At 42.5% G+C, this 72089-nt stretch overlaps 3 protein-coding genes across 4 annotated transcripts; 1 reads left to right on the top strand and 2 right to left on the bottom strand.

Annotated features, from left to right (window-relative positions):
• Nucleotides 1-534: 534 nt before the first annotated feature.
• On the bottom strand, nucleotides 535-1808 carry LOC147896637 (uncharacterized). The gene is made up of 3 exons (XM_087381931.1): nucleotides 1565-1808; nucleotides 1273-1406; nucleotides 535-1186 (listed from the first exon to the last, which is right to left on the bottom strand). Exons 1-3 carry the CDS (start codon nucleotides 1730-1732, stop codon nucleotides 865-867), a joined length of 624 nt encoding a protein of 207 aa, XP_087238057.1. The 5' UTR covers nucleotides 1733-1808; the 3' UTR covers nucleotides 535-864.
• A 19761-nt stretch (nucleotides 1809-21569) lies between these two features.
• Nucleotides 21570-25948, top strand: LOC147896638 (Kelch repeat-containing F-box family protein). Of its 2 annotated transcripts, none has more exons than XM_087381367.1 (2): nucleotides 21570-22346; nucleotides 24822-25948. In XM_087381367.1, exons 1-2 carry the CDS (start codon nucleotides 21944-21946, stop codon nucleotides 25817-25819), a joined length of 1401 nt encoding a protein of 466 aa, XP_087237493.1. In that variant the 5' UTR covers nucleotides 21570-21943; the 3' UTR covers nucleotides 25820-25948. The 2 variants fall into 2 exon arrangements, with proteins under 2 accessions (XP_087237493.1, XP_087237494.1); XM_087381368.1 differs by having other exon boundaries at nucleotides 21574-22346; nucleotides 24831-25948.
• A 37973-nt stretch (nucleotides 25949-63921) lies between these two features.
• Nucleotides 63922-66559, bottom strand: LOC147896639 (pentatricopeptide repeat-containing protein At3g09040, mitochondrial-like). Its single transcript, XM_087381870.1, has one exon. It carries the CDS (start codon nucleotides 66557-66559, stop codon nucleotides 63980-63982), a length of 2580 nt encoding a protein of 859 aa, XP_087237996.1. The 3' UTR covers nucleotides 63922-63979.
• Nucleotides 66560-72089: the final 5530 nt, after the last annotated feature.

Here is a 72089-nt window from a genome sequence, read left to right on the forward strand (position 1 = left end):
GAACCAAAAACAAAGCTAGAAATGTCAAAACATCTCCTTCAATCAGGGTCATCGCCATATAGATTTAGAATATTAAAGTACTAAACACCCTAGGTCATACATTCCTAAAGAATCTACAAGGAGAATCAATGTACTTGCTTAAAGCACTCTCAAATTATGCAAGCTTATCGGTTGGAGCTTCCTCATTAAACAATTAAGAGGCACTAGTTTAACTATAGCATTTAACTACTTATGCTCCATAAAATTTGAATCAATGCTCAATCGAAGGCGATAAGGTCCAACCCATTTATGCTTATGTGTTCATACTAACCAAGTCCTTGGAGGCCATTAGCTTGAAGAAATCCAAAGTGAAGGTAGTTGCTAATGTTTAATAAGATATGCAAGAAATGTTGTAGCATCGAAAGGATATAATTGGTCAAAGCTAGATACTATGTCAACCACACAAACTCACATCAATTTCTAAGAGAGGACATGTATACTTTACTTATGTCTATGTGGGCTAACAAGCATTATATTATATTTTCTTGAGGTTCTTAACACAAATTAGATAAATGACGGGGCTTATTGGTTGCAACTCCTAACACTTTCGACTACTTTCTTCCATGAACAACTCCAACATCTTTGATTAATTTAGGCTAGACAAGTAAATTGTGTAGTGGAATCTCGATAGGAAAAACTGTTGTCCACATGGTGGTGACCAAACCTAGAGTGAGATTTGTTTAGCAAGAGGAATGAGCATTTTCTTTTTTCCATCCTCTCACACACCCATGGACACAATGGCAATCTATTCCATCCTCTCACACACCGATGGACACAATGGCAATCTAGGGCACACACTCGCTCGTGGCCTAGTTGTGGAGGGAATCAAATGAGGGCAACGAGCTCAAGTGGACTAACGCCCACACGAGAGTGAGATACGTGTGCACGACAACAAGGACACTGCCAATGGCTCTCTAGCCACGGAATCAAGCACTGGCTGTGGAATTTGTGGTGACACGGTAGATCCATCACAATCTCGTTCAACATAAACCTCTCGAGACATACTGGGCATTCCTCTTGCTTCTCCTCATTCCTCTCCAAATGTAATCTTGACTGGAGATCACCAATTTTTCGAAAACCCTTTCCGCCTTCAGCAGCATCCCTGCCTCTCCTTACATGCGCCTCTGAAGGTGGAGAACCAGTTTGCCTAAACAAACGAACACCGTGATTAGAACGATATCAGTAGCTTCGGTAAGCGATGCGTATGGCCATGCAAAGTCCGGTTCCAATCACCTGCGACTGACGTGAACCGGCGCCCGAAGCCTCTCGTCGAGACGATTCCGTGCTGCCATAACGAGTCCATCGTCCCGAGGCAGAGCTAGAGCGCTTCCAGGGCGTACGCTTCTTCGTTCAACGTCAAAGCAGTCCTAAAACAAGAGAAAACCAGGAATGAATAAATGGGCGTTGTGCGTTGTTCAACTTCAAAGACAAATAAGAGAAGAGGAGATGATTTTGCGTGAGAGAAGGAGATTGAGGTTGTAACAGAAGCGTCAAAAGGCGGGACAAAGAAGTTATAGAAACGTACAAGCTGGGATCGGGCAAGGGGAGCGAGGAGCGAGGAGACGGAGGGGAAGAGGTGGCGATGGTGATGAGGAAGGTGACGGGAAGGGCAAGGAGGTGGAGGAGGTGTGAGGGAAGGGCGGCTATGAGAGGCTCGCCGTCTCCGGGCACTCTCGACGCCGGGGATACTCATCAAAATGCAAGCAGAAGATGAAGGAGAAGTAACACGCGGACGACGAAGTAAAACAAATAGACAAGAAGAAGAAGAAGAAGAGGAATAAGGAGCTCAGAAAGAACTCCGAAGGAACGAAGAAACTGTGGTTTGCCTTTCTTTCTTTTTCGTGAATGGTTTGCCTTTCTTTCTTTCTTTCACATCGTCCGTAATAGACTCCTAGGAGCCCCTTTGCCTCACCCTCCAACTCGCTCGCTAGAGGCCCCACTCACGAGCAAGAGATTTGTTGGCCTGCCCCTTGGCTAGGCCTTAAGGGATGGTCATTTCTCTCAGAAGCAAAAATCCAACATTAGTCATTTTGAAAATTTGGCAGAAGAAAAAGAAGAAGCTTAGAGAGAGAGAGAGAATGATGTCTCTCTCTCTCTCTAAGCTTCTTCTTTTTCTGCTTCTCTCTCTCTCTCTCTCTCTCTCTCTCTCTCTCTCTCAGCTTTCAGTTTGCCAGGGCAGGCCTCTTGAATGTATTCAACTTGTTAGCACTCGCAGGTTGTAGCAACGAGCCAGGTTCCCGTCTAAAGTGGACTTTCTATGTTTGAATTCATCATCCCCTTTTGGAATTTCTTGCACCCAAGCACATCCATCCAGCTCTACTCGAGGATTGCTCTATTTGCTTGAGCAATGTGACCCCAAGATCGTACACAGGTGACCGCAATGTCAAAGCCACCAATGTCTTGTTGGATAGAGCGAACAAGGTAGTGGTGTGCAATTTTGAGCTGGCCTGCACATTGTTGCTCCAACTAGACTATGCTACTTTTGCTGACACCTGTTCATATTTAAGGACAGCGTGCCTGGCACGTTGTGCCTCTTGGTTCAATCCATCACATTTCAACTCATGTTTAGAGAAGGAGAAGGGTCCATTGTCTATGTGCCTTTCGGGCTATGGGTGTATACAGGACCATGTTTTCATGAACTCGGTTTGGATCCCCTACCTTTCCATAAAAGTCGAATTCCTACAAACACTTTTACTCCATTCCCAATAGACTTTCACTCTACCTTGAAAGACTTTGGGCACTTCTTCAACATGCCTAGGACATAAGGCCATATAGTTTATGCTTCCCACTTCATCCCTTGGGATTGCATGGAAACATCTTTGCACATTTTAATCAACTTATAAAACTTACTTATAGTGGCCTCACCAACATGGATGTTATAAAAGCTCATGAATACCTTGTCAGCATTGGTCTCTCTCTCTCTCTCTCTCTCTCTCTCTCTCTCTCTCTCACACACACACACACACACACACACACACACACACACAATTCTCCGTTTTCTTTTGCATCCACTTAATTTCTTAATTTTTCATTTTTCTATTTTTCTTAATTCCTTTTCCTTTGATCTCACAAACACTCCCTAATATTTCGTGATTCCTCCTTTTTTTTTCAATTTTTTTCTTAAAGCTCAAAAATTTTCTCTGTCTCTCTCCCCCCCCAAACCTTAACTAATTTTCTCTTATTTTCTTCCCTATTTTTTTCTCTTCCTTTCCCATAATTTTCCCTAATTTCACTTGATTTCCCCCCAATTATTTTTATTAATTTTTAAAAACTAACTTTTTAAATCCTTTTTCCTTTTTTCCAAATTCCCTCTAGGCTCCTTTTTTTACACCTTTAAAGTCCACATCGAGCTGTTTAAGTCTATGTTTAAACCACTATTTTATTGTGACCTTGATAACAAGGGAGGGGTGTTTATGACACCTGTCTTCCCAATTAAAGTTAAGCTGGTTCTTACCATGTTTTCTTGTTGGATGGTGGCAAGAATGTAGACTCTCTTCTTCAATAAAAGAGATGCTTATCAAAACTTCACCAAGCTCCAATATTTTTTGCAAAAACATTATTGTCATTTCTTATCAAAGCTCTTATATACTTTTTATAAAATTTCGTAGGTGCTTTACCTACATACTCAAACTCTTCCTTAATTCTATAATGTTCTCTTTCTATCCTTCTCTCTCTCTCTCTCTCTCTCTCTCTCTCTCACACACACACACACACACACACACACACACACACACTCTTATTCCCTTGTCAGATTTTCACACATGATCAGGCTATGGAAATAAGTGTCTAAGGTGCTTCTTTCTCTTACTTCCTCATCATTCACCTTGGCTATGTCTTCTTAACTACAATAACATACTTCTCCATAAAGTTGATTCTAGAGATTAACTATATTTCTTGGCTCCCCCATCTTGTTTAGTACCTCATGGGATCTGGTATGTCCTAATAAGGTCTAGCTAGATAAGGCCAAAAAATTCCTTTAAGAATGGATATCTCCTTGCCTTGTACCTCTCCTATCTTTGTGGATGTCCTATTGGTGGGCGTATGTACAAAATTGGTTGCCTTAAGTAGCGTATTGAGGGCCCCTTCTGGGAGGTCGACCGGAGCAATAGATGAGATGGACGAGGAGGTCCTGGCTGTGCGTGGTGATGTTAGAGGCATTGGAAGAGTACTTAGGCAAATTGGTGTGAGGAAGGGGGGGTGGGAGGGGTTGGGTGGCTTGCTAGCTGGGTTGGGCGGGATCCAAGGGAGGTGGTTGTGGAAGCTAAGCAGGGGGGGGGTAGAGTTAAATACTATAATGGCTTCTTGGCCTTCCTCCTTGGTAACTTTCTCGGGATATGCTGCATGGATTGTTTCAAAATTTCTCACCAAGGACTCAAGTGAGTCTTGGAGAGCTTGTAGCACCCGATTAAAGAGGATTATTATGCTAAGGGTATCATAGGCGTTGGATTGGTAAGCCGCGAGATACCCTTGCGTTTGTATTGTGGAGGCTCGATCGTAGGTTGGCATCTAATTAATGTCAACTTGCAGACTATATGGGGTGCAGACCCACGAGCTGAGCTCCTCGAGCTTTGCTAATTGCATCACATCATCATCCATAGGATTACTTGTGGACTCCGTGAGATGACACGGCACCATGCCTAGAAATTAAGCAAAATGGGATGGGTGGCGAGAGTTTGGAGGTCAGAGGGGCAAAGGAGAAATAGGCTAAATGGCTGAAGGTCTAATTGAATAAGACATGGCGAGAATGGGCTGATAATGATCAGGATTGGTGGAGGATGGTTTGGAGGGCATTAGGAGGGAGTGGGGCAATGAGGTCAAGGTGGAAAATGAGTTTCCATGAGCATATGTACCACAGATTCGCTTGCGGCGAGCTCATCCCTGAGCTTGGTGACTAACAACTCTAGCTCCTCAGCTTTTGTGCAGTACTCCTCTGCTTCATCTAGGGCCGTTTGCCTTGTGGCTTGGGTGGCAACCATTAGGGTGTGGCTGTCGTGCTCGAAGAGCTATGCTTGGAGGAGAATCATGGAGAGTTGCAAGGCCTATTCTTGTCACCTCTGGAGAATTGTTTGTGCCACTTGTGGGAGATGTGCCATTGTCTCAAATAAATTCTACTCCATTTGGTCGGCATGGGAGAGCTGCTCTGCTGCCATGTGGCTATAACCACTTGATGGCCGATAATGTGGCACGCTGCAAAACTGGATGGCCTTTGTGAGGCTTGCCCATGGAGAGGAGGAGGAGCCGGTGATGAAGGAGGTGGTCTCCTGAGGATGTGGGCCGAGACCTAGGGTGTAGCAGGGGTTGCCGAGATAGCTTGAGCTCCTACATAGAGGCCAATCGTGATTGTCTCGTCACCTAGGAGATCCTCCACCAAGATGGGCTCCTGTTGTACACTTTCTTGAGGATCCGATTTCCCGAGGCATAACTGACGGCGTAGGAATGCCTGCACAACTGGTGATCCTCATACTGTGCGAGCAACTAACTTGCATCTGGTTGCATGGGACAATTGGCTGGAGTGGAGCTGGGCTTTATTCTTGCTCGCTTTGGCTTGACCTTGGCTTCTTCTTATTCTACTAGTACCAATCCTGTGGCTGACTGTTCGGCTAACCCATAGCCGATAGGCGGATGCTACGGCAGCATGAATCGGCATGTACAACATCATGTTGCTGATGACCTCTCCATGTGTTTTGAGGTCCTCCCGCATCTGATTACAGAAGTAATCGGCCCAGTTCATGACCTGGGGTTCTGCTAGCTGCAACAAGATGTTTGGCATGATCAATTAGTGGTGGTCAGTATGCCTAACTTGAGTCAACCCCATTATAGGGCCCTTGCTGGCTTTTCCACTTCTGGCTTGATGATCTCTATGAAATGGATGTGCCCTTTGCTCTTTTTGTGGTTGTAGTGGTAGATTTTACTGAATGCCTCAGGGATCTTCTTCTTCATTGCATATTTGTCGTCGATGACTGATAGGCCAAAGGCGGCTCGCACCACATCCACGTTGAGGTGGTAGAAGTGGGGAGTGCCCATTGTGTCTCGAAGAATGCCCACATTTGTGTTGGAGTTATAGGCCTGGAGGAACTCTCATGTCCAAGTGGCAAGGAAGACGGTTTGCCCACCACAGATCCTAGGCCTGTCACTACGAGCACATCTTGCACTGTCGACTCCTTTAGCACTTCATACACCGCTGCAGTGTGGTATTGGAGGGTGTAATCATGCCTCTCATATGCATAGTGGGAGTGGATGGTGCATGCATCGAGTTGTTGGAGCCATGCCTCTCCAAGTGGCAAGTGCATTTGTGAGCGCATGACTTTGTACTCCCCTTGTGTTGGAGCCGAGGTGCGCTTTCTTGACGTCCTTGAGGGGGGGCATGCCTGCTATTGTTGGTACCTACTGGGTGGTCTGTTGCATAGATATTTCTTCCTTCACTTGTAAATCTTCGGTTGGAAAGTTGGAGGGCATACTGATCGTGGCCGAGGGTGTACTTTGCGAGTCAGAGTGTCTGGTGGCTTGCGAGATAGGGGGTTGGGGGTAGAGGCCAAGCTCCGATTCAAACTAAAAAAATTCATTCTCTGGATCCATTAGGAAGAAGGAGGGCAACTGAGTGATGAGGGAATCGGTGGAAGAGGAGGAGCTTGAGGACATATATTGAGTGCTGGATTGCTGTGTGGAAGAGGGCAAGGGGCTGGGAGATTTCTGACAGAATTTTGACAGAGTCTAGGGGTAACTGCTATGGCGATGACCCAGTAGGATAGGGCTCCTTTATATAGATTTTGCTATCCCTACGACCAGGGGGATGGCATAAGGCAATAGTCAGCAGTAGTGGGATAGTTGGACGGCGATGGTCGGCAAGATAGTTGAATGGCAACGGTCGGTGGGATAATCAGATGGCAACAGATGACGTGATAGTCAAATGGCGATGGTCGGTGTGATAGTCGGGATGGCAACGATCGGCATGATAGTCAAATGGTGACGGTCGGTGTGACAGTCAAATGGTGATAGTTGGTGGGATAATTGGATGGCAACAGTTGGTGGGATAATCGAATAGTGATGGTCGGCGGGATAATTGGATGGCGACAATCGGTGAGATAATCGAATGGCGACGGTCGGCGGGATAGCGCTATGGCAACGACCGACGGGATACTGTCTGAGGAAAGTAAGGAAAGGGAAAGAAGGGAGAAAGTGGGAAGGTGAGAGAGAGAGAGAGAGAGAGAGAGAGAGAGAGAGAGAGAGAGAGAGAGAGAGAGAGAGAGAGAGAGAGAGAGAGAGAGAGAAAAGGGTTAGGAAGTGGCAGTTGTGTATGTGAGGTGTACAGGTGAGGTGTGGGGCGGGCAAGAATATAAAAAATGCATAAGGGACGTTCTGGCCCTAATCACCTAGTGCTGATTGTGCATACGTGTGGGTGTAGTGCAAGTGACTTGTGGGCTACGGGTGCATTGGGGTGATATGCCTACCATACTGACTCACCTAGACCTGGACTTGATGAACATGTGGAATGCGGTGTTGATGAATGTCGCGCTGCTGCATAGTGTGTTAACAACCATGTACAAAATGTGTCTAGCTTGTGTCTCACCTTGGATGCCAGAGGTACACTGGCATGGTGACGATTCCTTGCAGGATGCTCCTTTGTCGCAGGAGGATAAGCGAGTTCTTGTGTGATCACCCTCGGTGCAGACCCTTGCTCTCATGAGTCGGGTGGCACTGTTGGTGATGGTGTGATCGAAACTACCTTTGATGGTTTGCCTTCAGGTTTGGAGTAGGGTTCTTGTGTAAATCCCCTCATTGTAGGGGTCAGTTCTTGTGTTGCTCCCTTTCTATCTTGGGTCATCCTCATGTTGAGTTGTACGATTCGTGATACCAGGGCACTTTCGGGACTCTGAGGCTTTTTTATTGCGGTCGGTTCAATGGTAAGTTCTTGTGGTACTGCATCCAGGGTCGACACAGGTTCTTGTGTTGCTACCTTTGGAAACCCTGCGGTTTGTGACTTGAACTTCAATACCCAGATGACCTGCTTGTCGTTGTAACTATCTCGGTCTTCCAAGAGCTTGGTGGCGATCCCGCGCTTGGGGAGATGTTGCAGTTGAGGGAATGGATTACGAGGCGATAGATGGCATCATGTCCTAGGTGGGGTTGCCTTCGGCAAAGACGTCCCCGAAGTGACCATGCCGTGCTTGGATCTTTTCTGGTTGTCGACTGTTGTTGAAGTAGCGTTGAGTGTAGAGAATAACCTCTTGTACTTGCGGAGTAATGGGCAATTACACCTGGTTGCCACCGCAGTTGGTCCTATGCTCCATTTGGGGTCAGACTTTCTTCTCGGAAGGTCAGTGGTTGGAGGGTTGGAGGTGGATGGAGCTTTAGGTCCACCCTCCCATAGATCTTCCTTATCTTGGGCCGGCAAGGGTGCAACAAAAGGAGTAGAACATGGTTCACAAAGTGGGATTACCGCAGTTCACCGTTCGTGAGGGAAGCTGTTCTAGCTCACCAGTTGATTTGACAGTTCATGGTGTAACACCAAGTCCTTCTCAATATGATCTGTTCGTCAGTTTCTTCTATGGAGAGAACATAAAAACGGATTTCTACTGCATGGCAAACAACCATTAGACTCAAGTTCACAAAACCCAATGTACTTAAGTGTTGGCCATTGATAACCCTTACTGAAGCAACGGTGAGGTTTAGGCATACCTGTAGCTTTTCCCATACATGCGCACCCGGACCCTGCAATTGAACATGAAACATAGTTGGTTCTATTGTTAGTTCATCCATCAAACCTGGGTGTTCAAGATTTGCCTTAAGCAATGCCATTTGCTTACGCTATCTGAGCTTGGTGTTACGTGTCCTCACTTCTTCGATGGCTTGGTGTTTCATTTGGGCTACCTTGGCCTTAAGTTCTTTTTCTCTATGGATGGCTTGAAGGGTAGGCAGTGTGAGTGGCCCGTAATATCTCTTCAATTTGCTCCCGTTGAGGTAGCCTTCCATTTCTACTCCATCAAGGGTAGCTATTCAGCACACCCCCTATGAAGTAATCTCTACCATGTGGTAGGGACCCATGCCTTAGTACTTGAGCTTGTGCTTGGTATTGTAGACGCTATAGAGGAGTGCAAGATCACCCTCTAAAGGTCTTTGTTCTTGAGGTTGCGGTCGAACCACTTTTTGCATCAGGCCTTCTCTACTCGGAGGCAGTAGGTTGCATGCAACCTTGTCTCATCTAGCTTTTCAAGGTCAATTAAGCATTTTGCCAAGCCATTCTCAATGAGCATTTCTTGGACAATAAGGCGGAGGCTAGGCACTACATACTCCATTGGCATCACCGCCTCTACCCCAAAGGCTAGGCTAAAGGGGGTGCAACTCATGGCCACCTTGTAGGAAGTTCTGTAGGCCCATAAGGCTATAGTGAGCTTATGCTCCTTGATGGCTCTACCTAATCCTATGAATGCACACGATGTCCCTTAGGGTAGTTCAAGCCAGTACAGAGCACAACAGGCTTTGTGACCACTGCCCATACTGGGTCCTCAATCTCCCTACCCCGTATAGCTCCTGTCAATCAACAAGTATTGGTAGAGGAAGTGCCCAATGATTGGGAGGAGACGGATCCAAACCATGGACCCCACGACTACTACCCCTACGAGGAAGGAAGTGGCACCCTAAGTCACCTCCTGCAAGAGGATCAGCAAGTCCCCGTGTTCCAGACTGCTCCCTTGAACGCAAGGGCTAGAGACATAAACTCTCTTGCTTGAAGGCCCCTGATCCAATGCTATACCTTCCAAGGCCGCACAGGGAAAGTGAGTGCCCCTACAAAGGTACTTCGAACCCTCCGGTGTCATGCTTCAAGTGTCAGGGGCAACATTTCTTAAAGGACTGCCCCTATAGGGACCTTACCGCAGCCACTCCTCCCATGACCGGCCCTACACCCTTGTGTGCGAGGTGCGTAGGAGTGGCCTTAAGCCTGGCCCTAGTGGTGGAATCCATTAAGTTGCTGGTACCGGCATTGGGGCAGACGTGCCAAGGCCTCCTAGATTCATTGGAGCAATAGATGCGAGTGGAAATGGTTGAACTCCTAGAGGGGGTGGGTCATGGGGCATTGGCACGGAGGTTCCTTGCATTGGACGATAGGGTGAAACCTGTGGGGCCACATAGTTAGCGAAGGTCGGTGGCATTGAGAAGGTTGGGGGTTCATAAGACGCCCCTCCTTGGGAGCCTCTCACATCTCCTCGGCTAGGGTCTTGTCCCCAGAAGTCCCTCATCCATGGGTATTCATCCTCCATGCATTCCCACGGAGGGTGCCTTGCGAAGGAGGTGGACCCTGGGTCCACACAGGTGGTTTCAGTCCCTATCTGCGTTTCAGGAATTGGTTGTTGCTGACCTTCCCTTCCCACTGACATGCAGACGAAGGGGTTCTCCATGTGTGCTGAATCTATTCGGCCTAAACGTCCAAACATGTTGGAGAATGTATCTCTTAACCTAGATGCTACAAAAGGAGTAGGAGAGTTGGGAGAGGCCACACTAGTGAAGGGGGCTTCGAAAGCCCTTAGACTCACGGGGTCTTGCATCTCCTCGTCCAAGCTCTACGTCTCATCGGAGCTAGATGGATCCTCCTGTTGGGGTCTTATTACAGAGTGGGAGCTAGGAATCAAGCTTCCACTTTGGACCAATCCCCAGCTAGGGCGAAAGGTGGGCTGAGCATAGCTCAAAGCATTGTCTTTAGGCATGGGATCCTTGGACAAATTTCTCACAGATCACAAGCGCATGTATAAGACATGTAATAGGACACACTCAGGCTAAACCTTAATTATGTATTATTTTTCTAGACTACCCTAGAGGTATCCCAACAAGCATAGGGATAGCGCTATGGCAACGGTCGTAGGGATAGCTTAACGCGCCGATCGACGGGATACCAATATGGCAACGAGTGGCTGGATAGTTCTTAAGGTGCCGGTCGGCAGAATACTAGTATGGCAATGGGCGGCGGGATGTAACACAAGTGGTATCCCCACAGTCATAGGGATGAGCTAAGACTATAGGAGGGATAATGAGGTCGGCAAGATAATGGTATGGCCATGGGCATGGGGGTAGCAAGATGGCAATGGTCGCGGGGACAGGGATGAGCTTAACGCATCGATCGGTGGGATATCCCTCGTGGGGATAATGCTAAGGCCGGTGGGATAGCTAACTCTGACACGCATTAATTAGGGCGGTGGTTTAGACAATGGTTAGAAGTCAGGTCATGGGGATAGGTGCTATGGCCACGAGTCAATGGAGTTTGACTGACGGGATAGGGCTATGGTGACAGTTGGTGGGATAGCGCTAAGCCGCCGACCCATGAGGATAGGAATGCACGTCCCCTTAATTTGGTGTTAATGAGAACAAGTAATAAAATTAAGGGGAGCAACAAAGATCAAAATAACTCTGAATTTTCTTCAGTTTGGCACCTTGTTTCACTTCCATATATGCAAGATAGATTAAGGAATCAAATGAGAGAGAGGACGAAAAAAGAGCATTAAAAAAGGAGAATGTGAAATAAAGGGGGAAGGAGGTCTAGCTATACATTTCAATACCCTTAGCTCAAGCCCTTCTTGGAAATGGACTTCACACCTAATCTTAGAGTCTATAAATGGGAAGGAGACTGCTCAAGACACCATTCCTTTTGAGAGGGACTAGTGTGGGTATACATGCCCAAGCACTACTAGGACTATTAGAGGGTCGTGTGGATACATCCACAATAACCTGTCAAGGAAAAGTAGATCCTCAATGACTATTATTACATCCCCCTCTTGTGTAGCTTCTTCCTGATCTAGCTCCACCCCGAAAAGGGACCTGATTGCCTCTTCCATTGCCTCTACCCCTAGGTTTTGGTCTCATGAGGTTGGCACTTTCCTTAGAAAAGGAAAGGGGCTTAGTTAATTTTTCAATCCCCATCCATTGAAGGAAAGAGTTTGGCCTTTGGATTGTCCACATATTCCAAAACCCCTTGGATCATGATTTCTCTTACAAAGACAAAGGTAATAAGAGTTTCAATTATGGGTTTTGTAGGTCCATTCAACCAATCTCTCTCTTTTTTTTTATAAAAAGGTCCATTCAACCATACAAGGAATGCAATAAAAGATGCTTCCAAGCTCATACTGGAGTAGAAGAAATCTAGGTGATTCATGTGGCGAAGGAGAGAAGGAGCACACCGACACACAAGCATGATAAACACAAGAGTGTGAGGATAAAACATATGTGTGTGTCTCCCCTAGCACACAGTCAACCTTTTATATGAAAGGATAAGGTTACAACGCTAAGTACACCGTACTTAGTGTACTTAACAAATAAAAGTACTAACTGTACTTAAGTGTACTAACTGTACTTGGGTGGCCATAGTGCCTTTACCCCAACAACCTCCCACTTAAAGGCAATATGCCCTCAAGTAAAAATAAATGAGGCTCAACCTATACCCATCAACTGTTGACAATGTGCAAACCGCTCTGCAGGCAAGCCTTTTGTCAACAATCTGCTGGATTATCATTTGTGTGAATCTTGACAAGCTGAATCAGCTTATCATCTATTACCTCCCTGATGAAGTGGTACTTCACATCAATGTGCTTTGTCTTTGCATGAAAGACAGGATTGTGTGCCAACTGAATAGCACTCTGACTGTCACAATGCAACAATGGAATATCACCTGTAATGCCCAAGTCTCCCACTAGCCGAGATAACCATAAGGCCTCCTTGCATGCCTCTGTGGCTGCAATATATTCAGCTTCCGTGGTAGATAAGGCTATGCACTGCTGCATCCTTGACATCCATGACACTGCACCTCCGGTGAATGTATAACCGGTAGTAGACTTTCGGTTATCTGGATGACCAGCAAAATCTGAATCCACATAACCATGCACCTTTGCATCTCGCTTGCCAAACCATATGCACAACTCCTGTGTGCCCTTCAGGTATCTCATGATACCTTTCACTGCATTCCAATGTTTCTTGCTTGGATTTGCCATATATCTGCTAACCACTCCCACTGCAAACGCAATATCAGGTCTGGTAGCAACCATGGCATACATGAGACTGCCACAAGCTGAAGCATATGGAATCTTGGCCATTTCAGCCCTATCAGCATCTGAGTGTGGGCTGTCCATTGCACTGAGTTGCACATATGGAGGCAATGGAGAACTAAGGGTCTTCCCCCCCTCCATATGAAACCTGTGCAAGACTTTGCCAATATATTCGGTCTGAGACAAATACAACAAATGCTGTCCCCTGTCTCTCCGTATCCGCATTCCGAGTATGTGATTTGCATCACCAAGGTCCTTCATATCAAAGGCCTCATGCAATCTTTTCTTAAGGTCGTCAGGCTCCTTACGAGCTTTACCAGCAATAAGCATGTCATCCACATATAAAATGAGAATGATTAAGCTGCCATTTGCAGCCCTTTTGGTATATAAGCAGTGATCGTCATCACTTCTCCTGAAACCTTGGGACTTCATGAAGGTATCAAATTTCTTATACCATTCCCTTGGTGCCTGTTTCAGCCCGTAAAGGCTCTTTTTAAGCTTGCATACAAGTGACTCCTTGCCCTTGACTGCAAATCCTTCTGGTTGCTGCATGTAGATCTCCTCATGAAGATCACCGTGAAGAAAGGCTGTCTTCACATCCATCTGGCATAATTCCAAATTCTCACATGCAACCAAAGCAAGTACAATCCTGAGTGTGGTCATCTTAACCACTGGAGAAAAGATCTCATCAAAATCGACACCATACTCCTGCTTAAAGCCCTTGGCAACCAACCTGGCTTTATACCTTGGCTTAGCTCCAAGTGTGACTTTCAATCTATACACCCACTTGCATGGCAGTACTTTCATACCCTTAGGCAACTGCACCAATTCCCAAGTACCATTTTTATGGAGACTGTCCATTTCAGACTTCATGGCTAGTTCCCATAGCCTTTTATCATGCATTTGCATGGCTTCCTTCTAACAGGAAGGTTCTCCACAGTCTGTAAGCATAATAAAATCTGCTCCTGGAACAAATCTGTCTGGCGGTTTCATTTGTCGAGTGGACCTTCGGACCCATTGGTCTTGCTGTCCAACTTGCTGCTCACCTAAAACAGGTGGCTGTTCCAGTAGATCAAGCTGCAGAATTATGCCTGGGAGGTCTTCCAAAGGTGGCATGTCCCGTAGTACATCTTTCGCCATTGCGGGCTGTCCATTTGGACCTGCTGCAGCATCATGCATTGGCTGATTAAGCTGCTATTGTGGCTGATTCGCAGGCTGCCTGAATTGTACAGGATGTCCCGAGTCATCAATGTCAACCTCTGAAGCATCAGAAGGCTTATTTGCTACCTTAAACATACATGACTCATCAAATAAGACATCATTGCTGCGTATTAGCTTCTTATTCACAGGATCCCATAGGCGGTAACTTATCTCAGCACTGTCACCATATCCAAGAAAAATGCATTTAAGAGACTTAGGATCAAGCTTGCTGCGATCTTCTCTGCGTATATGCACGTACGGAGTGTAGCCAAAGACCCTCAAGTGCTTGTACTCCCATCGCCATCGCCATCGCCGGAGAGCTCGGAGACGATCACGATGCACAACACATCGTACAGCAGCCTGCTTCATCCGCTTCTGCTTTGGTTTCTTTAGCCTTCAGTTCTTTTCTATCCCAGTTCAGTCGCCCTCCCACATCGCACCTCAGGCGTGAGGTTTTTCAACTCGTAGTAGCCCCCGCCTTTGCCCATTTGGGCATTGATATCATTGTCGTTTCAAGAGATTTGTGTACAGGTGCAATTTCTGAGCTCATCGTGAGCATTGTTGGTCAAATGCACTCTGAGTACGTAGATCTACTGTTTATGCCTACTGTGTGAGAGAAAATCTCAACATTGAACTGCAAAATCAAGGGGCTTTTGTAGCCACAGCCAAGCATTGGCTTGTATACGCATGTGTTTGCATTAATCCTCCTGTTTGGAGTTGATTCTTGTAGGATTTGGATGCATTTTGTGACCTACGAGACAATGGAAGATGCATATAGTACACTAATTACTACATTGTAGAATTGAGCACTGATTTTGCAAGATAAATTGGGGATTTTGCAATTGGAATGCATATCAATGGTGGGGAAGCAACTGAATGCCTTACAGTGATCAGTGAAGCGGTACATGCACTAAATTCTCAGAATTTTGCTTCCAGTCAAGGGGCTTTTGCCTAATTCTTGTTCTACACTGTGTTACACAGTTTTAGGGGCAACTGGAAGCTTGATGTTGACAGTTTTGAACAGTTAAACAGTCAATTTCTGATTCTGTACTAAAAAGTATAGGTACTGTTTTGTGTCAACTACTGGACTGAAAACAGTCAATTTATTGAAGTACAGAGTGCACAAACTACTGCGGTTTTTACTGTAATAGCAGGGCAGATGCTGTTGAAAATCAGGGTACTGCTGGATTGTACAACAGAGCATTTATTGATGCATACAGTTCTGCTGTTCTGAATCTGCAGTAGGCAGTAAATAGTCATAATTCTCTGATTAAGTGGGAGAAAAGTTGCAGGTGCAGGTCCTGTTTTTCCGTTGCAGGAATTTAATTTTTTGAGCACAGTACAAGTGCCTGTGTGCACTTGGTTTGCAAGGAGTCAGGCACCCAAGTGTGGGTTATATTTCTTGCTGATTGTAATGGCTTCATCCTCGGAATCTTCTCTTCTCAATATTAAAAAGTTGCAGGGTGTTGCTAACTACCCAATGTGGAAAAAGATGGTCCTGAATGTGCTAATTCTCAGGCAGTTTCATGCTCCTATTATACACAAAGGTGTGAAGCCCACTGGCACAACTGATGATGCTTGGGCACTAGCTGATCTATCAGCAAAGTCCATAATTGAATTGTCACTCCATGAGAGTGTTGTTTGGAATGTGGATGGTGAAAAAACAGCTTGGGGTGTGTGGAAAAAGCTACAGGACACATATGAGCAGCAAAGTGTAGCCACAAAGATATATTGGTTGCACAAGTTCTTCAATCTGAAGATGAAGGAAGGGACCTCCATGGATGCACATCTCAATGAGTTTAATTCAATTGTCACTCAACTTGCAAATCAAAAGTATGTGGTGGATGAGGAAACCAAGGGTATGGCACTCTTGATCTCTCTTCCTGAAAGTTGGGATACATTCACCACAGCTGTAACAAATGCAAACACTTTCATAAGTTTTTCAGATATCACAGGGCTGATTTTGCAAGAAGAGCAGAAGCTGAAAGCTCAAGATGCAATAAAGCCTAACAATGCCTTAAATGCAAGGGGGAGAAGTCAGCAAAGAGGCAAATCTCAGGAAAGGGGAAAAGGGAGGAGCAAGTCCCGCTCCAACAAAGATGTTGAGTGCTACTACTGTGGCAAAAAGGGACATACCAAAAAGCAGTGCTTTAAACTGAAAAATGATAAGAGAGACAAAGCCAAAAATACTGATGCATCAGATGCAAAGGCAATTGTACCAGTAAGCAATGGCAAGAGCAGTGTGAAGATTGAAGAGCTTCATTCTACACACGGTTATGACAGTGAGCCAGAGGTTCTATTTCTCTCTACTTTGGATGCTCATTCTCTCCATGCAGGAGATTTCGCAGACATGCACTCTTGGATCATTGACTCAGGTGCCTCATTCCATGTTACACCTTACAAAGAATTGTTTGTAAGGTATGTAGCAGGTAGTAATGGAGTCGTTTTTCTAGGGGATAATCATGCATGCAGTATTGTCAGTATTGGAGATGTCAAGCTTGTATTTTCTGATGGTACTCAGCTTATGCTTCACAATGTCAGGCATGTACCCGAAGTCAAGAAAAATCTGATTTCTACTGGCATGTTGGATGATGAAGGTTTTGTGACCAGCTTTGGTCATGGTTTCTGGAAGGTCACCAAAGGTGCCCTGGTTGTTGCCAGAGGCTCTAAGGTTGACACAATGTATACTTCCATGCTAAAGTATGTAATCATGCTGATATTCATGCCACCGAGCTGTCGAATATTTCTATGTGGCATAGCCGGATGGGACATATGAGCATAAGTGGAATGGAGCAATTGGCTCGCCTTGGCTACTTACCGTCTCTTAAATTTTCTGATTTAAAGTTTTGTGAGCACTGCATATATGGTAGACAGTTACAGTGTCCTCATAAAAGGAGATTAGGACATAAAGATGCTCAACTTGAGCTTGTGCATACAGACGTGTGTGAGATGCCTAGTCCTTCACTTGGAGGTGCACGGTACTTTGTCACATTTATAGATGATTCCACAAGGAAGGTGTGGGTGTATCCTCTTCGATTGTCTTCGATTGAAGAGTGATGTCTTTCCAGTGTTCCAGAAATGGCTTGCTATGGTTGAGAACCAAACAGGCAGAACACTGAAGGCTTTGCGGTTAGATAACGGTGGGGAGTATATGTCTAATGCATTCAATGCACTTTGTGATGCTAGAGGTATTAAAAGAGAACTCACTGCTCGTTACAGTCCAGTGCAAAACAGCACTGCAGAGCGTATGAATAGAACCATACAGGAAAAGTCCCGCTCTATGATGTCACATGCTGCTTTACCTCATGGATTTTGGGCTGAGGCTGTAAAAACAGCAGTACACCTCATCAATAGGTCACCAAATAAAAGACTAGATGGCAGAGTGCCAGAGAAGCTTTGGACAGGAAAACCTCCTTCCTATAAGCACTTGAGGGTCTTTGGCTGCACTGCGTACGTGCATATACGCAGAGAAGATCGCAGCAAGCTTGATCCTAAGTCTCTTAAATGCATTTTTCTTGGATATGGTGACAGTGGTGAGATGGGTTACCGCCTATGGGATCCTGTGAATAAGAAGCTAATATGCAGCAATGATGTCTTATTTGATGAGTCATGTATGTTTAAGGTAGCAGATAAGCCTTCTGATGCTTCAGAGGTTGACATTGATGACTCGAGACATCCTGTACAATTTAGGCAGGCTACGAATCAGCCACAACAGTAGCGGAATCAGCCAATGCATGATGCTGCAGCAGGTCCAAATGGATAGCCCGCAGTGGCGGAAGATGTACTACGGGACATGCCACCTTTGGAAGACCTCCCAGGAATAATTTTGTAGCCTGATCTACTGGAACAGCCACCTGTTTTAGGTGAGCAGCAAGTTGGACAGCAAGACCAATGGGTCCGAAGGTCCACTCGACAAATGAAACCGCCAGATAGATTTGTTCCAGGAGCAAATTTTATTATGCTTACAGACTGTGGAGAAACTTCCTGTTACAAGGAAGCCATGCAAATGCATGATAAAAGGCTATGGGAACTAGCCATGAAGTCTGAAATGGACAGTCTCCATAAAAATGGTACTCGACGGCTGATGGCGCTGGCAGTGCTAGCAGCTGCTGGCACTGCTGGAGCAGCTTGCTGCTGCTCCTGGCGTGATGCAGTAGCAAATGCTGCTGCTGCTTCTCCTTCTCTGTCTGCTGCTGCTGCTCCAACTAAAAGCAACAGATCGATGCTGCTACTGGCACTGTTGCTGGACGGTACGCGAGAAGAAGGTAGGCACGCTCTGATACCACTTGTGGCGAAGGAGAGAAGGAGCACACCGACACACAAGCAGGATAAACACAAGAGTGTGAGGATAAAACATATGTGTGTGTCTCCCCTAGCACACAGTCAACCTTTTATATGAAAGGATAAGGTTACAACACTAAGTACACTGTACTTAGTGTACTTAACAAATAAAAGTACTAACTGTACTTAAGTGTACTAACTGTACTTGGGTGGCCATAGTGCCTTTACCCCAACAATTCACCATATACCAAATGACATGGTCTACCCAAATGAGAGAGCCCCCACATGCTACACAAGCGTCGTAACCAGTTCGACCAAAGGGATTTTTAGCTTGCTGCTCTTTCCATGCTAAAGGTAAATCCCCCATGTACCAATAGTAGGACTTTATAGTTGGGAACATTTCCTTGCATAGCAGTGGTGCACAAGGATGACCTTTTTGAAGGCTGTTGATGAAACTCCTTTGAGAGCTGCTTGTTTGCATTTTTCAACTTCCTCATTTGCAAGTGAACCCCAAATTTTGAGTATATCTACGCTTAGAGGTGCCATTAAATTTAAATTGTTAAGTGTCCACATTTTATTTTGATGAGCCTTGTGAGACACATCAAATTCCACCACCGTAGCAAGCATGGTTGGAATACAAGACGATCCTTGAGGAGTAGTGAGATTATCTTTTGCTTCATGTTCCACAAAAATAATAAGTAAATTGGATAAATTATCCAACTACTCAGAGTGTGTAATAGTATATTATTACCTAATTCCTTGGCCACCAAGTCATGATCGATGATCTTCTTGCGAATCTCTTTACTGTCGATAAGCAAGAGTAGCTTGCACCATAGGACTAAGAATGGGAAGATTATCAGAGTATCCCAAGTCCAAAAGATCAGTGTCCATTGTAGAGCCATCGGAGGAATAATCACAAGATGTAGTGTTAGTCATATATGCTTGGAATCAAGGTGACCACACCCTGATGGCAATATTTTTGTGTGTGCTAAGATTAGACTAGAACCCCACAAGAAGGTCCAAGAATATATGCACCACACTTAACATGAAATGATTATAAAAAATAGCTATATATATGTACATATATATGTGTGTGTGTGTGTGTGTGTATACATACATACATATATATATGTAATGTTGTGATATATATATATATATATATCACAACATTACATATGTCTCTTGCAAGATGAATTTCCACCAAGTATGTTAACAAGTCCAAAACAGAATGCTACCTCCAAAATCAAACAATTCTCTCTCTACAAACTTTCTTTTTTCATGGACATGTCACACAAAGCTAGACTACTTTTCCAAGCAAGACCAAAAGTAGCATTGCCGAATTTCACAAATGACATAGTAGCAAATCCAAAATGAAAAATTGCCTCCAAAATCAATGAGATTCATCTCGCTTTAGTATCAACACAAGATTGAACTGTATGCAATACTCGCTCACTTGTGTCCTACATTACAACAGCTATTTTGACCGTCCAGAGAGCCTACAATACTCATCTTATATACGTTGCTCTCTCTTGGGTACTCCAAGGTTGAACTGCTTGTCTACATTCTCTCAGTCCAACCGAGAGGGGGAGAGAGAGAGAGAGAGAGAGAGAGAGTTGGCAAAGAATAGGGTTAGCCTCTTGCACTTTTGAGACAATAGCTTATGTGGGAGGCATCACAACCATCTTACAGTGTATGGTTGGCTAGTCTTCATGGGAATCATGGCATGAGCATGCACACGAAAGTCTAAAGTAGTGGCTCTGGAATAGTAAATGATGTCGAAGGGTTGCCCTGCAGCCACCAAGGTGGCAATGAGCTCGAGGCTGGTTCCTTGTAAATGTGTTTGGAGTGCTCAAAATTGTTGCTCCCCCCTCATCGCTCGATTCTAACCTACGCCAATGTTTGTGATGCCCGAATGAATTTTTCGAGGGTTTCAAATCCTACCTTGACTTCTGATGGGTAGGAACAATTGCAGCAGCTGGTATCCCCGATAGATGCCAAGAAGAAGAATCTATCCCTAATCTACATCCTTTGTGAAATCAGCCAGCTCTGTTAAATATAGCGATAAGAAACTTCAGAAGTTGAGCTGAAGGGAGAACCAACATAGATAGAGGACAAAATCCCTTTGATTTCACATGCCATGGTGATACCTAATTGCCCAAGACAGCCCAAGCCTACGCTCCCATCAAAGAGCCCTTCAGCATGGCGATGCATGATGAAGAAACAACTCAAGCATGGTATTGCATGTAGAGACCGCTTGCAAAACTCTTGACAAATCACTTATCTGAGGCACATGGACGAGTAATCATCACTGATCCATCAGCACACCTATCCGAATATGATAAAAAACAAGGGAAACTGCCATATGTGTTCAACCACGACGATACGAGGCTTGCGACTCAGTAAACAAAGCAACCATGAAACCTACCAAACAAGGGACATCTGCATTCAAGCGCAACAAAACCAACACGGAAATGCGAGGGCTTCAGGTGCTCACGTTACTGCAAGGTCGGGGAAGAGAGGCTCCTCTTTTCGATGAGAAGTTAAGCCACAACTCTTGTGGATGAGATAGGCACAATGTGTAGTGGTAGAAACGTGTAGTGGAGGATGAAGCGTGAGAAAGAACTCAATCACAGAGGATCAGGCTAAGGAGGGCTTCATTAAGCAACCATTGTCAGCACAGTGGGGCTGTTGGTGACAAAATAGGAAAATTTCCAAAAGAGGACTAGGAACACGTGGCCACAACCCAATCGAGAGAAACCACGAATTTCCTAGTGTATAGAATTCTTTAATTACCTAATTTCGTTTCTCTTGGGTCAATTTGATTAGTAAGACCTCCCCTTCTACTAGGGGGCAGGCCAACAAAAGCATGGAAAGAGGTGCCTCACTTGCTAAAATAAATAAAATGCAAATGTTGCCTCTTGGTGAGAAGGCAGAGGATTGGGTGGGGACAGGTTTGGCCCGTGTTGGGCAAGGCATGCATGATGTCAATGGCATGTGTTAAGGCGAGGCATGCATGATATTTTGTGCATGTGGGACAAAAATACAAAGGGAAGGGATTGAAGATGTGAAGGAGGAAATGGGAAGCTAAAGCAAAATGCAAAGCAAAGCTATGCAGGAAGAAGAAGAAGAAGAAGAAGCAGCAGCTTGCAGAGAAGAAGAAGAAGAAGGGAGGGAGAGCTTGCAGAGAAGTCAGTCGCTGTTGTAAGGAATACTGCCATAGCCATTGATTCTGCCATAGCTCTCTTCAGCTCTCGAGCTCCAAGCTCTCCTCCTCTGCATCTCCTCCTCCTCCTCCCTTTCTCCAACATGAGCTCCTATCACTCCACCCATTGCCTCTCCCCTCCCCTTCCTCCTTCCTTCCCCTCCTTTTCTTCTTCCTCCTGACTCCTCCCACCTCCATGGACCTTCCTGCTTTCCACCCCACCCACTATGACGACCCAAAGCTTCCCTCCATTTGCTCCCTTGCCGCAGATCAGTTGCTGGGTATCCTGCAGTACCTGCCCGTGCCTTCCGTGTTGGCCTTTGGCATGACCTGCCGTCGGTTCCGTGACGTTGCTGATTCCGACGCTCTCTGGGCTCTCATTTGCCGGCGAGAGTGGGGTAGCAGGGCGGTAGACGCTTGGCCCTCCGTGGGCGACAGTAAGATAGGATGGAAGCGCATCCATAGGCAGATGCTGGCTCCGGGTTCCGCGACATGGCACAGGGTACACCAGGGAGATACCGTGCCGGCAGCGCGTGCATCGCACTCTATGATCAATGTTTCACGGAAAGTTGCGATTTTTGGGGGTGGTCACGATGGAGGTGAGTCCATGTGTTGATGATTTTTGTTCATAGAGAAATCGGCTGTACTTTACTGATTTTTACAGCGGATAGAAGCCGATCGCACCAAGGTGTCGTCGAAGGATGATTCGGGGTGTACCTTCTCGCTTCAAAAATGAGTCTCACAGACAATAGTTCTTTGTCCAGAATTTAGGGCGATGCTATATCGTGACTTTCCAACACTATCCACTTCTTTAAAATATCGCCAACATAGGCCGCTTAAACGGATGCTACTTTCCAGAAAAAACTCTCAAAGTGAGGAAAGAATATGGAATAATATTTTGCTTTCCGTTAAGGGTGTTTCTGGTTGTATGAAATGCTTGGATCCTTGGCGCAAGTCGTCATCTGATCTTGGTAGGGTTCCTTAGCCCTCGCAATAATATTCCAGGCGTGACTGAACCTGGTCTGGCATGAGGTGGGTTAGCAAGGGCCTCATTCTTTATTTGAGATCTCTCTTCCTTAGTAAAGTTTTCATCACCCTTTACAATGGTGGAGTGCCTCCTTATATACTCTCGATCTTTACTAAAGGTCTATAGAATGGATTGAGGTACGTCCTAACTCAAGTGCATGTTTGTCTCAAGAGCTGCAGATTGTCATTTTTCTTTCGAGTTGTATGATTGGATGCGTGAGTTTTCTCAAGGTGTAAAAGTTCTCAGTTAATGAAATCAGCAGTTCAAGAGAGCCCTACGAACTTGGGATTCATAGGATCTGGGATGGCCACACTGGTACTCTATCATCGCAGTTGTGGGAGTTGAATTGGTAATGAGTAGATGACATTTCAAGAACGCTGTGGTTTACACGTAAAGACGTGTTTCCTATCTGACTTAAAAGAGTGTTACCGTTCCTTTAGTTAGGATCTTGTACTAAAAATAGTAAAGTTTTATTTATCTGTTATTTTGGTTGGATCTCACCTGCTAAACAGTGGAGGCATTCCTGTAATTATATGGTCTGTATTCCTCTTAACTCCTCTTAAATATTTATTAGACGTATGAAGGGCCCGTAAAGTTTCTGTAAAGGCTTCTTAAAGCCTAAAGAAACATGAAATGGGGGGGTGCATCAAAACATCGAAATAGGGGGTGCTGGCAGACAAAAGCTCTGAATTTTGGGAGATTGGCAGCCTCTTAGAGCCATAGTAAAAAGGTGTTCGCAAGTGTATAATGGGGTTTTACATTCTTTACTTGTGGGGCTTACTATCATGTCAAAGAAAACTGAGATCGAGAGACTGTAGGGCTCTCCACACACATGCACAGGCAGAATTTGATCCTCGCACACAATGAGTTACGGCAGTATGCAGATGCGTCATTGGCCACAATGCTCTCTAGGAGATGAGGAGGTGCAGTAAATAGATTGTGTAAGGAAGTGCTCAGACGAGGAGGCACGAGCGAGAAGACACCTGAAACTTCATGAAAAAGCTAGGGTGTGAGCTTTTTCTTATGTGGCATGGACACAATGTGCCCAATCAGGAGGCACCAACTCATGCATAGTCCTAGAGTGTGGGACATGTGGTAGATCCACCTACTAGTAGTGGTTTCATGGCTGATGCTGAGAGGGCCTTCATGAACGATGGTGCAGCCAGGATGCAGGGCAGCTAGACCCTTGATGGAGGTGAGAATGCCCTCCACCAGGGCTCTCTCTTCCGGGATCTGATGTACTTAGAAACCTCTTGCCTTCAGATCACGGTATGCATTATAAACTGAATTAGATACTCGGGTGGTAGATTTCTTCTTGAAGTTTACATTGGGGATCCATAGCACATGTGCTATCTTCTAATGGCAAGAATGATGGGCCTGTGAGAATCCATAACATACTTATCCCTGCCTTATTTGCATATTTCTTCTCTTATTAACTGCTGCTGCCACCTGACATGATCTCGAAATGCACTAACGTTAGACTGGCTCACAAAGGAAAAACTAAGTGAGGGAAAAATAGTACATGCATCTCCAAGATATATGAAGGAGTGACAATAAAGATAAGGTCAATGCTCTTAAGTTAAAACGGCCTCCAAATGGGCTGGAGGAAGGCTGAGTAAGCTTGAGAACCATTGCAGATTTATTTCGAATGCATGACTAATGAAAAATCTTCATCTTAAAGATCATCAACACCTGACAAAGATTTAGGATATGAATGGTGTCATGTGGAGCACATGAGAGTTCAACAGGGAAATGGTGAAAAACATATACATATATATATATATATATATATTTGCGAGATGATTATCAAATGATTGGTTGGCAATCAGGCAAATTCTGGAAGATGTTTCTCTTATATGAGGACAGTAAGGTGTTTGTAGATTCTGCGAGTTTGTTGTTTGTACACTCTTGCAAATCAGTTCTGAATATGTGTGGTAATTTATAAAGTATTTTTCTGGTGTTCCAATTTGAGCACATGTGAACCCAGTTTTCATTTACAGCCTGCAATTAGGACAAGTACTTTTCTTTTAATAGAACAAAATTTTAGTATTTACAGGCCGACATTTGGATGACACATGGGTGGCATCTCTTACGGATGATCCTTCTGAGAACATACTCTGGCGGCAGGCTAGTGTTGGCATTCCAAGTGGTCGCTTCGGACAGAGCTGTATGGTTGTCGAAGACACCCTTGTACTTTTTGGAGGGATAAATGATCATGGTATAAGACAGTGTGATACATGGGTTAACAAGGGGGTCCATGTTTCAAGCTCTGAGGGAAAATCTTCCTGGCAACTCTTGGAGGTAGCAGCAGTGCCATGTGCCCGTGGTGCTCATGCAGGTTGTTATGCGGGGGATAGGAAAGTGGTTGTGTATGGAGGCATTGGATCTGACGGTATTAGATTGAAAGATACATGGACCCTTGACCTTTCTGAGAAACCTTTGCCAACATGGCGGGAGGTAATTACTCTGCATTCGCCACCTGCTCGTTCAGGTCACACTTTAACTTGGGTTGGTGGGAAACAAATGATTCTGTTTGGTGGAAGAGGGACCAAATTTGAGGTTTTGAATGATGTGTGGTTACTTGACATGGAAGGAGAATTCCCAAATTGGGTGGAACTTCGGGCATGTGAGCTGCATCCGGTTCATGATTATCCAGCACCTCGCGCGGGACATTCGGCGACTCTCATCTTTGGAGGCAGAGTACTTATTTATGGAGGGGAGGATGCAAGGAGGTGTCGCAAAGGGGATGTCTGGATACTTGATCCACGTGCTGGGATTCCAGTGGGCAATGTCTCATCGTGTATTGATAGCTTTAGTTTTAGAGGCAGTTTAACAAACAATAGTAAATTTGACCGGAAGTTCTGGAAGAAGATGAAACAATGGGGCCAATCACCTAGTAAAAGGTCGTTTCATGGGGCATGTTCAGTACAATCAGAGCGTGCAGTTCTCGTCTTTGGTGGTATGGTGGATGGAGCTCTTATGCCAGCTGCTGCTGCAGGACTAGTATTTGATGCTGAGCTTTATTTGCTGCGACTGGAACCGTAGAGACTGTCTATTGATTGCTTCATGTGGGTGAAAGCTCTACCGGGTGATCTAAGATATGGTTTGAGACCTGATGTAAACCCAGTTTTTATGACATCAAAAGTCAGTGATTGTACTTATGGATTAGTAGAAGACGTGAGAGAGACCACCTTGTGTTTTCTTATGTGTGTATACATGTGTGTGCGTTTTTGTTTGATCAGTTTGTGGCTCTGTACGTAGCTTCTCTCGTCTTTGGTTCACTAGCCCTTTGTTTGATGTCAAAATTTAGCCAGAGCAAATTCAGATGAAGGCCGTGAAGGATCAAGCAGTTCTCTTGTGTCTGTAAATACATGTATATATTTGTTCATTGTTTGATCAGTGTGTGGCTCTGTACCTAGCTGTTCTTCGCTTTGCTTCACCAGCCGTGGTTTGGTTTTGGAAGATGACTATGTATTTGCTTCACACTTTGTTGATCTTCAAAATTGTTTCTTCAAATCTTCTTTGCACTTGTTTCAAAAACTTTTTTGGTTCTTTTCCGAAACATCTTATGGTTTTTGTAGGTGTTTGAATGACACTTTTCAACAAGAATTTTTTTTAAAAAACATGGAGGGCCATCTCTTTTTACCCATAACTTTGAATCAAGATCTCTTAGAATCAAATCGAAGTGCATAGATTGCTCTTCACAGTGCATGGCCAAAATAGTAGTTTTGAGTAGTCTGAATGGCATTAGTTTATTTGACCAGAATTTAGCATGCAAAAAAATCAAGTGCATTAGTCGTTATAGTAATGGTGTCACTCATTGTAGAATTCAAGATGTTAGATATCTTAATCTTTAAAGATACTTTCACACACTCATTTCCCCACTCCATACCACTCATGTGGGCAATTTATTAAAAGATGGTTTGTTAGGGATGCTAAGCAGCAGAAGATAGGGTATTTGATTGAATCGGGGGAGCATATAGATTCTTATGCCTAAAATTACTTAAAAAAGGATTACTTGTACCAAATAATAATGGCTTTCACTCTAGCTATCCCAGTCATGGCCTTTAACCACTCCATGGACCAATGTATTGAAAAATGGTTCCTTGGGAGTGAGAGCCACTAGAAAAGACCATTTTTTATTGAATCCAAAGGCAAATGGAATCCAATGAGCAAATTGTTGTGGAGTCAAAGAAATTTTCTTTTCACTACTCAGACCTTTTTGGTCAGCATTGGGGTTTCATCATCACTCATTCATTCCTCTCACTCGCACTTTGGTAGGAGTTCTAGGCTTTTCAAAGGAAGTATACCTAGTCTATATGTGCTCTCATCTAGAGGCCAGGATAGCCCCATTCCATTGGGATGAACCTTAAAGCTATGCCTCAAACACTCTCTTTTGAGAATAAAATGAAAATTACATTAGAACTTGACATATTGTAGGTAAGACTTATTTCATAGGAAAAGAATCTATCTAGAATCAAGTAAGAAAGCTCTTAAATGAAGATAGCTATATACCAAAGTAAAAAAAATCATGCAAATGAGACACATCACAATTGCAAGTGACACAGATAAAAGATATTATACCAAACGTGGGGAATAGTATTTGAGGGAATGTTTTAAATCAATATGGTACTTATAAAGAGACTAGTAATGCTACATCAAACCCTCACATTATCTGCAAATATGATAAGAGAATCAAACAAGGAAACTTTATTAGGGTTGAAAATTTTTCATTCCTCTAAAAATGAGACTCCTCTTTGACATTGGGTAACATGACATTTACATTTCTACTAGCTTCACAATTGAATGTTCATTCCTTGAAGACACTATAATAAACAATTACTTCAAGATATAGACCCAAAACCAATAGGCAATATTACAATTGCCACTTTGGAGGATGTTGGAACATTTGGAATTTAGAAATTTGTGAGCCACTATTTAATGTTGCACGCAAAACAACAAACAATGACTACTTGTTGCAGTTTTTAAAGAAATAGCACTAATTGTTTTAGATGTTTAGTGTGTAGCAAACGCTCTACAATGATAAAAAAGGTGTTAAGAATGAGATGCTAAATGTGCATAATGGATGGAGATGCAACTATATACATGATTTAAAGTGCCACTACATGAAGACACACAACTAAGAAACATTTAGGATTTGCTAGTTACTCTATTAAAATCTCATATCACTAATGCATCCACATTAAATAGACTTAAGCATGCTCACATTAAATAGGATTAAGTATGTGATAGCAATAACCAAATGGTGAGCAACTACACCATATCATCTTTCATTGAATTATTAAAAAATTATATTGATTTTTTGACCAATTGATTACTAACAAGAACTTATTTTTTATTCTTCCTTCCTTTTATATGTGTCTCTAGGCAATTGAGATTTAATTGGCTCATCTTTTTTACACTACGTGCTCTCTTTGTGAGAGTCATATTACAATATAAAAAGGGAAAAATATACTTTTAATTGCATGCATTCTCAAAATTATATGCAAGTTGAGCATGCTAATTTCATGGTTGCAATAATCAAGACAGATGCCAATGAACTTATTCAAGCAAATATCATGGTTCAAATAGATAATATAGAGAATTAATTCTTTGAGAAGGAAGAAAAGAGTTTCATCATAAATTTAGCTTAGTGCAAGTTAAACTTAACGAACCTTGGCAATTGGCAATTTGCTAATTGGATACATCTTCACCAATGAGATAGAACAAGGTATGGTGGCATAAGACAATATTGGGGGGGGGGGGGATGAAAGATTAAAAAACTCAAGAATACCATACGATTATACATACTCAAATTTCTATGATTTGCAATGCTCATTTTTTTGCTATTGGCATGCTATCATGTGTATTTGAGATTCTATAATCTAAAATATTCAACGTACATTTTGATCACAAAAACATTAGCATAGATGTGTGAAATTATTTTATTGATTAAATTTCTTCCATTTTAAGAAATTATGGGTATTTAGTCTTCTTGAAATAAATTTAATCTTTGAGCTTCGTTGAGAGTGTCAATGTCAAATAGTGTAATAATGCTATAAGATGTCATTGTTTTATTTTTGAAGTAAGATTGTGTTTTTTCTTTTCTATTTTTGTTTAGACTATAAAGTCAAATTTGGGGTAAATTCATAGTAATAATGCATGTTTTGATGTTAGTTGGTGAAGCAAGTAAGTTTTCATTTGTTTGGGCTTCCTTCTAGTTTCATCTTAATGCCAATATGTGTTATGAATGAGCAATTCTCTTGTCACAAATTATCAAAATACAATAGGTGACTGTATATTTGAGACTAGAAATTCCTTAACACAACCATATTTGAAGTTGGTGCAACTTGGAGGTGTAGTAATTCAACAATTCATCAACTTCTTACATAGTAATGTAAAACAGGCAATAGATTGCTTGCAAATATTTCTCTCCTTGGATTTCTCACATGGGCTACATGATATGCAAGTCCATGAGACATTAGCATCACAATCGATCTAACCAAATAAAAGAAGGATTAAAAATGAGCATCATGGATAATAGAAGAGGATGAGACAATGTAATCCTCAGCAGTTGGAATAGAATAGGTTATAACAACCATCAATAGATGGATGATGTGGAGCTCTATTGGTGATGTACCTAATTGTTTATATAGATGACTAGATGGTAGGATGATGACCATGATGATTATAGTTCATTGAATGCATTGTATGAGTCATGGCACGACCATAGAGATGCATTCTGGGATGCATGTTCACATGGATTAAGCTGTTGAAGTGGCATTAGCATGGCCCATGAGAGCCATTACTACTTGCCTATGACATTTTCTAATCATTTCTCGATCAATTGACGTTTCTTTGTAGCTATTCATTCAAAGTGCTCTTATGTGGATGACAAGGATTTTGACACTTCTATGTATGATTTGGATGTTATGCACACACGTGATGATGATATATTTAGTGTGATGGTGATATGTTTAGCATCAAAGAGTGTGGTAGTTCATATGATATTCGTGATGATGTGATACATGTTGATCATCTTAGAGATGAAATTATTGGGTCCAAATATTATGTGGATGGATGCGTTCACATATTGATGCATGTGGGATAGATCATGGTGATGATGTGCTTCTAGTGGTATCACATGTGCATCATTGTTGATGGATTGAATGATGTGTGTCATGCTTATGTGGATGGTTTGGATCATGCTTATGGTCTTACACAAGATGTGAGCCATGTTGTCATGGATTTGAAGGGTGTTAATTGTGTTAATAGCATTGGTTCACATGCTTCTTTGTATGATCCCACTCATGGAGTTATGATATCTTATTCATGTTTTAATCATGACATTGGTAATGTGACATCATGTGGATGATGCTTCATGTGTACTTGACACCCATGTGCTTTTGATAGGTGAGGTTGCACATGAAGAGTTACTCATTCTTGATGGGAAAGTAGGCTTTTTTATATGTCATACATGTCTGCGTGGTCTAGATTTGGGCATGATCACTCATTCTCACACTCGCTAGTGGTATTCATCATGGTGTGGTTTTTTTTTAAAGATAACCAGGTGGCTTGTACGAGAATGGAGATGACTTGATGGAGGCTAGACTCGAATGAGAGGTAGGGTTACTTATTGTGTGGATGATACCACATCTACCTATTTCCATAATGATGTTATTAGGGTTGTATCTCATTATGTGGGTTATGGTAGTGCACATGTTGGGGATGCCACACATGATACTTATGATGGTGTTGGCATTAATGATGTCGTTATTCATGTAATGATGATGTGGACTTGCCTCCATGGATATGGATGCAATGGATTAATACATATGTTGTTATATGTAATGGGGACCATGCCTTGTTCATGCCGCATGATGGTTTAGGTGTTGATGGCATGGGTTCACCTATGGTGTAGCATGATCCAAATTGTTATGAGGCATTCTCCTTTCTATGAGGTATTCGTGATTTTTATGGTAGATGCTATGTAGACCACATAGGATTAATTTATAAGGCATTCCATCATGGTACACCAATTTTTTGATCTAAGCATTGACTTGGATTATGAGGCATTCTATTGCGTTGGATTATGAGGCATTCTATTGCGATGCTTGTGGATATGGTCTATATACAATTTATTGTGCATTCACTTTGCTCATGTTGGAGGCCATTTCACATGTATTGTGCTTATTGATTCGACATACCATCCTGACACAAGCATTCATCTTTGATCCTTGTGGTAGGATCCATGCACATCATTACATGCTAGGTAGATCTCATGGTCTTGCAGGATCATTTTTCCATTCTTTTGATCTAGGTGTTTGTGCATCTTAGTTGGTCGAGCATATGTTGATCCAAGTGGTACTAGATGTTCATGTGAGTGCTTGGCTTTCCATTTGATCCAAGAGGTCTTTTTCATCATGTTCTTTGTTGTGCATGCAGATGCAGTTAGACCATGGGCCATGTTTTGCTTTTAGTTTATAACCTCTTGTATATGTTTGTGTGCACGACCACCCTTTGATTCAGGACAAAATTATTGTAACCTGAGGACTTAAGGCATATTTATTCATGTGGAGCAAGGGATATGGGCCTTGGGAATATAAAAGGCACTTGCCCTAGGATATTGGATGTTTTTATGACATTTGACTAATGAATCATGGAGGATGCAATACTCTACATAGGGAATTCAATCCTCTATATAGAGAATACAGTTCGTTATACATAAAATGCAGTTCTCTAGATATGGGAGGTAAGCTAAGTTGCATTAATTCGCTCGAATTTTTTTCCCAATTCAAAAAAACGTGAAAAATCGCAATTTTCCCGATTTAAAACGAATCCAATGATTTTTCCTAATTTATTCATACGAATAACTTATTCATACTAATACATTAGGTAAATTCTTTTGGATCATGTATTTGGCCATTGAATAGATAATTAAAAACCATACACTTTCTCTATTTAGAGCTCCTCAATCCGAGCTACGGATCTCAAGTTATGGCCATCGAGATCTCCATGGACATAACATGTGATCCACAACTCCAATCAAGGAGCTACAAAAGGATAAAGTGTGTACTTTTTATTATCTATTCAATGAAGTTATTTTACTTTAAGAAAATATTTGAATTTATATTAATATATTTTATATTATAATTACTATGGTATTTATTTAATAATATGTTTACTAAGGCATTTACTATAGACTTATACAAATGATGCACTACCAAGTTATCAACATACTAGTTTATAATTTTATTTCATAGAATTTATTCATCAAAAATTTATTTACATAAGAATAGATTTTAATTTACTCACATAAGAAATAAATTTATTTCACAAAATGCATTCACGTAAACTTTTTTCACATAAGAAATAAACTAGTATTTATTCACATAAGAGAATTACATTTACAACCCAAACAATTTGCTTATATATTTTTTAACAAAAGAAAGAACACAAACAAATCACATTTCACACAAATAACTTAAACTAATATAAATAAATACACAATTTACAATTTACACAAGAGATGAAGATCTCAAACAAGAGATCCTAAGAACTCTAACAAATAAAAACACAAAAATAATTTACATAAGAGATTCTAAGAAATTTAACAAACAAAAACACAAAAGCAATTTACATAAGAGATCTTAAGAAAGAAAAAACAAGAGATCCTAAGGACTCTAACAAACAAAAGCACAAAAACAATTTACACAAGAGATCCTAAGAACTCTAATAACAAAAACATAAAACAATTTACACAAGAGATCTTAAGAACTCAAAAAAGAGATCCTAAGAACTCTAATAAACAAAAACACAAAAGAATATCACAGAAGAGATCCTATGAACTCTAACAAACAAAACCACAAAAACAATTCAGACAAGAGATCTTAAGAGCTTTAAGAAAAGCTCCTAAGAACTCACACATACAAAAACAAAAATTCCATCTTATTTTAGACCTTAGAGATTTCTTGAGCAATCTAAAAGGCCTTCCTTGTTTTCTTTTCCTTCTTTGATCTCTGTTGCTCAACTAGAGAACCAAGCACGAGATGAGCAAAGTACAAACAACTGTTGGCCTATATAGGAGAAATTATTCGTATTATTAGCTTTATTTGTACAAATACCTATTCGTATGAATGCTTTTTATTCATATGAATATTGATGGATGATGTGGCGAATTATGAAAAAAACGTGATGTGGCAACGAATTTTTGCTCGTTTTTTTTTCCCAAACGAATTATTCGTCCGAATTTCTTGAATTTTTCGAATCATGAATTTGAATTTTTCTACTTAGAAGGTAAGTGCACGATTTCTTTGAAAAAAGAAAATTTGTAGGCTTTTCTTGAACCCAATCGGAAGGCATTGCTCAAAGTATATTTTTTATCCTTCTACTTCCTTTTGTAATTGTCACTTAGTATTATTATGATAAATTTTAAATTTTGTAATATTCCTTCAAGTTTTCAATATGAAAAATAAGGCGTCCCTTTTCACATGTAATTTTCAAGCTCTCCAAGTAAAGGAATTATTATAGTTGATATTTTTTGTTCCTGTAAATTCCATTTAAGAGATAAGAAATGGTAAATTGGGTTGACATTTCTAGTTAAGAAATGGAAATTTAAGAAGTGGTTGTTGCCAAATCATTTGTAAAAAGTGAAACATCTAGTTAATGCTTGCCATTTATTGTAAATTCTACCTAAGAAATGGTAATTTCAAAAATTGTTCTCATACATGGAAGAAATGGTTACATTACAAAGTGGTTGCCATTTCCTATTGCCATTCAAATTTAAGAAATGGCAATGTAAGAAATGTTTGCGATTTCAAATGTAAGAAATAACTATTATAAATTGGTTGACATTTCCTACTCCATCTACCTAGTTTGCAATATTGTCTTTTTAATTAACAAATCTAAATTGGCATTCACTCTTTGGAATGTAGTTGTACTTGCTTGATTTAAGAGCATGTTAAGGGAGATAATATTTGTAAGAGATTGAATGAATGCACCAATTAACATGACCACATTGTCACAAACCTCTAAGAAAATTAGCAAAGAAATGAGTAAAAAGATCCAAACAAAAGAAAGTGTTGCACTGTAAACTCCAAATAATGAATTGCATAAAGGAGTTATTACTTTTAAGGTATTACTGACCCCAAGAATGGCTGTAGCTAGAGGTCCATCTACTGTTAAATAGGATGTGATGCCCAAGTTGTAAAAGAACCCTGCTGCCACAAAGATCAAGAATGAAAAGGACTGAATACTGTGTGCTCCAATTTTGCTGAACCTACATATTTTTTATAAACTCCGGGATCTCTACTAATGTTTTTTTCTTTTGGGAAGCTTTTTCTCTGCTTATCTTGTGGATAATATTGATGTACAAATGATATATGAATAATATAAATCAATTTTCTTTTTCTCATAAAGGAGTTCATTAAGATTCATAAGCACACATTTACATCTCATAAAGAAGTTCATTAAGATTCACAAGCACACACTTGTATATCATAACACATACCCTCACAAACCCTTGACCTATGATGGCATGAGGCATCTAACATGATCATCGACAAATCTTTTCAAATTCAGGGGAAGGGGTATAGTGGGTACAAGCCTAGACCATGGTATGGCCTATCACATGGAACATTAGTAGGTCTTTTGCCCTATTAGAACCCTAAAGTGACTTGGTACAACCTCTATAACGAATTGTGTTCCAATAGATCAAGGCAAATTTTTTTGGCAATAGCATGGAAGCTCCATGCAACGCCAATCGTATGAACCACAAAGTTTGCATGAAAGCCTAAACATGAAAAAAAAACAAAGATGAGTACTAAAACAGGCAACAATGATTGAGACAAACATTAGACCTCCAATTCAAATCAAATAGAAGAGTCCTTAGTTGCCAACTATCCCACAATCTTATGTTCATCATTTTAATATCCCCCACTCTATCCCTTTTAAGGAATGACAACCGATCACACATGCCTCCATAGAAACTAAAATACCCCAAAGTGTCACTATGTAAAAACCCTATATAGCACATACGATCAAGGGGTATTTAGAAAAACACCTACCTACGGATTTTTAAAACCTATATACACCCTTTGGATGATAAAAGTGTTGCTTATGTATGAAAACTTTCATTTCTTGAATTAAAAAAACCCATTTTGAATGTATATTTTATGTAACTTCGTAAAAAATGTAAAACCCCTTTTGTTGATTGTACAATTTTACATATTGCTTAGCCAGCCCCCTGGGCTATATTGTTACCCTAGATTGTGTATGGCATCAATCTTCCCAATGCTAGAGCACAAGCAGATGATTGAATTCAAGAAGGGGATATATGTTACTCACTCTTGCAAGTGATGTCTTTGTAAAGAGCATCTTCATTCATATTGTAAATCCCACATCAGACCTGTAAATGCTAATGTGGGACTTACAAATGTCTACATGTATTTGTATTAATTCATACTGGGAATCCCACATTAGATATTGTAAATGCTCTTGAAGAGCACAAAAGTGTAAAAACATAAGAAAAATAGCTAGAATTCCCAATCCATTGCAAAAGCCAGATAAACAGTCGTGGACACCTTTGGGTCACTTACTCTTGAAGAAAAAAAAGTGGGAGAAGGAATGAAACTACAAAGCTAATTTCTCATGTTTGTATATGCATTCTCCCATTCATGCAATCGCTTCTAGTCTTCTCTCTAATCTATTTTGCAACTCTAATGTAGCATGTGTGAGGATTAGTGATTTGGTTCGCATACACTATTGCTTACTTTATGTTGTTAATCCCTTGCCTTACCTCCCCCCCCTTATCTTGAGTGGTTAGGTATTGTAGGTAATCACCTTATGTGATGGTTGCCATTCTTCACTTCAAACTTATTACACTGCCCATTTGAGAAAGTGTGAAAATGATTCCAAGATAAATGCATGATAGAGAGGATATCTCCACCTGTGAGCATGAATCTCTCAAGTTTGGCAATTTCACAAGATTCTCACAACCACCCTTATTCATAATACCATTATAAGTGCTACACATGAATCTTATGAGATACACTGTCCCATCCATGAGCTTGTAAATCTGTAGCTTAATGCATGATCTTAGTCCCATACATGAGCCATGCTTAGTCCCATGCATCAGCTTATGGATTCAATTATGAGCTCTATGCATAAGATGAAGTATAATTTTTGTGCATAATCTTTATGTATCAGCTTATGCAAAGGCGTAACCATAAGCTTTATGCATAAATATTTATACCCAATCCTATGCAAATGCTTGATGACCAAAATAATAAGCTTAGAACATGATCACTTTGCACAAATGATATACACTTTCTGTAGACGAAAGAGTTATTTAGAGGGATCGAATCCCAATTCCTACACGCCCCCCAACTTGTGATACCTTCAACTCACTGTGCACAAAACAAAAGCGAGGGGAAATTGGTACTAGCCCATGAAAATCATGGGATAATTGTGCTCGGGAATAAAGTCTTCAAAATCAGAGATTAATGGAGAAATTTGAGCCAAGTGAAACCGATAGGCTGCATGGTTTCTCATTTGGTCTGACGTGCCAAGAGGTAGAGAAAGAACACCCCCAGGACTCTGAAGATGCAATGGTCATGGCAGAGCACTTGGTAGGTCATCCCAATCAGCGAGACTGTAACAGGGATAAGAGCTCCACACCCAAAGCCACACACACAGACACACACACATTTTCCATCAATCTGACAATCCAAATAGTGTGGGCAATAGAGGGCAGCCTTGGTTCACCCCGATATTACTATGTATGATCTCTAAGACTACTCATGGTGCCTGTACTCTCCCAATATGATTGACTCACATACAGAGAGTATCCCCTGAACCATCACTCATTAGTGTTGGGGTAAAGGCCAATGGCCTAGTATATACCCCTTTGTACCATACATACATAATAAGAGCTTACCTTGATCTGGGTGAGTTAGCACCCACAATTTTGGTGTTCTCCCTTTCTTTGTTGCTCTCCGATAAGACCTCCTCTCCATCAACTAGTATCAGAGCTTGGTTGAGCGAAGGAGTTGTATTTTGATGTATACTAGCTCGTTTTACTATTTCAGCCTTATATATCAAGTTGCCTCAACTGTTCCAGCAATCTATTACCTTGTTTGAGCGGGGGAGAAGGAATATTATCCATCTACGGTCAAAAATGACTTGCTGCTCTGCAATTCTAGCCACTGGAAGTTGCTTTTTTGGGGCCCGAAAGCAAAAACGCCTTTTGCTTGTGGCGGACTCTAGTTGATCAAAGGCGGCTGGTACATTCAGATTTCAGTTGGGTTTGTGCCTTCAAGTTGATGCATATCAAGCCAAAGGTTGGCTGAAAGTGATTGCTTACAATTGATGCATTTTGAGCCATTGTTTAGCTGAGAAAGTGAGCATAAGTGAGCAATGTTTTTCTGAAGCTGTCTTGTATTCCAGGAAAGGATTATTTTTGTGAGTGCAATACTCTTCCCACTAAGGTAATTTTTTGGACAACAATTTTCAGAATTCTTGGGCTATTTCATTGGAGTTCATGCCTCAAATGCTTTAGGAAAAGTTGGTGATTGGCAGTTTGCAGTCTTGTGATAGCTAGAAAAAGGGGTGGCTGCTTTCAGAAGTGAATATCAGAGAATCCATGAGGAATTGTCTTCTGAGTTGAACTAGTTTTCTGGACAATCTACAATCTTGTTTTTGAAAGCATTTCAATTCGAGATTTAGAGAGAAAGTTATGATGCCCGGTATGGCCATGATTTACAGTTTTGACAGTTTATGACAATAGCTAGAAAAAGTGAGCAGGGGGCGACATTCAATAGTAAATATCAAAAAATCCATGATGAATTCGGACCTGCAATAAACTAGAAGTTTGTAGATCTATTGGTTGTCTACAACTTTGGTGTTTACAACAAAGGCAACCGAGTTACGGTTGGGAAGATATTGATAGTTTAAATCAGGCCAAAACTGTTGTAGACTGTTATTACAACAATAAAAGTTTGCAGGTGGTGGTTTCTAACAGCAGATATAAGGAAATCTGTAAGGATTTTGGACTTGCTATAAACTGAGAAGTTGTAGAGTTTTCTACAAGCTACATTTCTTCTTTTACACCTTTTGCATCGGAGCTACCATGCAAAAGCTATTGGCTAGTTTTGGGATGCCTTGAGGTCACTTATAGTAGAACATGTATTTGTGACAATGACAGTGTGGATGTTGTCATTGCAGTTGATATTTTTTTTGGCTTGAGTTTAGTACATTGGTGCAGTGTATCCTGGTTGTTCTGTTATCCATTGTGATGGCTTCGGCATTAGAGAATGCATTGTTTAACATTGAGAAGTTGGATGGCACAAACTGCTCCTATTGGAAGGAGCAAATCTACAATGTTCTGGTGCAGAAGAAGCAAGTAAAGCCTATAAAATGTAAAGGCATAAAGCCAGAGGATTGGGAAGATGATGAAGAGTGGAAGGAATTGGATGAGCTTGCACACTCCATGATCATGCTCACACTTTCAAAATCGGTGTATTTCAATGTGAAAGATATTGCAGGTGGTGCCTATGGTGTGTGGACAAAGTTGCATGATCTTTATGAGAAGCAGAGTGTCGCTTGTCAATTGTATTGGCTAAAGAAACTCATAGATCTTTGCATGGAAGAAGGGACTTCAATGTCTAGCCATTTAAATGAGTTTAACACAATTTTCAGTCAACTTTTAGCTCAGAAAATTGCCTTTAATGACTCAGTTAAGGCAATGTTCTTATTGGTCACCCTTCCTAAAAGTTGGGACACTTTTAGGACTGCTATAAGCAATTCAGCCCATGCAAGAGGCTTGACAAGCAGTGATGTTGAGAGTAGCCTTCTCACTGAGGAGGTAAATAGAAAGAACAATGCTGGAACTAAAAGTTCAAGTGCTCTCAATGTGAGAGGGAGGTCATATTCCACGGGGAAATACCATGACAAAAATACAAGCAAGTTTAGAAGCAAATCTAGAGGAAAATCCCATGCCAAAAAAGATTTGGAATGCTTCCATTATGGGAAGAAAGGCCATTTCAAAAAGGATTGCTACAAATGGAAGAACGATAAAGGCAAAGGCAAAGCTAATGTGCAGCCCAAGAAGGAAGAGAAATCCACGGTCAATATAGAGGAAGTGAATGCCATAAGTAACAATAGTGATGAGGGTGACATTCTTTATGCCTCTATGTTTGAGCATGCTTTTCTTGTGACTAGTGATGATGCATTGTCACAGAATTGGATACTAGACTCGGGAGCATCTTTCCATGTCACTCCACATAGGGAGTGGTTTACCATTTATGATGCAAGAAGGAAAGGAACCATGAGACTTGGAAATGATTATTCATGTGACATTGTTAGAGTGGGAGATATCCACTTGTCTCTTCCTAATGGTTCTACATTTGTACTCAAGAATGTTAGGCATGTTCCAAATCTGAAAAAGAGCTTGATAAGTATGGGCCAGCTTGATGATGATGGCTATCATGTGTTTTTTGGCAACAATACATGGAAAATTAGCAAAGGGTCACTTGTGATTGCTAGAGGTTCCAAGCATGGATGCATGTGTCAGGCATAAGAGATAATGTAATCAATGTGATCGAGCAACCATCCGTCTCTTTGTGGCATCATCGGTTGGGACACATGAGCATGACAAAAATGAAGATGCTTTCTCGTTTGCAGTATGTTCCCGTGTTTAATTTTTCAAATTTTAGCATGTGTGAGCATTGCATGTATGGGAAGCAAACACGATCTTCACATAAAAAATATTTGGGCAAGAAGAGGCTTGAACCATTGGAGTTGGTTCATAGTGATGTGTGTGGACCTATGCCTACTGTCTCATTGGGTGGTGCTTCTTACTTTGCTACTTTCATTGATGATGCTACATGGAAAGTGTGGGTCTATCCTCTTCGGAAGAAGAGTGATGTCTTTGATGCATTTCAAAAGTTCTTAGCATTTACTAAAAATTAGTCGAGCAAGAAGCTCAAATGCTTGCGCACTGATAATGGAGGAGAGTATACCTTTCATGCATTTAAGAATTTTTGTGAGCTACGTGGTATCAAACCAGAGTTGACTACTCCTGAGAATCCTTTTGAGAATGGGGTTGGTGAGAAGATGAATGGAACTATTCAAGAAAGGAATATAAGCATGGTTTCTAATGCCGGTCTACCTCATGGCTTTTGAGCTGAGTCTATCAAGACAGCAGTACATCTTATCAATATATCACCTAGCAAGGCACTAGATGGGAAAGTGCCAGAAGAGGTTTGGTAAGGAAAGCCACCATCTTATGGGCATCTTCGTGTATTTGGCTGTGAAGCTTATGTTCGTATCCCTAAGGAAAAATACAGCGAGCTTGATCCAAAGTCAAGGAAGTGCATTTTTCTTGGATATGGTGATTCAGGCGAGATGGGATACCGATTGTGGGATCCAGAGGCCAGGAAGATAGTACGCAGCCATGATATTATCTTTAATGAGGACAAGATGCACAAGAAGCCAGAAAAAACTATTGAGATACATAGAGTGGTGTTTCAAGAGGATGGACAACCACCATATGAGAGGCATGCACAACCTGTTCCACATGATGCAGGGCATGGACAGCCCATAGATCGTGAGGTGGGAGAGCCACATCTAGGTGGAAAACCTCAAGTTATGCAAGAAAATCATATGGGACAACAAGATGCTCATGGTGAGCAAGTATTGAGACATTCCACTAGAGTCTCGCGACCTCCACAGAGATATGCTCCATCTCTAGATTATGTCATGTTGACAGATTGTGGTGAGCCTTCATGCTTTGAGGATGCAATGTCTAGGAATGACAGGCATAAGTGGGAGAAGGCTATGCAGTCAGAGATGGATTCTTTGATGAAGAATGCTACTTGGGATTTAGTTTATTTGCCCAAAGGAAAGCATGCATTGCCATGCAAATGGGTTTACAAGCTAAAGATGTCTCCAGTAGATGCATTGCCTAAGTATGAGGCAAGGTTGGTAGCCAAGGGTTTTAAGTAGGAGAAGGATATTGACTTTGATGAGATCTTCTCCTAGTGGTGAAGATGACTACCCTTCGTATAGTGCTTGCATTGGTTGCCAGAGAGGACATGGAGCTTGTCCAAATGGATGTAAAAATAGCTTTTCTACATGGAGATCTTCATGAGAACATCTATATGTAGCAGCTAGAGGGGTTTGTTGTGCAGGGCAAAGAACAGATGGTATGCAAGCTTCAAAAAAGTCTTTATGGGCTGAAGCAGGATCCTAGGGAGTGGTACCATAAGTTTGATGCATTTATGCGATCCCAAGGGTACACATGAAGTGAGACAGGTCATTGCCTCTACACAAAGAAGGCATCAGATGGCAGCCTTCTTATTTTGATTTTATATGTTGATGACATGCTTATTGCTGGGAAATCTACTTTGGATGTGGATGCCTTGAAGAAAAGGTTGCATGAGACCTTTGACATGAAGGATTTGGGTGATGCCAGTCACATACTTGGCATGAGGATTGTTCGGGATAGGAACAAGAAACTCCTTCATTTGTCACACAAAGAGTACATTAGCAAGGTACTTGAGCGTTTCAATATGGAGAGGGGGAAGTCCATAAGTACTCAGTTGCCTCCATATGTGAAACTCAGCTAAGCGGACATCCCTAAGTCAGATGAGGAGCGGGCTGAAATGGCAAAGATACCTTATGCATCCATAGTAGGAAGCTTGATGTATGCCATGGTTGCTACATGTCTAGATATTGCTTTTGCAGTGGGACCTACTAGCAGGTATATGGTAAATCCTGGCAAGAAGCATTGGGAGGCAGTGAAAGGTATCATGAGATACTTGAATGGTACAAAGAGCATGTGCATTTTCTTTGGGAGGAAGGACACATCTATTGTTGGATATGCAGATATTGATTTTGCAGGGAATGTAGACATGAGGAGGTCTACTATAGGATATGTTTTCTCATTCACTGGAGGTGCAGTTTCATGGGTCTCTCATTTGCAACCATGTACGGCTTTGTCTACCACTGAGGCAGAGTATGTTGCAGCCACTGAGGCATGTAAGGAAGCTATATGGCTTACTCATCTAGTGGGAGACTTGAGCATTACAGGAGAGGTTCCAGTTTTGCACTGTGATAGTCAGAGTGCCATCTAGTTGGCACGGAATCATGTCTTCCATGCGAAGACAAAGCATATTGATGTGAAGTATCACTTCATCAGAGAGGTGATTGAGGACAAGCGCATCCAGCTTGTCAAGGTTCACACAGATGAGAACCCTGCAGATCTTCTTACAAAGAGTCTTTCCTCAGAGCGGTTTACACATTGCAGAGTATTGATGGGTGTCGGATGACATTAGGATGCCCATCTTCTCCCTTAAAGGCGCATTGGCCTTTAAGTGGGGTTTGTTGGGGTAAAGGCCAATGGCCTAGTATATACCCCTTTGTAGCATATATACATAATAAGAGCTTACCTTGATCTAGGTAAGTTAGCACCCACAATTTCAGTGTTCTCCCTTTCTTTGTTGCTCTCCGATAAGACCTCCTCTCCATCAATTAGGGGAGAATTGGGGTCTCAAAAGGGCCTCATAGTCCTAATGAAAGGGCCAAGGTAGGTCCCAAAAAGTCCTAACCCCCCCTCACTTGGGTGGGTTAAGCCCAAAAGTGATCCCACCTCTTACACAACTCTTACTCCTAGGTGGGAACCAAACAATTCAAAATTCAAAATTTGAATTTTGAATTCCCTCCCTCCTCTCTCCTCCCTCCTTCCCTCCCCCTCCCTCACTCCCCCTCCTCACTCCCTCCTCTGCCTCCCTCCCTCCCTCCTCCCCCTCCCCTCTCCTCCCCTCCCCCCCCCCCTCCTCACTCCCTCCTCCCCCTCCCTCCCTCCCTCCTCCATGCATGCTCCTCCTACCCTCCCCCTCCCTCCCTCCTCCATGCCTCCTCCTCCTTCCCTCCCCCTCCCTCCTCCTCCACCGCTGCTCATCGTCCTCCCCCCTCCCTCCTGCTCCTCCCTCCTCCCTCCCTCCTCCTCCATGCCTACTCCTCCTTACCCTCCACACCTGTTGGTATGCCCCCCTTTCCTCCTCTTCAACTACTAGTCCTCCCTCCCCCATCCCTCCTCCTCCTTGCCCTCACTCTTCCTGCGTGCTGCTCCTTCAAGCATGCATCTCCACACCTTCTCCTTCTCTACACTCCTTTAGTCATGGCACCAAGGACATCTCCAACAAGTACCAAGTTCACTTAGAGTTGGAGGTTGAATATGCAAGCACACGTAGTCTAGGATTGAGGGGAGCTTCCAAAATCCACAGTCTTCATTCGCAAGGAAAGAAGCATCTTGACCTTTGGGTAGAAGGATCCTTGTATCCTTTAGATCCTGCCAACCAAAAGAGCCCTCCTTTCCATACAATGCATGAGCTAGTTCGGTTCGTTGGAAATGGACATGCGGGGTTGCTTGGTTATTGCAATCGGTTAAACAATGTTCAGTCAATGGCTATGCAAGCAAGTGAGATGCGCAGAGCCCAAGCAGAGATGCTAGCACATTTAGGAAATAGCACCATTGTTGCAATGCATAACTTTATGCAGGATCTTCATGATAAAGCCAAAGCATTGGACTTGGAGCGACATAAATTAGAAGAGTCTGTAAGCTAGCTGAGTCCAAAAAAGGCTTGGAAAGATCTATATACAATCAAGTTCGACGAGCCATAGAGAAGGAACGAGAGAAAGCTGAAGAACGAGTGCAAAAGATGAAAGAGACACCTTTGGGATTGAAGGAGAGGAAAAGAAGGTACTTACATAACATGGATGCATTGGCACCCACTGGTGGTGCTAGAAAGAGGAGAGTCCAAGCTACAAGGTTGTTTATCAAATGTTCCAATGAGATTACACTCTTTTGTGCTACACTATTTGTGATTAAGTTTTTATTGTGTTCTTCTTTAGGAACTTCATGAAAGATGTGATGGGAAGAACGGACGGGGATGATATTGAGTGTTCATATGCTCTAGCTAGTTTATTGAAGTCAAGCGATGTCATTGGGTTACTAAGGGACCCAAGACACAAGTGCCTATGTGTGCAACTTGCTGAGGAGGTGATGAAGGACTTCAAGGATATTGTGGATGCAAAGGAGATGCTTGCAGCTTGTGATATTGCCGGTGTAAGTCATGAAGCTTACACATCTGTTTTCAAAATTTTCAAGTCTGCTATTTTGGGAAAGTATAAGAAGTCTACAGTGCCCCTACCCACACCTTGGTCTGTGAGATGTGCACGACGAGAAATAAACCAATGTGCAAGAGAAATGCTTGGAGGGTACCATTGTGTAAGGGGCACAATGACTTGGAAGAGTAAAAAGAAATCTAGCTTGCAAACTTTTGAGATGAATGCTTTCAACAATGTCTACTTAGATGTTGAGAAACTGCAACAAGCAATGATCAAATTCTATGGCATGAGAGAAGATGGTAAGAGGAAATCCATTATAGCATTGCACTTTACTTAGTTCATTTCCTATATCATCTTTATCCTAACAAATTTTCTCTTTTTTTGTATAGATTGCAATGGAAAGCTCATATTTGTCATCAAAATGGATGAACCTCAATTGGTGAAAGAACAAAAGTTAGAGAGAGTCAACATCTGCATTATGAATAAAGCCTTAGCCTTTGTTCAAGGGGATGAAGAAGTAGAGCAAGATTTCTTAGTGCAATCAGAGAAAGATATATGGTGGCTTGCAGCATTTGAGACTCCGAAAGAGTGCCATGAGACATTGAAGTGGGTTCTAGATAGAACATGAATCCTATCGACCATCCGAAGACAAGAGAAAGGGCAAACATTGACAGTCGATGGCCATGGAACCTTTCAAGTTGAATCCCATCGACCATCCGAAGACAAGAGAAAGGGCAAACATTGACAGTCGATGGCCATGGAACCTTTCAAGTTGAATGGCATCTTGCTAGTGATTTGAAAACCCTCAAGTGCTTGCATGGTTGTGATACAGGGGCAAATGAAATGAACACATGCCTTTATTACATGTGTTCGAAATGTAAGCAAAAGGCTGGCTTACAATGGGAGAATGGCATTCTATCTTGCAGCCAAACGCATTCCCAATTGCAACAAGAAGGATCCAAAGTGGGATCCCATCTTGCCCATCCCACTTGAGAGAGTACACATATGTACTTTACATGCAGAATTGCACGTACTTGATAAGTTGTTGTATTTGCATCTTGTTGATCCTTGGAATTTAATTCTGTAAGAAGTATCTGCATGGGGCATTGCAGAAGCTAAGAAGTTATTGTCAGAGATGGGATTCCATGGAGGACATGTCAAACTTAAGGAGGATAAGAAAATGTATGGGGCAACACAGAATCTTCCTACAAAAGTGTCCATGGGTGGAGGGAAGGCAAGGAGATTCCTATTGAACCACAATCTCGACAAAGACAAACATACATTGTCTCAAAGTAGTTTGGGTTGGGAATATTAGAAAGCATTGTGTGAATGCATGACCAATAAGGCTTCTCATCCTCAAGTAGCAACTTTGAGAGCTAAAGTATGGACAAAGGTAGATGCATTGATAAAATTGCTTCGCCAAGTTCAAATCGATGAGATGTATTATGAAAGGTTCAGAATGGCTGTGAAAGAGTTTATGCAATTAATGGTGAAAGCATGGGGGGAGTCGCATATTATGCATTACATGGTAATCTTGGCACCATCGTAATATTTAGCACTTGCTTTATAAATAGTTTTTGTTTTGCTGATTTGATTCTCATCATGTTTGTAGCATATTCTCTATGCACACGGATCATGGTTTGTACAAAATTGGGGTCCTTTGTCCATTTGGAATACACAAGGCATGGAGAAGTCGCACTATAGAGCCAAGGCAGCCTACTTCAAGAACTCAAGGCATGGTGGTGGTGTCACTCGTAGCAATGCATTGCATGAGATGTTCGACTGGTTTTTTAGATGTTTCCTAGGAAGGACTTTGAAGTATAAAAAGGCAAAGGCATCAGAACTTGCAAAATCAGTTCAAATTGTATCAAAGAATAGAAGGCATAGTGCTTAGAAAGCATCCATAGGGAGTCGAGGAGTCACACGTTGGTTGCAAGCTAGAGTGAGAGAAGGGAGCAGATGGGTCCAACCACCAACAGAAGCTATGGTGTAATTGTATACAAATATGAAATAAATATTGCTTATTTTGACCACAATTTGTGTATCTTGCTTATTTTGACCACAATTTTTGTACTCATGATGTTGGGGAAAGTGGGGACATGGTGAAGGAGGAGGGAGAGAAGGGAGGGGCATGGGGTAGGGCAAGGGGAGGGGTGGAGTGGTAGCAAGGGTGGGGGATGGGGGGTATGAGGGAGGGCGATGGGTGTGGGCAGGGCAAGTAGGGGGAGGGCAAGGGAGGGGGAGGGCGACAAGGGTGGGGGGGGTTTGGAGGGGTTAGGGTGGGGGCAGGGGGCACGATGAAACCCTAAATGTAATTAAAAGGGATGTCAAAACATGATGGGCCCTTATAAAACGTTAAAAAAAACCCTAACTCTCATTATTCAATGGCAAGAGTGAAGAACACTATTAGACCCATTGGATGCCACCTCCACCCTTCCTCCTCTAGCTCCACCACCTCCATGGCATCCGCACACACGAACCTATCCGGGTCCGATGGCGCCTCCCCCAACTCTCGTCAGCCCTCCCCCAACTCTCTGAGGTATCCCAGGCTTCTCCTCAGCTTCAGCCTTCCCCTCAGCCTCAGCCTTCCCCTTAGCCTTCCCCTCAGCCTTCTCTATAGAATCCCGTAGGATAGAATAGATGCATCTTGCAAGAGGTGTGAGAGCACAATGAAAGAAAGATGGTAGTTCTCTATTATGATTGTGAGAGAGAAGTCTCTCTCTTATAGAAAGGGGGAAAAGGTAATACCTTCCCTACATAAGTGGCAATCAGCCCCTACATCAGTGGGAATCAATCCCTACATCAGTGGGATTGCCTTTGTCTTACATCATCACTTAGGTCACACACTAGACACATCATAGCACTTGATGTGCCTTTACAACACACACAAACACACATGTGACTCCCCTAGATGCACACATGCACCATGGAGCAAGCCCTTGATCATACTTATCCCAACATACCCTCCCTCAAGGGTTTTCCTCTTGCAGTGTCAAGGATACATCTCGTTTCATAGTTTCTCATGCCATCTCATGGTGGCCAAGGATAAATCTATGGATAGGATCTCATGCTAGCAAGGGTTCCCAAGGGTGTGAGGTTCACAAAAATGGGATAGACAAAACACATATCGCATGGTCTACATCATATGGTGACCAGAGGTGATTTACATAACATATTCTCTTTGGAGTACTACTCCAGGCAGAGAACCTCAAAATTTGACCAAGTGATGATAAACAAAAAAGTGCTTAAAAAGCATAGTCTTCATAGGAGGCCTCATCTTGTGGAGGCACATCAACTGAAAGTAGATTGGCAGTTTTTGACTTTGTCATTGCTTCCTTTTTGGCTTTACAATACTTTTCATGGTGATTGTTTTTGCCACAATGTTTGCATGGATTGATCTTGACGCAATCTTTTGAGAGGTGATTAGTCTTCCCACAATGTTTGCAAGGTGAAAACTTGCCCTTCTGAATTTTTATGGCATAGGCTGTGTCATTGCCTCTCCGGAGTTCCATGTGCCTTTCTTCTTCTTGAAGAGCAGTAATAAGACCTTCAAGAGTAGGATTAGGAAGATTTTTCAAAGTGGTAACAACATGATCATAATCTTCGGGCATACTTTTGAGCAACACTGCCATTGCATCATCTGTAGTGATTGGAGAGTTGATAGAAGCAAGTTGAGTCATGAGACTCCGCATATAATTGACATGGGCAGCCAAAGGAGTGCCACTAGCCATCTTCAATTCAAAGAAAGCAATCTTAAGTGACAATTTTGAGATGTGAGAGCCAGCACCAAAAATAATGTCAAGCTTCTGCCAAGCTTCAAAAGGAGACTCTAAACCAGAGATGTGATGAATATAGTCATCTCCTAAGCCAAGAGCAATGATGCCATAGGCTTTCTCCTCTCTAGTAGGATCTCTTGTCGGGTGTGTTGGAGCTGAGGATTCTCCAGCATTGGAGGCTGTTGAAGAAGAAGTTGAAGCAGGTTTGACGAGCCCCCAGAGGTTTTCCCTCATCAATGCAAACTTAACCTTCATCTGCCATGTGTGAAAGCCTTTACCATTGAACTTATCCATATTCATGAAGGTAGCCATGAGAGGGTCTAACCCATAATGGGCAGTTTCTACTCTCTTACAAGGCTAGAAAGAGTTAAAAAACTTCAAGGTACAAGCATTTAGTGTAGCAAAGACTTGTAACCAAATTCCATACTACAAATCATAATGGAAATGATTCTTTCACTTGCATGCTTCATAGAGGTGGCTAAATGAAAGTATTCCAAGCAATTCTACATATAGCAACTTAAAGGAAAGCTGTAGCCACAGTTGTACTGATGCTATTCAACATTTTAAAACATCAAAAATGCTAAAGTAGCATCTAATGTAGCATCAAACTCACAACATTGTCAAAACTGTACAAAACAGAGACCAAAACTTGGAGGGTGCACTTCTCACAACTCATAGCTCTATTCAAAGGGATTTTTATGCAAGAAGAAGGGCCTTATACTAGAGAAGGGCTACCAACAAGGAGGGGTGAAATGTTGTGCCAGGTCGCCCTATAGATACTTGAGAAAACCGACTAGTTTTTCATCTATTGCACCTCCATCTCTTAACCAAATGAGCTTAGATTTCAACAACAGCTTCCCTTCAATGTCATGCAGCTTGGGATCAAAGGAATTTACAAAAGGATAAGCACAAAGGCGGCATTACATGAAAGTTTGTCAGGGAGTGTGAGTGTTGGCGTTGCGCATACAGTTGATATTTCTCTGATTGCTTGTAGCTGGAAGTTTGCCCATAAGTGAGGAGTTTGTAGCTCAAAGGGTTTGGGCAATGGTCACTTGAATGCAGAGAACAGAGCTCTTAAAGATTTGGGGAAGAAGGAGGAAAATGGAGGAGATGAAGAAGTTTTGAGAAACTAGTAGTTTTATACTAGTAGTAGTTCTAATGCTAGACTAGGCTAGATCTAGAACCTGGAGCTCTGATACCAAGTGTAGAATCCCGTAGGATAGAATAGATGCATCTTGCAAGAGGTATGAGAGCACAATGAAAGAAAGATGGTAGTTTTCTATTATGATTGTGAGAGAGAAGTCTCTCTCTTATAGAAAGGGGGAGAAGGTAATACCTTCCCTACATAAGTGGCAATCAGCCCCTACATCAATGGGAATCAATCCCTACATCAATGGGATTGCCTTTGTCTTACATCATCACTTAGATCACACACTAAACACATCATAGCACTTGATGTGCCTTTACAACACACACAAACACACATGTGACTCCCCTAGATGCACACATGCACCATAGAGCAAGCCCTTGATCATACCTATCCCAACATTCTCCCTAGCCTTCCCCTCAGCCTTCCCCTCAGCCTCACCCTCAGCCTTCCCCTCAACCTTCCCCTCAACCTTCCCCTCCCCATGAGAGCCCTCTTCGGATTGAACAAAATGTGTTCGATAACCTCCCGGACATAGAGAGGCTTCCTGAGGGCCAACAAACTGTTAGTAGGAAGAGCACCATCTTCCCTCTCCCGGAGATACAACCCATCGCAGAGATGATCCCTGTGCCCATGAGGAGGGTAAAGAAGACTCCGAGGAAGCCCCATCCCAAAGAAGGCCAAAGCTCCATACGTCAGCGAGAGGAGGACTCGGAGGAGGACCAACGTAGACAAGAGCAACAAAAGAAGTTCAAGGCAGACAGGAGGTTGTGGGAAGGTGTTTGGGTACCTATATGGCCCCCACCAAGAGTCAGGAAGCCGTATAGAGTGAAGCCAGGAGTGCGGGCCTTGAGGGAGATCAGGCAAATGCAGAAGACCACCGACATCTTGATCTCGCGTGCTCCCTTCCAACGTGTGGTATGGGAGATAGCACAGGGATACAAGGACGACGTGCGCCTTAACACAAGAGCTATGGGGGCGCTCCAAGAGGCTACGGAGCAAGTGACCACCGCTCTGTTCGAGGATGCCAACTTGGGTGCCATCCATGCAAAGCGCGTCACGGTCATGGACAAGGACATGGCTCTAGTGAAGCGGCTACGGAGTGACCCAAGTTTGAAGCCCTAGATTCTCTTGCAACCCACTCTTAGGACTTAGACCACCCCCTTCCCTTGAAGGCACTATCTTGTATCTAAGGCCCAAGGGCTGATTTTTTTAAATAAAATATATTGACATTCTCTACGCTCTCGCATTGTTGTGTATTTTCCATTTCTATGACTGCAGTAACTGATCATTTTAATGTAAGTTTTGATTTCTGTCAAATCTTGAAGGAATTTCACCATCGTGCAGAAGGGAAAAGTGCCAGGCACATTGCCAGGACCCAAGAAAGCCCAAAACCCGCCACGGCGTGAATTGGGGCATTTTGGACTTAAAGTCCTGGTGACGTGCAGGACACTTTTCCCTTCTGTCCGATGATGAAATTCCTTCAGAATTTGACATAAATGAACTCTCGATACCCAAAATCGATGAAAATGATACTAAATTGGCTAGAAATTTATTAAATTAACACAATTAAAATGATGGAGAAAATATATCATCAACGACTTAAACAAAATACAATGGAATTCATGACGAGAAATGATAACTTAAAACAAATAATAAAGACATGTAGTCATGTATCCATTTAAATATATGTTTATATATACAAAAGGCCTCACAGGCTATCTTTCTTCTTGGCTAGTTTGAGTACATCGAGAATAGAAGTCTTTAAATCCCCTAGTGGATTCCTAGATTTAAATCTAGCCGCAACAGCACTAACATCCTCCTCTCCTGCTACCAAAGACATAGCCATTGCCGTCAATGCCCTGCAATGAATGTTCGATCCAAAGGCAGTGATAGCAGCCAGGCGGTGTACCAAAATGACTTTGTCAGCATTCTGAGTAATGTTGGAGTATCCGATAGTGTGCGACAATGCTTTCACTTCAGCAGCTCCGAAGGACCTTGAGGAGAAAATTTGATGTGAAAGGCCACAATATGCTCTACGACTTTGCCAAGGTAATGGGCCAAAGAATGATCTCGCCCAAATGTGCTGCGAACATTACCGTGTCAAGATGAGAATTCATCAAGCTCAAACGCATCCTGCAACAATTCAACAAACATTAGAAGACCGACAAAACAAATTATACTGAAAGAACATCAAAATAAAAAATATTGTTCGAACTTACCACCACTACAGTGTCGTCGGCTTTTATCCCTTCCTCATTTGCAATGTTGATGGAACCAGGTGCTGTGTGATGTTCCATTTGGGAGGTGGACGCTTTCTCCTAACCTGTGTTGGAGGTGGAAGCTTCTGCATGAAAGGTTTGTGCATCGTATACGGACATGTCTGCATCCCTCATTGAAACCAGTGTCGTCAAGAGAAAGTCTTCCATTGTCTGGTCTTTGGTACCTAAAACCTCGGGATCTTTGACACTTGTGTCAACATCGAACCCCGATAGGACTCCGAGTGCCTCATCCTCTCGTAGTCCAAAAAGAATCTCTATGTCATGGAGGAATACTTACTCTTCTCCATCGATGATGAGGGGGGACAAGGACCATAAATCTAAGTGTGGGTCAACCGTCTCCGATGCAGATTCTTGCTCTACTAAGGGCTCTTGAAGTAGGCTCAATGCTTGAGTTGCTTCCATCTCCTCTGTTGGATCGTCAAGACTCTCTTCCATGTAGATGTCTGAGTCTAGTCTAGGGACAACCAGATTAGTAGTTCTACTAGAGGGGGTGCTAGACGATGAGGCTTCTTCCTCTAAATTTCCTTCTTGGAGAAGGAAGATGAATGGCATCTCCCATGAAAGGAATTTGGTGCATGTATTTCCTGTGATCCCTGCATCTAGGATGTCTTGAACTTCGACTGTCCTAAACCCTTCGTCTGTAAGGTTGTCATAAAAGTGGGCCAAGCGCTTACAAACTTGGGCCTCTACAAATAGCCCACAAATAGATACTTTATGTAATCTATGGGAACCCATCTCTTTGAAGTGTGGTCAAGTGTATAAGCAAAATTAGAGAAATTATCTTGCATGTAAAGGATGAGATCTGAGAAGTCATCCTTGGCTCGCATATATGTGCCTAGGACATCTAAAGTCCTATCAAACACTAAAAATAGCTCTTCCTCAATGATCTGCAAATGTAGTTCGTGAGATGAAGTCATGGAACGCAGTTCTAGCTGAATCCATGGCAAATAGTAGTTGATGGAGGGAGTAACTTATGAGGACAGAAGTTTCTATGGCTCTCTAAATGTGAAAGTGAGAATGTGATGTAAAAAGGGCTCTTACCCCTTAATATATATCAAAACCCTAAAAATTAAAATTAATCATAAAATCCCCAAATTTTTTGAAAAACATTTACCATGAGCTGAAAGGAGAAAACATTAAAAGAAATAACATTTTAATTTAATTGTCCATCATCTTTTAAAGCAATAACTAGGATTTGACAGACAAACCATTAAATACTACACTAGTCAAGCACATTGTTAACAATCTTCAAAGTTGCAAGAGGAATGAAATTAGCACTATGCATGCACTTCTCCACACAGTGGCTGATCTTACCACCATTTAAGGTAAAGCAGAAGGACTTTGACATGTCGTCCTCCATGACCAATACGTGTTCTCGCACATCCCTTAGAGTCCACTAAGATGTGACATTCACATTCTTGACATCTCCCTCTTCAACATCAATAGACAAACTTACCCCGGTATTGTCTTCATCATTAGAGTCAAGGGGAAGCCACCGGCCATTTGTTTTCTTCCAGCGCCTGTACTAAAAAGCTAAATAGTAGTACCAAGAACATCCAAAGACAAGTTCATACTAACAGCACTCTCTTATCCAAAAGCTTTCAACATTGGCATGACAAATGGTGCCTAATAACCACATTGTCTTTACATGCATGACATTGAAACACATCACCCTTTTTGTCGCCTGACCTGGTTCCCCAATTCATCCCAAGTAAATATTCAAGAGCATTTTCATCTACACGCTTGCAGGACCACATAGTTTTTGTTCTATGCATATGTATATTCTGAAATAAAGAAGCAAAAATGTGCAGAGGCATAAACCAAGATAACCTTGCCCATTTGGATCCAAATGTAAACTTCATGGCCATGCCCACATCCTTTGCAATCTTGTCCTTGTACAATTGCAATGTCCTCGAGTCCACATTGCTGCAATCCATGTCTTGAAGTTGTGGCGGTGCAATGGTTTGTAGACGGCCATATCTTGATGATGTCGTTGGAGTGATGTATGTTGCATGATACGAATACACATTCTTCATTTGCAAGGAGGCCAACTTCTCCCCGGCATGCATTTGCTTACCTAAATCCTCATGAATCGCAGTGAACTTGCCTATGAATGATTCAATTGGTTCCCACTCCTCGAGGTCCGAAGGGAAAACATCTGCCACCATGAATAAGAGCTCTTAGAAACCAAACACAAAATTTCCAAATGGACTCATTACACTCACAAGTGAAAAAGGTACATAGATAGAAAGGCTCACAGTGTGATGGCATCCTAGATTGATTAAATGATGGAGGAAGCCACATATCTTTTCCCATGTAAACATGTTGCACTTTTGTGAGCCATCCTTTCTTCCCAAACTTGAACTTCAATATGCACCCCTTCCACTCATGCAAGATGTCACCTCTCTTACTCTTGGGAAGCTTATGTGGACCTTTGGCCGATCCTTTCATCACTATCCAGTCATTTAAGCTGTAGGTGCAAGGCATCCATTTATCCAATGCATTTCTAGTGTTGTGGAAGACACAAGAGGTCACATCATTGTGTGGTCTTGTGGCCTTTCTCCTCACCATGCTTGCAAAGGTTGCAACAATAAGAATGGGACTCCTACACAAGGCAATGCAGCTCCAACAGAGGCACAAAAGAGGGAGAAGGAGAGGGATAGAACAGCTCCAACAGAGGCACAAAAGAGGGAGAAAGAGAGGGACAGAGCAGCTCCAACAGAGGCACAAGAGAGGGAGAGGGAAGAGAGAGAGAGAGAGAGAGAGGAGCTGCAGCAAGCATGCCAGAGCAGGAGGGAGCAGAGAAAGAGGGGGAAGAGGGAAAATGCGTGGGATTTGGTTCAAATCTGAGTGATTTGGCATAGACCAGAACAGTGGGGGGCAGAGGCCCCAGAAAGAGGTAGGGGAGAAGAAAAATTTGCCATTTGGGCTCTACCATCCCATTGAATGCAGTTTTGGGCTCATGTGGGGGAGGTGCACCTGGTAGGAGGATCAAACAAGGGTTAAGAGGGGGGGGATGGTTTGGGTGGTCCCTAGTGTAAGGGGAGCAACCAATAGGGGCTCTCTGTAGGCTTGCCCACCCTCCACCTCAACATACCATTGCCCCACACCTTTTAGCACTCTCATTGGTACACCTCAAATCACACTCTAATCCCTTGAAATTAGGAAACACTAATTGGAGGCCCTTTTGAGACCCCAATTCTCCCCTAATGCCACGCACGCCTCGGGCTTGAGGGACCATGTTAAATGCCTTGTGGGAATCTAAAAAAGCTAGAATATATCCTAGATCTCCAAGCTCTCCCCTCCTCGATGCTAGTCTAGAGAGAGAGAAGACGAGCAAAAGGGGGTTGTTGTGTAGATCTTTGTCTTGTGTAGGGATTCACATTTTTATGTAGCAATCCAACAGTTTCACCTTTGCAGCAATCCCTTATACACAGACTTGGCCCAAAACTTGCTTCACGCAAGCCATCGATTCCATTCAACTTAGCACATGTGTGACAACAGTCTATCCACATGGTCATGAGCCCCATCCTCCTCCTTTGGCATAAAATCATATGGTCATGAACACATAATGTGTTCCCAAAGAATAAGAAGGGGACTTGACCATGTGGTCGTGGGATCATGAGGTATAACCAGAGAGGGGTTCATGATTATAGGGTCATAAACCCATGATGTGTTGCCAAAAGGAGGGGTCTTATGACCATCTACTCATGAAACCACAAAGTGTTGCATTATGTGGTCATAAACCATGATGTGTTTCCAAAGGGAGGGGGCTTAGGGAGGGGGCTTATGAACATGTGGTCATGAACCCAGGTCTAAATGTGGTTTGCTTGCATATGCTAGTATTAGCTTTTGTTTTTAAAACATTTTTATTCTTTTCCTCCATCCTTCCCTCCCTGTTTGCTTATTGCTTATTGATGGAAGGGAGACCCTCCCTCCCCGTAGTGCTTCATTTAATTGCCTTCTAGATTCTATGCTTCCTACTAGGAGGCCTAGCTTGTGGGATCCAGCTAGCATCTCCCAAGTAGTTTTAGAATTCATGGGAGATGGAATTTAGTATTATCCCCCTCCAACTTGTCTACAGGTGCATGGCATGTAGCTACATAGGCTAGGTTGGTAAGGGATAGTGGATGCATTGGGTGGCATGATTTGAAGGCTAGTGGAGGAAAAGAGTGATGGACAATGAGATTGCATGTCTGACTTAAGCTCTATGGTCAAGATTAGACCATCTACTTCCATCCACCATGTGGTTGATGATGTGGGACATTGGGCTGGTTCGGCTTAAACAAATACAATTCTACCCACCACAATGACTAACTTGGGCCACTTTGCTATTTTGGATTTCATGGGTGCATAATTATGAAAGGATATGGCACAAAATATCATCATAACAACAATTATCTATGATTAGATGTAATGGAGCCTAATGATTTATATGAGAGGCCACTAAGCAACATAAGCACAACTAATGTACAAGCTTGATGTTCTATAAACTACAAGCTAGGAGGGTCTATGTGGGCCAAGAGTACTCAAGTGTGGACATTGCATGTGATTCAAATATATTAATGGCCACCCTCAACTTCCATCGTTGTGATCGAGCTCATCTTCCACCTTTGTCCTCGAGCTCTTATTCCTCAGCTCATCTTCTACAATGCTCATGTTTTTTTTTCACAGATCGTTTTTAGCCGTGCTTTGGACCCAAGCATGTTTATACCCACTCTATGCTTCTAAGGAAGCGCATAAATCCATCCATCCATGCATGCATGCATGCTGGATGCTTGGAAGAATAACTAAAGATAATGCAAACCATGTTGACTTTCTTGATGCACTATTTGGTTTACTCTACTAAATGCTTGTAGAACACACAAAGTTGTCACTAAAATAACTACTTATCATATTGCAAAATCATGGCATCAGTAACCTTTGATTAATCCTTTTTTCTTATAGTGGTAGGTGAGATAGCTGGGGATGTGGGCAGATGTGTATGGGCAATATGGGAGGCCAGCAATAAGGGCTAGACAACCATTTATAGGGTGTAGCCACCAACTCACATATGCCCACCTTACCCCACAAATGCATTTATGCATTAGGGCTCCTGGAGCTGTATCTGTTTTTGCCCTTTCAACACCCTTATCCTTGCCAAACGGTATTGCTGCTTGGCCCCCTACAAGTCCTCCTTCAAATTCAGTGGTGCGAATATATGATTTTGGTATTATGTAAGAAACAAGCTAACAATGCACTAGTGAAAGATTTGTAATGGTAGGTTGTGGCTACATATATTAAAAATAAAAATCACAGCAAAATTAAAAATATAAATATTAACAGAACTGATTAATGGACAGGAAGAAGAAATTCTAGAGACGTTGATAGTGGTTTGTTGAGGAATATGGTGCCATGAGCACATAATTAGAGGCTAAGGTATGGTATAGGAATGTATTAAAGTAGCCACCCTAGGATGTGGACTACATGATGTGAGGATGTGGATCAAGGACATCCACAAGGAGCGATGTGGATCAGAGGATCCCACAAGTGTTGACTATTCTAAAGGCTCTCTCTATATAAGAAGCCTATCATGTATTGTTGATTATATATACACACACTTAAGATTTTGTTTATGAGTCCAAGCTAATCTATCTTGGAACCTAATTGACTTGAGGTACATGTCATGAGCACTCTCTTCATCATGTTTCGACATAGGTTCCATCCACCTTAGAGCACTCCATAAATCCTGAGGCATGCATATTTTAACATGGTATCAGTAGAGCAGGTTTAGCAAAGCCTAGGGTTGTTTAGTAGTGTTGCTATTTCATTGAGTTGATGAGAGAGATTTTTGGTCCATAGTTTTTTGTTCAGTTCATTTCTTGGCATGATAGATTTTGGCAAAGTTTCTACTGTGTGTGAGAGATCTCTTCCATTCGAGTGTTTTGAGAGAGTCAAGGCTTCATCAGCTTCAGCCATATCTAAAAGCAACTACATAGCAAGCGGATAGGGGAGCATCTACGACATGAAGCATATGCCACAACACAGAGTCAAACAAAAGCAACGGTGAAAGGGGAGGTGGATGTTAAGACTGAGGAGGCAACAACTATTGAAGAGGAGACACCCGTAGCTGAACCAGTTGCTGCAGAAGTCTTCCTCTCTACGGTCCTCCTATAGAAGAGAGAGCTGTGAAGGAGGAGGTGCCTCTGCCTATGTCCGAGGAGCCATCTATCATTGAGGTGCCACCCAAGGCTATCAAAGAAGAAGCAGCTGCTCTGGAGCCAGTGGAAGATGATGCTCTCGCATGCAATGACCAAAGAATCGCCTCCAAATGCCCTCTCTTGCAACGATGAGTCTTTGCATCTCCAAGCTCTTAGCCAACCTACAAAGCCTCTCCACCATATCTGCGCAATGTCAACAACCTGCAAATAGTCGACAGTGCTTCTCCATGGGCTCCAGCTCCACCACGATTAACAACGAACTGTGCCAATGCCAAGCTACACCTTATCAATTGGTCGACCTTCTCAGCATCAGACGTGACACATCATTATGCAATAACCCACCACGCACAGGCGAGAGGATGACAGAGTCCAAGTGTTGAGAAGTGGGTTGCAAGAACGAAAAAAGGCAAAGTCCGTGCTTGCAGTCCAGTGACCAATGGGCTTCTAGTGCCGACGGACCAGCACATCAAGCAACCTCCATGATGCTGACCTCTGTTGTGGTCGCCTCCTCAGTGTCGCCTCACCTCAAAGGTATCCTAAGGTTTCCTTACCTGCTGACACGTGGCATATAAGGTTAGCATAGATAAGGGTCACCATACTCAGTCTACTCAGTGGGCAACAAATTAACACATGGCAAGATTACATTTATCATGGTTAAGTTTCTTTAGGTTTGGGGAAGTTAATTTGCTACCACGTGGTATAGTGCCACCTAAGCACACAGTACCTTGCTAAGCGCTGGTTTGTAAACAGCATGTGACTCTCTGTGCCACCTCATCATGCCCACTCTTTCTTCATAAGAACTTCGACAAGCCGTAACTTGCAATCTAGGAAGAATTTGCACATGCTCCAAAAAGGAATAGTGATCGTCTTTTCGAGCTCTATGCGCTTGTCAAGTCAGAATCATTGTATGCAATTAGACACTGCCATTGAAGTAACACTAAGCTCATGGTAAGACCTTTGCAACAAATAGTAAAGCAATGTATGAATGCAAAAAGCATGTCGAAAGCACAAGTGCATGAGATGACCATATCACAAAACATGGCATCCACACATAAAGCATTAAAGGCATAGGAAGAACAAAGCATCATGCATCAAGCTACATCAATCAAAGAAGAGAACGCCATTGACAACACGTATTGAGAAGCAAAAGCCTTTCCACCTTTAGCCTATGTTCTTGTAAACAAACCTGACCACCTACAAGTAGCCATGCAAGCACCCAAGGGAGGTATTGACATGTAAAAACCATGCTTGACCACATTAAGTAGCAAGGTATGCACTAAGGGGAGGTGATGGATTCATAACTCACATCTAATCACCTTGCAGTAGCCAATAGATCATGGCACCAAGGGGAGGTGTTGAGGAATATGGTGCCATGAGCACATAATTAGAGGCTAAGTTATGGTATAGGAATGTATTAAAGTAGCCACCCTAGGATGTGGACTACATGATGTGAGGATGTGGATCAAGGACATTGACAAGGAGAGATGTGGATCAGAGGATCCCACAAGTGTTGACTATTCTAAAGGCTCTCTCTATATAAGAAGCCTATCATGTATTATTCATTATATACACATGCACTCAAGATTCTATTTGTGAGTCCAAGCTAATCTATCTTGGAACATAATTGACTTGAGTTTTGACTTGAGTTACATGTCATGAGCACTCTCTTCATCATGTTTCCACATAGGTTCCATCCAACTTTGTAACGGAAATTATATTTCTGATATATATCTTGCTTTGGACATTATTATTTTAGTCAAGTGTGACTATGGCAAAGTACTCCATAAGAGTGCACCGGACGTGGCCGGGGTCCTAGTGGATACTTTGTGTGGTTAGTTGGGGACACCTGACTAGGTTGTGTTTTGCCATGCTAGATGGTTGGTATTGTGGGTGATTCCATGTTAATACTGATGTCACTAGTGTTATTAGTGTTGTGCCTGATTATTGTGCTTTGAGCGTGGTTATGTTGGGATCAGTTGATTCGATGATTCGTTCAATTGATTGTTAATAACTAATGTAATTGGCGGCTTGAGTACAGGTGATGGAACTCATAGCGAGGATTGGAGTTAGTGCGAGGGTACCGATCGAGGTGTCGCACAGCGCATTTTATATGGCCATGGGCCAATTTTGTCTTTACTTTATTATTGCAAGTTTGAGCAATATATTTTGTATTGGACATAATTCATTTTTGGGCCCTAAGATGGCTATGTAAAGCAAATCCCTCATTTTGGAAGAGAGGGATAATTTTGGCTCCTTGGTGCTTTTATGAAATATCATAAATACTCTAGATGAGGAAGCGCGAGCCACTCAGCTATGGGGGGGAGATTGTACCCAGTCTGATGTTGCTTTCGTGGTGTGATTGTCTTCTTCTTCTCCAATTGATTAAGTGGTGACTTTGTGTTGAAGATAATTACCTTTAAGGTTTCAGTGGTATTAGAGCTTTGGTGATGCTCTTGTGAAGGAAGAAAAGAAAAGAAAGTTTGAAGCTTCCTTGTGTGGAATTCAAGAAGAAAAAGATACCTTGGAAAGAGAAGTTTTGTGGAGGATTCAAGAGGACGTGTACATAATCGGAGCTCGTGAATCGTGGGAAAAGAATATGAAAGGAAGATTAGCCTCGCGTTTATTTTAAAGGCCAACAAAGCCTCGTCAGACTCCTCTCTATCTAGCCTTGGAGCAAGCTTTGGAGCAGCCGTCGCAAACGTGGTATGCCAAAGCCAAACCCTGTTTGTAGGACCAGCAACCCATTCAGGAAAAAAAAATCACCTCCAAGCCTTGGACCATGAACCCACCAGCAGATTCTGCACTTACAAAAAATTTGTGTGTCTATTTGTAGACCTGCCCTTGCATTGAAGTGCAGCTGCCTCTAGTCTTGGAAATCTCCCTCTGTGCATGCCTCACTGTAGCCTTAGCATCTGCGGATCTCTGCGGGTATGTACTTTGTCCGTGCGCAGTGCAACTATCTGCATAGAGGCCACCTCTATTGTCTCTGCATACCTACAGTCACCGACAGCCCAGCCTCTACATGTGCGTAGTGCAGTCGTGCTACCTTTATTACCTAGGCCAGCCTCTGGTCCTTGGGCCTCTGTCATCGCAAACTGCGGTAAACTCCACAGCGCCGCCTTTGGGGAAGTAACCTCTGATCGTCCCCATAAAGCAGCCTTTGTCCACACTGACTGCAATCAGCAGTGGCTCCCTAGCCTCTCAGAGACTCTGAGAGAGTTCTGCAGAAGGGGCCAAGGTATTCAGTAAGATAGATCTCAAATCTGGCTATCATCAAGTTCGTATGGTAGAAGAAAATACATACAATACTGTTTTTAGAACTCAAACGGGACATTATGAGTTCCTAGTTATACCTTTTGGGCCAACTAATGCTCCAGCTACTTTTAGTAGAATGATGAACCGAATAATTCTTAAACACCAAGATTGTGTGGTAGTATTTTTCGATGATATTCTGGTGTTTAGCAAAGACGTGGAGGAGCATAAGGAACATCTGAAGCTAGTCTTTTCACTCTTTAAAGAAAATCAATTGTACATAAATCCTGAAAAGAGTAGTTTCTTTCAAGATCAGATAGAGTATTTGGGTGACATTGTATCCGTCGATGGGATTCGAATAGATCCAAAGAAGATTGAATGCATAATCACATGGCCTAAACCTCGAGATATACACAAATTAAGGTGATTCTTGGGATTATGTAGCTTTTACAAAAAGTTTGTCAAGAATTTCGCATACATTGCACATCCATTGACAGACCTTCTTAGAAAAGCTAAGCATTTCTTATGGATCAAGCGTCAAGATAAATCTTTAACAGCTTTGAAAGAAGCTCTCACACAAGCTCCTGTGTTGCAACTACCCGATTTCTCTAGACCATTCTTTGTAGTTGTAACTGATGCTAGTGGATATGAAATTGGAGCCGTACTTATGCAAGATGGACATCCAATAGCATATGAGAGCCGAAAATTAAAACCAACGGAATGCAATTATAGCACATATGATAAAGAATTAACTACTGTTGTGCATGCCCTACGGATGTGGAAACATAATTTGATGGGAGCTGAGTTTCTTATCAAAACCGATCAGCAAAGTATCAAGCATTTGTTGACTCAACCACTTATATCCAATAGGCACATCAAATGGGCATCATTTATACAGATTTTTCAGCCCATGATTCAGTATCAACCTGGAAAAGAAAATGTAGTTGCTGATGCTCTTAGCAGAAAGCCAAGTATTAATCACATCACTGCTGTAGAGACCCAGCCTTTCGAAGGTATGAAGAATTCTTATCAAGGGGATCCAGACTTTTTCGATATATGGTACAAATTAGAGAATAATAATTGGAATCCTATGTTGGACTATTCATGCAATGATGGATACCTCTTTTATCAAAAGAAATTATGCATCACTCGACCCTTTAGACAAACTGTAATGGAGGAAATGTACCAACCACCATATATGGGACATAGGGGAGTGACTGCCACTTTACAAGTAATAACAAGGGAATTTCATTAGCCTACTATAAGAAAAATGTGGCTAAGTTTGTAGCCGAATGCATCACTTGCCAGAAGATCAAGAGTTACAAAGGAAAGACTCCGGGATTGCTAATGCCTTTGCCTATTCCTACGCAACCTTGGGAACAAATATCTATGGATTTCATAACGGGTTTTCCTACTACAGCGAATCAAAATGATATGATCTGGACGATAGTAGATCGCTTTAGTAAGCAAGCTTATTTCATCCCATGCAAGAAGACTTTAACAGCTCAACAAGCTGCACATTTATTCGTCAAGCATATCTTTGTTCATCATGGCTTGCCAAAGATTATAGTGTCTGATCGAGATTCAAAGTTTTACAGTAATTTCTGGACTGCATTATTTCATAATCTAGGCACTAAGTTAGATTTCTCATCAGCTTTTCATCCAGAATCGAATGGACAAACTGAAGTTACAAACAGTACTATTCTAGATATGATAAGAACTTATGTGGGAAGTCAACCAAAGACTTGGGACAAATATATTCATCTCTTACAGTTTGCTTATAATAATACTCCTCATTCTGCAACTGGAAGAGCACCCTTTAAGATTATCTATGGGAAGGTTTTACCTATTCCTATCACACGATTGACCCATAGAGTGGAGGCAGCAGATGCATTTACCCATGACTATCAAAATATTCTCAAAGAGGTTCGAGAAGCCATTGCAATCGCTTAAGAGAAGTACACAAACAAGCTAATAAGAAACGGAAACACATGCTTTTTAAGGAAGGTGATTATGTACTTCGGATTGAGAAAAGAAGATTGAAGAGTGTTGAGAAATGGCCAGTAATCAAGATGTCCCCATGTTTTTATGGACCATTCAAGGTGATTCAGAAAATCAATGATCTAGCTTATAGGCTTGAATTACCTGATAATTTAAAAATACATAATGCTTTCCATATCAGCCTCTTAAAGCCCTTCAAAGGACCTTTACCTATTCATCCTATCTATGAAGAGGCTCCATTGATTGTTGATGAAGAAGAAATTCTAGAACCTAAATGCATTATTGATCATCAACAAACCTCGACCTGAAAAGGAAATGTCTATACTAAATACTTGCTCAAATTTAAGAACCATTCGAGAGATGATGCTCAGTGGATGCCTGAGCGGTTCTTTCGAACTTTTTCAGACCTCATTGGTTCCTATAATCAAACACACAAGTGAGGTCAGTTGCAATCCAAGCAAGAGGGATGTTACGAAAATTATATTTCTTATATATATCTTACTTTGGACATTATTATTTTAGTCAAGTGTGACTATGGCAAAGTACTCCATAGGAGCGCACCGGACGCAACGAGGGTCCTAGTAGATACTTTGTGTGGTTAGTTGGAGACGCCTGACTAGCTTGTGTTTTGTCATGCTAGATGGTCGGTATTGTGGGTGATTCCATGTTAATACTGATGTCGCTAGTGTTATTGAGCGCGGTTATGTTGGGATCGGTTGATTCGGTGATTCGTTCAATCGATTGTTAATAACTAATGTAATTGGCAACTTGAGTATAGGTGATGGAACTCATAGTGAGGATTGGAGTTAGTGCGAGGGTACCAATCGAGGTGTCGCACAACGCATTTTATATGGCCATGGGCCAATTTTGTATTTGCTTTATTATTGCAAGTTTGAGCAATATATTTTGTATTGGACATAATTCATTTTTAGGCCCTAAGATGGCTATGTAAAGCAAATCCCTCATTTTGGAAGAGGGATAATTTTGGCTCCTTGGTGCTTTTATGAAATATCATAAATACTCTAGATGAGAAAGGGTGAGCCACTCATCTAAGGAGGGGAGATTGTACCCAGTCTGCTGTCGCTTTCATGGTGTGATTGTGTTCTTCTTCTCCAATTGATTAAGTGGTGACTTTCTGTTGAAGATAATTACCTTTAAGGTTTCAACCTTAGAGCGCTCCATAAATCCTGAGGCACACATGTTTTAACATAGTTCACGCTAGGCTTCTAACAGTTTATCCATCCTTACCAAACATGGCTCTGACAGTTTAGAATTTTTCGTACCTATGAGATGCATCAGTACCTCAGCTGGCAATAGCTATAACCACTGTCCAAGAAGGCCAAAGAGCCCAAGACCACCACACATCAAAGTGAAGGTCCAAGACTTTCACCAAGCTAATTTATCAAAGTGAAGGACTTTCACCAAGCCAATTCATTATGCTCATTTGCAAAAGGCTCAGACACCAGATCCAACTGTGGCACATGTTCTTTCACCTTTATTTGTCTTGCTAGTCTTTGTATTTTGGTACAGATTGTTTCACTGTGCTGGTGGGTTGTGTCTCCGACAATGAACTCTTGTACAATGTTCACTGTCTCAATCCATGCCCTGCCAGGCCTCTTCCATGCACTAGAACACTTTTTCATCTCTTGCATTTTGTAAACATCCTCCCACATGTCAAAATCTGCATATATATTTGACATGAGAACATAAACAGCTGCAGTGTTGGGTTCCAACTGAACCACTTTATCAAAGCACCGCCTTCCCAGCTCCCTGTTGCCATGTGCCCGACAGGCAGTCAGTAAAGACATCCAACTGGTGCTATCAGGAAGAGTTGGCATCGTGTGGAGCACCTTTTCTGCCTCCTGCAAGTATCCTGCACGACCAAAGAGGTCAATAATGCAATTGAAGTGCTCAGTAGTTGCTGTGATGCCATGCTCCTCTCTCATTTTTTTAAAGTACCCATGGCCTTCCTCCACTAAAGCTGCTTGACTGCAAACAGTGAGAATACTAGTGTAGGTCCAACCATCTGGCTTCAAACCCTGGAGTTGCATGTCTGCAAAGCATTGCCTTGCCTGTTTGCAGTAGCCATGCTGAGCATATCCTGTAATCATTACATTCCAAGAAACCACATTCTTATTCATCAACATGTCAAACACTTTACGTGCTTCATCAAGGCTTCCGCATTTTGCATACATCTCAATAAGAGTGTTGCCAATGGCCAAGTCTAATTCAAAGCCGTTGCTGATGACCTGATCGTGTGCCAGCTTACCCAGCCCTATGGCCCCAACGTTGCCACATGCTTTCAAGACACACAAAAACAGGACTCTGTCTGGAGTTATACCTTCTTCCTCTTGCATTTTGGTAAACAGACAAATGGCTGGAAGTCCATGCCCATCCTGTGCATATCCCGCAATCATTGTACTCCAAGATACGACATCTCGGTCGGGCAGTTTGTCAAACACCTTTTGTGCATCCTCTAGGCTGCCACATTTAACATACAGGTCAACAAGGCCATTCCCAATGATAAGATCTGAAACAAAACCTATTCTGATAAGATGGTCGTGTATCTGCTTTCCCTGCATTAAAGCTTGCATGCTGCCACAGGCTTTCAAGGCGCAAGAAAAAGTCACGTTGCCTGGCTCTATACCCTCCTCCTGTTGCATTTTCTCAAAAAGCTCAAGAGCAGCAAGACCAAGTCCATGCTGGGCATAGCCTGCAATCATTGCACCCCATGATACCACAGTTCGATTTGGCAACTCGTCAAAAACTTTGCGTGCCTCTGCTAGACTGCCACATTTGGCATACATGTCAATAAGGGTGTTCCCAATAACCACATCTGATTCCAAACCGCATTCCCTGGTCAGGCCATGAATCAGCTTGCCCTGTTCAATGGCTCCTGTACTACCACATGCTTTCAAGATCGAGGAAAATAAGACTTTGTCTGGCGTGATGCCATGTTGTAGTAGTTTCTCAAAAAATTCAAGAGCCAGCTGGCCATGTCCATGCTGGGCATATCCTGAAATCATTGCACTCCAAGACACACCATCTCGTTTAGACAATCCATCAAATGCTTTGCGTGCTTCCTCCAAATTCCCACATTTTGCATACATGTCAATCAGGGTGTTCCCAATGGCCAAATCAAAATCAAATCCACTCATTAAGAGCTGATTGTGTATCAGCTTTCCCTGCTCACTGCTTCTAATACTAGCACAGGCTTTCAATATGCACAAAAATGTGACTCTGGCTGGCTTTGTACCCTCCTGTTGCATTTTCTCAAAAAGATCAAGGGCAAGACCACCAAGTCCATGCCGGACATATCCTGCCAACATTGCATTCCATGACACCACATTTCGTTTCCGCAATTCATTGAACACTTTGTGTGCCTCCTTCAAGCTTTGACATTTTGCATACATATCCACAAGGGTGGTTCCAATAGCCACATCTGACTCTAGTCCACCCCTAATGATCTGCTCATGTAGCAACTTGCCTTGCTCTGTGGCCACTATGCTGCCACACGCTTTCAGAAGGCATAAAAAGGTGACTCTGTCTGGCTTTGTGCCCTCCTCTTCCATTTGCTTGTAAAGTTCAAGAGCAGTAAGACCAAACCCATGCTGTGCATATCCTGCAATCATCGCGGCCCATGACACCACATTTCGACTTGGCAACTCCTCAAACACTTGACGGGCCTCCCCCAGACAGGCACATTTAGCATACATATCAATAAGAGTGCTTCCAATAATCGCATCTGATTGAAATCCACGTGTTATAATCTGGTCATGTATCCGCTTGCCGCATGCAAAGTCTCCTATGCAGCTACATGCCTTCAAGACACATGAAAATATCACTCTATCTGGTTGTATGCCCTGCTCTTGCATTTCCTCAAAAAGTTCAAGAGCATAAACACCATACCCCTGCTGGGCATAACCACCAATTATTGCACCCCAAGACACCACATTTCGATTTTGTAGCTTGTCGAATACATTGCGAGCTACCGGCATGTTCCCAAATTTGGCATACATGTTGACTAGGGTGCTCCCAATCACCACATCCGAATCAAGTCCACTTTTAATGATATGCTCATGAATCCACATGCCCTGCTGTGTGGCTTGGATCGTAAAACATGCTCTCAAGGCACACAAAAGGGTGCCTTTGTCAGGGTCAAAATCCATTTTCTCAAAAAGACTCAGGGCAGGAACAGATAGCCCATGCTGGATATACCCCTCAGTCATGGCATTCTGTAAGCCGACATTTTTGTGTCGAAAACCATCAGACACTTTGTAGGTGCCTCTGAAGCCCCTCCAGTGAATCGGATATGAGCAAAATATCATCTGCATACAGCAGGATTGGGAAACGGACCTCGTGGCCCTCCCAAACTGTCTATGAATGCTGAGACTTCATCAATATACCACTTCTCCACTCATGGATTGACAGCTCTTGATCCAATGGCAATGGCATGCCTGAAATCAATTATTCACGTGGATCGTCCCAACCGCACCCGAGCAGTGGCCCAAACCAACGAATTGGAGTGACACATGTTCAACGCCCCCTCCCCCATTCGTTGATGGTCGATAATTCGGTCGTCGGTCCCGTCGGAAAACGACTCTTGTCCTACCGACCGATTGCTGGTTTCTCAATTTCCTTCCGTAGGGAATTGGCTGCGAGAGCCGGCCGATTCCCTGCTTCGTCAATACCGATCCCCACCGTCCGATCCTTAGATCTTAATAATAAGTGCTCAAAAGCGGACCGGGTGTCAAAGGCAATTTATATCACGTACGTGTCTATCTCTCTCTTCCGGTGGCATCCAGATTGCAAGACCGATGATCATTCTCTTGCACGCAAATGCATTCGGAAAGTTTGAATTTACGCAAGAATTGGTGTTCGGACTTCACTTTCTGCGCACAGTTTAGGGGACTTCAACCAGTTGGAATGGACAGCGCTGTGGTTAATTTGTGAGATCAAGACAATTGTACACATCAGTTTTTCAGGTTGCAGTGAGACATCTTGCTAAGGAAGATTTGGGATGCTTTGAAATTTTTACTTGGCCAGCACTAGGACGTTTTTTCAAATTCTGAAATCCTGTGCTTCCACATGGCACAATATACACCCTTAGATTTTTTAAATTCTGAAAGCTTGGCCAGCACTAAGACGTTTTTTCAAATTCTGAAATCCTGTGCTTCCACATGGCACAATATACACCCTTAGATTTTTTAAATTCTGAAAGCTTAAAAGCTTTGAAAGCTTTTGAAAAGCCATCTGCGTAAAAAGCCAACTGCATAAAAAGCCAAGGCAAAACCTTTACCCTTAGATTTTTTAAATTCTGAAAGCTTGGCCAGCACTAGGACGTTTTTTCAAATTCTGAAATCCTGTGCTTCCACATGGCACAATATACACCCTTAGATTTTTTAAATTCTGAAAGCTTAAAAGCTTTGAAAGCTTTTGAAAAGCCATCTGCGTAAAAAGCCAACTGCATAAAAAGCCAAGGCAAAACCTTTAAATATAGGCGAAACATACCGAATTCTAGTTGAGATATTCGTTAAACGCTTGTCTATTACAAAGGTCGGGCTCCCAACGGTGTGAAAACAAAATACGAGTACCGCCTCTCCTATCGATCAGACCCAAAAGAATATCTATAGAGGTAATTGATTTGTCTGATGCAAACCTCCTTTCTTCTACAATGTCATGGTTTTAATGCTGTTTGCGGTGACTATCACATTGTTATGGCTCAAGGAAGCTTGCTGGATCCCTTCGTTGAGCGCCATGCTCACCGTTGCAATGCCAGGCCCAATGTTTTTGAAGCTCTCCGTCTTCCCTCCTAACTCCAGAGTGATCGTAGCTGCCGCTGTGAGCTTCCCTCTCACGTAGAGCTTGTCACCTATTTCCATTACTGTTTTCTTTCTGCACGATGCTATAGAACTATTCTTTTTTCTGTCTTCTCTTAGTGGGGCTTCAATCTTGTGAGGCATATACGCCCTGCACAAGCCTCTCTTGCCTTGGCTCCTCCATCTTCACCCGCTTCATTCGTCAATTCTTTCGTTCAATCTCCCTCTACACGATCCATTTTGCATTCACTTTCAGCTTGCATAGCTCCTGCCATTCCTCCCCTGAAGTCATGATATCCCTTGCCTAACTCCGCGGCATATCGTCGAGACTGTGCCGCACTTTTACTATTCACGCTTCAAGTCTGTATCACTACTTCTCTGTCCTAGAAGCTCAAATTGTTTGAATTTGGGTTCCTAGCCAGCGGTGCAATATTTATGCTTACTGCTCAAACTAAGCTATATTCAAGCGCGGCCGATACATTTTGCTGAGCTTCACCTCGTCCTTGTCCGTTGCCTCCGCCCATTCAAGACCAGACTGCATAATTAACGACTAGGCCTAAATGAAAATATGAGCCCCAAAATTGATCCCGACCTATTTCAATTGTGCGATAGACAGCAAATTTTAGCCCAGCAAACAACCGACAGTTCCAAGATCTTGCTTAGAGTAGGTGTAGACGCCCAGTATATACACGCAACTGCCTTTTCTTGTAAACGGTCCACTTCATGCCAGAAAAACTTTGCGAAAGGCACCATCCTAGGTACTCTGTGTATTCTTGTTCCGTTGCCAGGTCGAGATCAGATAGTGAGTTCGCAGCGGTGGCAATCTGCTCCATGTATTCGTGCATTGAGACGATGCCCTCAGTGAGCTCAAGGGGAATGCGGGCTTTTTGACCTTCAATTTTTCAAAACAACCGAGCTTTCTGAGAAGAAAACAAGGCGTGTGCTCACCGATCAGATGCTTTGTTGTTATGTACTAACGTGAAAACAAAGCCTTACATAAGAGAGGTTGCATTCTTGGGCAGCGCCAGATTCACTTTTCGCGCAGCTATAGCAGCAGATTGGCTGAGGTGGAGCTGAACTGCAGAGTAGAGCTCGTTTGTGTTTACCCCATCATGCTCATCGATTCTCAGGTCGACGTAATTGGAGAAACCTTGGAAGAGCTTGCGGGCGATCCGTTTGATCGTATCTTGCAATTCAGGGGGCAGGAAGGTGTTGAGGAAAGTTTGCAGGAAGGCAAGGAAGGCGAAGATCGTGCCATATGAAATGGGAGATTTCTCCATAGCTCTGCTTGAAGCTAGAAGCTCTCTGTTTGAGTTAAAATCTGAGCACTCTTTGCAGCTCGCTGATTCGGTTTACCATCAATTTCTCATCTACGAGAACTAATGCTTGACTACAAGGGCAATCGAAGACTCTTGCTTGCTGGTGTAGTTCACTTTCTGCTCATGCGACCTGCACGCAGCCTCAGAAGCTCGTTGTTCTTGCGAAACTAAAGCGAGTTGCTTTGATTTGTTAGCATTGGCTAAACGTCTGGCAGAGGTAAAGCGCAAGCGTCACCGTTGAAATATACAAAACCCAAGCTTCTTTGAAAGAGGAATTGGAATCCTTTTGGAACAAGATTTCAAATTGCACATTACCCTCTTCTCTCCTGCTGGCATTAGCAAATTGTTCTAATACTTGATGGAGGAGATGAAGGTTCAAGCCTAGTTACAGTGTGAAAGGAGGCATTCGCCCAGGCCTAAATAAATGGTTGAATCTCTCTATACCTAGCTTACTATATGCCAATGCTCCAGTAACTAACTGCAGCTGTAAGCTTGCCAAAAGTCTCTGCGATCCTTTCTCAATAGCTCCCATAATTTGTGACGTCGTTTCTGGTGCTCTACACTAAATCGTAGTCGACCGCGAGGATTTAGGCATTAGTCTCTTTTGTGCATAGGCACCCCGGCTAGCTGATGATGAAGTGCAGTGAATTGCAGTGCTTTCATTCCTTAATTCGAGTTGCGCATGCATTCTCTACTATGCATAGGTACTGTGTCTACATAGTCGGCATCATCATACACGACCATAGTCTACATCTTTGATCATTGGATTGTGTATAGCTTTTGTGTTTGAATTTATCATCTTTAGGAAATTGCACATATGCTAACCAACATATCCAAACATGCAGAACATGAGGAATGCATATTGACTAATCATGATTGTTTTTCACATTCCAACATTCCAGCAAAGAAATAGGCGACTTCTCGTCGAGCTGTGGACGTCACAAAGGATACTCCATGTAAGTAGAATGTATGGTCATTTCAATTCTGAAATGTTTCTGCACCGTCTGTTGCTCTAGTCCACATTAATGCGCTACACCTCCAACACTGGAGGTGACTATTCGAAACGGGGGGATGGCACGTTCCCCTATGATATATAATTTTTGGAGAGACATGTGCCGGCTCTCCACCATACATTACGTATGGTTTTTTTTTTTTTACACCTCATCTTGAGCACGCACACTTCTTCGCACATTCTGTTTCCGCAAGGGAACATTACATTTGCTTGGTTCGACCAACATACTAATCATGTCTGCAACACTTCTGTTTTCGAGATGTTTGCAGCCTCCAAACGAGTGTCTTCTCCTAAAGGTATGCACAACAAAATGTATTTGCTTGATTCAAGTTATTTTATCAATTCTTTCACCTTCTAAAGATAGAGGTTCAGTCCATTTTGTTTTTCCTGTTGCGTTTACACAAAACCACGTGAGTGAAATTGTAGCAAAGTTTCGGATGGTTTTTATTATTAATCCCTGTAGGTGTTTTAAACCGGAACATAAGACATCGATTCATGTCATGATGTAGAAATGACCACCGGAAACTCCTTCGAACATGATCATTCGTCAACGCTCAGAGCAGCCAAAGGTCGAGCTATTCAACTTGATATAACATCAAGAAAGATGTCCTTGAGGCCAGCTACGTCATCGTGGCTGACCATCGCAGATAGATACAAGCAATGGGTTAGTAATTGCGCGGCTATTTTCTCTAGCCTTCAAATCTGCGGTGTCTATGGCATAACCACGCTTTTGTCTGCAAACCTAAGGATCGTTTCTTCGCAAGGCATAAGCATCTCGAGCCACAGCGCTGCACTCGGAAACATGATACTTTTGGATGCCTGCGAGAATATGGGCATGCAAGTGACTTAGTGGAAATGCCAAAGCTGCACACGAGATGCCCAGCAGAGCAGATACATTGTGCGGTTGATGCCACAGTACTCTCGACAGTTGCTTAAAACAAACCACCTCTGCACGCAACTGCTAAGCATCATAGATGTATCCATTTCAGTTACCACGACTGCAAATGCGATTGCTCGTGGCACCCTCGATCGAAGGTCACTTCTAGACAATCCTCTGATATCTTGGCGAAACGTCCCACTAAGCTCGGCTCAAGAAATCGTGACAAACGAGCTGTCAGCTGTGCTCGCATACAACATCGAGAATAATCCAATATTGCGCAAGTACAATTCTTTAGCAGAGCATGTGGACATCAAGATGGGTATGTGCATCCTGAGTCCTCAAACCATTGCAGGTATCTTGGAACTACACGATGAGACAGCTCCCTTCGAGTTAATGTCAATAGCGGAATCTCAGCCTGAGCTCCTGCTTTTGCAAAACATGGTGGAACCCGCGAACCGTCGCGCCTTTGACGCAAGGGACAAGCATGAGTTTGCCTCC

Source organism: Dipteris shenzhenensis, chromosome 11, assembly GCF_047967505.1.
Source record: "Dipteris shenzhenensis isolate YYH24624 ecotype China chromosome 11, Dip_SZ_1.0, whole genome shotgun sequence".
Lineage (NCBI taxonomy): Eukaryota > Viridiplantae > Streptophyta > Polypodiopsida > Gleicheniales > Dipteridaceae > Dipteris > Dipteris shenzhenensis.

Excerpts from the sequence above, each read along its gene's own strand:
- LOC147896637 (XM_087381931.1), bottom strand. The coding sequence starts at position 1,732 with ATGAGTATCCCCGGCGTCGAGAGTGCCCGGAGACGGCGAGCCTCTCAT. Across the intron at positions 1,407-1,564 it reads CCCTTGCCCGATCCCAGCTT|GACTGCTTTGACGTTGAACG; the intron begins GTACGTTTCTAT and ends CTCTTGTTTTAG. Across the intron at positions 1,187-1,272 it reads CCGGTTCACGTCAGTCGCAG|GCAAACTGGTTCTCCACCTT; the intron begins GTGATTGGAACC and ends TCGTTTGTTTAG.
- LOC147896639 (XM_087381870.1), bottom strand. The coding sequence starts at position 66,559 with ATGCCGGTAGCTCGCAATGTATTCGACAAGCTACAAAATCGAAATGTG.
- LOC147896638 (XM_087381367.1), top strand. The coding sequence starts at position 21,944 with ATGGACCTTCCTGCTTTCCACCCCACCCACTATGACGACCCAAAGCTT. Across the intron at positions 22,347-24,821 it reads TGGGGGTGGTCACGATGGAG|TATTTACAGGCCGACATTTG; the intron begins GTGAGTCCATGT and ends ACAAAATTTTAG.